The sequence below is a fragment of the Parambassis ranga genome, chromosome 2, assembly GCF_900634625.1.
Source record: "Parambassis ranga chromosome 2, fParRan2.1, whole genome shotgun sequence".
Lineage (NCBI taxonomy): Eukaryota > Metazoa > Chordata > Actinopteri > Ambassidae > Parambassis > Parambassis ranga.
The window spans coordinates 27764869-27833321 of record NC_041023.1 but is presented as its reverse complement, the minus strand read 5'-3'; the positions used below and the strand labels follow the sequence as shown (position 1 = coordinate 27833321).

Genomic DNA, 68453 nt, shown 5'->3' with positions numbered 1-68453 from the left:
ACTCACTTCCCTGCAGCACCCCACCTATTGTTTCTCACCAATGTGACAATTCCCCTGCCTTTTGCCATTCCATGTTGATGGCTAGACCCTTCCAACACACAACACACCCCAGGAGGTCAGCGGATACTGTATCCAAACCCCTGACCTGTATCCCACACTACAGGAGGTCAGCCTCAAGGTGCGATCAGAAGACAAATGGTTCCGTGACCCACGGGACTCCAGGAAAATATCATTAAGATGTAAATTAACATCCCACATCTCCAGGAAGCCAACTTAAAACTTCAAAGGATAACCAGGAGACAGCGGGTCTGTGACCAGCTAGAGGAGGGTGTGACTTGATTAGAAGGGGGGAGGTGGCTGCAGGTATAACTGTGAGATGGTCCCCATGTTCGGGGTCTTTCATTCATTCTGACCGCTAGAGTGTTTTTGATTGACCTTCTTTGCAAAGAATAAATCCTTGTCGGCCGGCAGAAGTCTCTATTTCATTTTTCACCAGAGCAGAAAAGTTTCCACAACAATTTGGGGGCTCGTCCGGGATTCCTCGTGCAGTCGTCTGGGACGGAACGCGGACAGCGAAAGGCCATCCTGGAAGAAAAGTTTCCAGCCTCCAACCTCAAAATCTTTTCTGAGAAGGGAGGACTGACCGCAGACGCCCCAGACCTCTGCCGCTGGGATTGAAAGGACGCAATTCAGCGGGACAGCGAAACTCATCTGGTGAGCACTGAAATATTGACATTTAAAGTGTGTTTAGCATAAAAATTCCTTTCTCATATTATCCACAATTGATAGCTTTTGTTTACTTGTGCTAAAACGAAGTAAATAGGTTTTGTCTCTTGTACCAAAACGAAGAGAATCTAACTTTTCCCACTTGTAGTTTTGAACGAAGTGATTTTGACCTTTCCACCACTTGTGGAGAATCGAAGTGGTCCTTACAGAGACGTCTGTATTGTAGTAACTGTGCACGGTCTCCATTTAGAATGGGGAGTAAGGTTTCCATTGAGGTTGGACCTCCGGAAGGACCGATTGTGGATATTATGAGCAGGAAATATGGGGATAAAAGCTTAAAATATTTGAATGTCTGGACAACTGAGTTTGGATTTCCAGTAGGGGGGTCTCTCAGTTCAAAAAATATATCAATGTTAGAGGGAAAACTGAAACAAAAGGAACGAGAAATGAAAAGGAAAAAGAAAATCTCTGTGAAAAAATTAGAAATTGTGGAAAGTCAAAAAGAATGTTTATTGATGTGGAAAGCAGAATCTGAAATTCGCAATAGGAAAGTAATGCAGAAACAACTACCCTTTTCAAGTGAAAAGACTGAAAACAATGAGAAATTGATTTCACAAACACAAAGAACACCAGACTCGCAGGTTTCCTCTTCTTTGTTTCCACAGTTGGCCGCTTTGAAGCTGGATCCAGACCTCGACGGCAACCCACCCCTCCACTTTTCAGCTCCTCCACCATACAACCCTGCAATACCTGAGAGACAAAGAGGCCCCACCGCTCCACAGCAAAATGCAAATTCAGGAGCTCACCCTGAAATGCCTATTTCACCACAGCCTTCTACAACTCCTCCAATTGCACACAGGCTACGCCATCCTAATCAACATGCAGCTTTCAACATGCCCATGGTGGAAGTATCTGGACCAGAAGGGGCAACTTTAGTTTTTCGTCCATGGACTTCTGCTGATATCACAGCAGCCTCACAACACCTACCCAACCCTACAATATCAGGTAAAATGTTTGCTGAACTTCTCACATTTTGCCAAGAGTTTAAACCCACCATGAATGAACTAAAAAGACTTCTGATCACCAAGATGAAACCCACAGACTGGCAAAAAATGGCTGGCAAATTTCCAGCTGCTGACCTCCGCTGCAAACACATCGATTGGGAGGATGAGTCTAATGCCCAGTATAGAGATGCTGTCCGCCATTTATGTAATGCTTTCACCCAAGTTTTTCCTGTAAAGGTTAACATGGAGAAAATCACTGCCTGTAAACAAAAGGATGATGAAAACCCTGATGAATATCTCACTCGTCTGACAGAGATATTCAATGCCCACAGTGGACTTCAATCACCTGAAGAGCTAGGAAACACCCCAGATGTGTGGGAAATTCACCTTTGTAATTGTTTCTTAAGTGGATTAAAACTGGACATTGCCTCAGCTGTTAAGAATTCCTGCATTGGCTGGAATGATGCACGCCTCTCTGAACTTCGCAGACATGCCACACACGCCCATAACCAGACAGTCTCAAAAAAGAAGAAAAAAGAAGAGACAACACAGAAAGAACTTCACATGGCAGCAATGACCATGTATAACACAATCAGAGAGCAGGAACAATCGGAACACGCATACAGAGGGAAAGGACGTGGAAAAAACAACACCTGGGTCAAAAAAACCCCCAAGTGATGTCTGTTTCTTTTGTGGCCTACGTGGACATTGGAGACGTGACTGTCACAAATATGCCCAAAAAAACCCAGAAAACAAGTCGGACTGACAAAGAATGGGGGTTGTCGGAGAGGGATGGACTCCTGCTGACAAGCCAAGCCAACTTGTGAGATCGAAGGAAGGTACCACACCACACACACACACTAACACACACACACACACACACTGCAGAAACTAACACACGCACACACACTGCAGAAACTAACACACACACACACACCGCAGACACTAACACACAATCAAATGTAACCTCAGAGAACACACATATGATTGCTCTAACATATGTCCATTACACATCTGATAATTTCAAGCAACTTCCACAACATACATTGACTATCACTGAACAAAATGTTGTATTTCTTGTAGACTCAGGAGCTACACACTCTGTGATAAAAGCTTTAGAGTTTACTAGGAAGCCCAAACTAAGTGGGGATTATGTATACTCATGTATGTTGGTGCATCAGGTCAAACAGTTAGAGAAAACATTACAGTCCCACTCAAATGCACAGATGAGTCACATGCAAACTTCAAACATGCTTTCTTACTCTCTGAAGTCTGCCCTATTAACTTGATGGGCAGAGATTTGATGTGCAAATTAGGCCTGTGCCTGATTTCTACTCCAGAAGGTGTGAAAGTTCTCAGGTCATCTGACCTGGAAGCAAATTTCTCGCACTCCTTTATCCATTACACCTCTGACCTGAGGTACACTTATCTATGGAAATTGCAATCAAAAACAACCCAATCTGAGCTCATCACAGCAGCTACAAAATTAATTTCAACAGCTGCAACAGATTTCATGACACCAGAGGAACTGCATTGTACCTTTCATGTGTCAATAGGACCTGATGCGCCATATGAGGAAAGCTGGCTGAAAGAGAGATCTGACAAGCTTACACTGACACACATATATTGGACACAACACATATGTGCCATATCAGTCTCTCTCACACCAGCTCAATGTAACATGTACACCATAGACCACTCGGTCCCACACATTGCACTCACCAAACACACATCACATCATTGGGAAGATTTGGGCCCATTTATGAAATTATGTTCGTGCACAGCCGATTGGCAAGAAACATCTGATCGATCAATTTTGTTTTCACCAACACTGCAGTGCTATTCTAGATGCTTAACATCTGTCGTGCACGTTTCAAAAGAAATCCAGCTGGTACCACAAAGCACTTCTAAATCTCTTTGTTTTTTGTCTGAAGAACAAGCTACAACCATTCCAGCCCTACAGGAGGTCCCTAAGACACTGTGGGCTGTCAGTAAATATGATGTTGGCCTCATCAAAGATTGTGAACCTGTTGTCATCACTCCAAAATCTGACTATAGACCTTGCAAGGCTCAATACCCACTCAAACAAGAAGCCATTGATGGCATAACACCGGTTTTCGAGTCTCTTAAAACAGCAGGAGTAATTGTTCCCTGCGATGACTCACCTGTGCGCACACCTTTGTTCCCTGTTAAGAAAATCAGAGACAAAGACCAACCAACTGAATGGCGTTTTGTCCAGGATTTACAAGCAGTAAATGCTGCCGTTCAGCCCAGAGCCCCAAACGTTCCAAACCCCTATACCATCTTGTCTCAGGTCCCACCTAACGCAAAATTCTTTTCAGTGGTGGACCTCTCAAATGCTTTCTTTAGTGTTCCAGTCCACCCAGAAAGTCAATTCTGGTTTGCCTTCAACTTCAATGGACGTGGCTACACATTCACTCGCCTATGCCAAGGATATTGTGAGAGTCCCACCATTTACAATGACGCTCTCAGACAAAATCTTGAATCACTTGTTCTCACCCCAGGCACCGCCTTGTTGCAGTATGTTGATGACATTATGATCTGCAGCCCAACAAAGGAGCAGTGCGAAGCCAACACAGTAAAACTCTTGCAACATCTGGCTCATGGCGGTCACAAAGCCAGCTTGTCCAAGCTTCAATTTGTCCAGGAAAAGGTTGTTTTCCTGGGTCATGTCATTACTCCTGAAGGAAAAACTCTTTCACCAAAAAGAGTACATGCAATCCAAAACATCCCAAAACCCCTGACAAAAAAACAGATGATGTCTTTTCTTGGCATGTGCTCTTATTGTAGACAATTCATCTCCAACTATGCCATTCTTGAGGCCCCACTCGCCTCCCTCATTCATGGCAAGAGTCTACAAGCTCAAGATAAGATCACATGGACCCTTGAAGCTGAACAATCTTTCACTGAACTCAAGCTTGCATTACAGACCACTCCCACTTTGGGCCTTCCTGACCCCACCAAACCTTTCACGCAAACAGTTGACGAGAAAAATGGATGTATGACCTCTGTCTTGTTGCAGACTCATGGCAATAGACTACGTCCTGTTGCTTATTTCTCCTCAAAACTGGATCCTGTTGCAGCAGGCCTCCCACGCTGTCTCAGAGCTGTGGCTGCTGCCGAAAAGGCAATCATGGCCTCCAGAGATATTGTGGGCTACTCAGACGTAACCCTCCTCGTTCCCCATGCTGTGTCCATGATTTTGCTTGAACAGAAAACTTCTCACCTCTCTGCAGCACGATGGCTACGATATAACACGATACTTTTGGACATGCCTAACATCACTGTCAAACGATGCAATGTTTTAAACCCTGCCACCCTTTTTCCCACACCAGATGACGGCGAAGAACATAACTGTGTTGCTGTCCTCCAACAGGTTTGCTCCCCGAGACCGGATCTACAAGATACCCCACTAACTAATCCTGATTTGGTTCTTTTTGTAGATGGTTCCGCCTCCCGTGACCCACATACTGGTCGCAACAGGGTTGGATTTGCTGTTGTCACTAACCATGAAACTCTTGTCTCTGATTCACTGCCCTCTCACTATTCTGCACAGGCGGCGGAATTGATAGCTCTAACAGAAGCCTGCAAACTGGCAAGCAAAAAGACTGTAACTATATACACTGACTCCAGATATGCATTTGGCGTTGTACATGATTTTGGTGCCCTGTGGAAACACAGAAAATTTTTGAAATCTGATGGAACACCCATTCTCCATCAGAACAAGGTTGCAGCTCTTTTAGATGCTATCTTACTCCCGAACTCAATTGCTGTTTGTAAATGTCAAGCTCATACTAACAACTCAGATTTTATCTCACTAGGAAACGCAAGAGCTGATGCTGCTGCAAAAGCTGCTACACTCCAACCCCCTGCTCTTAACACTCTGCTTGTCTCAACTCCAGCCTCTATTCCCAGCTCCCTCTCAGCGATACAGTCCTTCGCCACACCACAAGAAAAGACACTGTGGAAACGCTGTGGTGGCACACAGAAAGAAGCTGTGTGGTGGGGGCCGGACAGCAAACCCTGCCTGCCTAAACATTTCTTCCCACACTTTGCTAAATTGACGCACGGATTGGACCATGCGTCAAAAGGGGGGATGATGAATACCATAACACAACACTGGTTCACCAAAGGTTTTTCAGCTTATGCACAGAAGTTCTGTCAGTCTTGTATGGTTTGTGCAACACATAACGCAGGTAAAACCAACACAATCACACACGCTGCCCACCCACCGCCAGACAGACCGTTTGAACATTTGATGATGGATTTCATAGAATTGTCACCAGCGGAAGGGAAGAAATACTGCTTAGTGATGGTTGACATGTGGTCAAAATGGGTTGAAGCATTTCCAGCAAAACACCAAAGCAGTCAGGTGGTAGCAAAGGCTCTGCTAACTGAAGTCATTCCAAGGTGGGGGATACCAACCAAATTGAGCAGTGACAATGGCTCACACTTTGTCAATTCTGCAATAACTGAAATCAGTGAATTTCTTGCTATAGACCTTAGACAACATTGTGCATATCACCCCGCCAGTGGAGGTGCTGTTGAGCGGGAAAATGGCACATTAAAATCAAAATTGGCCAAATGTTGCGAGGAAACAGGATTACAATGGACAAAGGCTCTACCCATTGTTCTGATGCACATGAGAATGAGGAAGAGGTCCAGAGTTAACATGAGTCCCTTTGAAATTCTTTTTGGCAGACCCCCATCTCTAGGAGTGGAACCTGCAAACAGACCACTCCCCTCCACTGGCCTATGCGAAGATGATATGTTACAATATTGCAAAAACTTATCCTCCACTCTCTCTCAAATCTCTCAGCAGGTGAAGTCAGCCCTCCCAGCACCGGCTTCCACAGCACTCCATGACCTACAACCTGGCGACTGGGTGGTGGTGAAGGACCTAAGAAGGAAACACTGGCGCTCCAAACGGTGGCAAGGTCCGTTCCAGGTGCTCCTGACTACACATACCGCTGTGAAGATCGCAGAGAGAGCCACGTGGATCCATACCAGCCACTGCAGGAAGGTCCCTGAGCCAACAGAGGAACTCGGCGGACAACCCGAAGGCACACAGACACAAGGACAGCAGAACACCAGTGAGGACGAAGACGCATCCAACACACCTGGACTCGACAGACAGACCTGACAACAGAATCCCCCTCCCCGCCCAACCATATTATGCATCGCCTAATCCTAACCCTATCATGTTTGACAACACTAATAGAGACCTACACCTACAAACCTACTAAGATGGTCACTCTGAAGGAAGGACAAAGTGCAACATTCACCTGTACTGTTTTTCCTGAAATCTGGCGATCTGGCCAGATTCACGCATACTATGCACAGTATGACAAATACCTGTGCAGAGACCCCTGCGGCCCACATGACTGGCACTTGATTGTGGCTGCTACTGACAAAACTCTTGCTTCAAACAGAGACCCTCGCTTCACAATAACAAAAATCCCAAATTCCAACGGAGCCCAGATCATTATCTCCAAGGTCAGACCCACTGATGCAGGCATCTATTGGTGTGGGATTGAATATCCAAGCTCAGACATGTATAGACAGCTTATGATCACAGTCCAAGAATCACCAGACCTACCTGATGCCTCGCTTAACATGCTATCAGATATTAGATCCATCGCCCCGACCCCTGAACTGCAAAACAACCACCTCGATGAACTCAACCCTGTCGATCGCAAAAAGGACACAGTGCAGAGAGCTCTAAGACAATGCAATGACAACAGTGCATGTGCCCTAGCTCTCTTACACAAAAAGGAATTGCAAATTCCCGGTGACTGTTGGGTTTGTCATGCTTTAGCAGCTAGATGGCAAGCAAAACCTCTGACAGCTGTTGATGTTGTGTTACAAGGGTTCAGGAAAGGCTCTTGGGGTAGGGAAAACCATGGCTCATGTACCATTCCTCTAGGAATGATGATGTTGTTGATTGCTGGTCAACAAATCAGGAATAATGTTTTAGTCACCCCACACCCTAATGTTACCTGTACCGATTCCCACTCAGCCACTAGTAACACGGCATTTGAAGTTCCCCTACAACATGCTGAGACCTGTGTCTGCTCAACATCAACATCAGGTCCTTATCTAGGTCAGTCAAGCTGTGAAACTAGAATATTTGTAAATGCGGCAGCACCAACCAATTGCTCACATAGATGGCCTAATAACACCCTGACAAGATTTGCCTGTCCATTTGGACAACTTTCATCCCAGGCAGGGATAATGTGGTCTTGTGGCAAAAAGGCCTACCATGCCTTGCCACCTTCGTACCAGTGGTCAGGTTGCTGTCATCCATCAATTGTTGCACCTGATACAAAAGTCTTCCATAAGAAGCCTCCCACCACAAACATTGAACCCACCATGCATTTTCGACTCCATAGAGATATAACTGGCATTCCCCGCAAATATGATGGTTATGTTCTAGCTGACCCCTGGACTTCTGCAAATGCAAATATAGGCTGGTCCTTGTTTTTAGGAGGCGGCACTGCTGCAGCCCTGAACAAAATCAATGGACTGGCCTGGTCTGTTCTTTCTCTAGCAAACCAAACTGAAGCAGCCCTCACCTTAATGAATACTGAGATGCATGCAATCAGAACTGCAGTCATTCAACACAGACTTGCTCTTGACATTATTTTGGCTGAAAAAGGGGGTACTTGCAAAATGCTTAATGCCTCTTGTTGCTTTTACATCCCTGACGAATATGAGAACATCACCGACATCATTAAACATATGCAAGATGCTGTTCGAGCCCCGCTTACAGCAGATGATTCATGGTTCTCCTGGCTAAAATCCTGGGGCCAAGAATGGTCCTCATGGTTGCTAACAGTAATTATCCCAGTTGTGTTTATTTTCTTTTTACTCAGCATTCTGATCCCATGCATATTGAGATGGCTAACTAATGTGCTCACTAGTAAGTTGATCCATTCCTCCACATATGTCCATGTGAATATTGACAAGGCCAAACAAACGTTTGCTCCATTTCATGTTCCTAATCTCAACCAGTACCCCAGTTCAGATTCTGACTCTGACGATGATATCTGGTAGATGATCTTTGTTTTCTTTATTTTTTTATTATTTTCTTCCCCTAGACAACCGCCGTGATGATATATTCACTCTGTGAATTAATGTGTTTAGTTGAGATTCTTCCTTTTATTTTTATTTATTTTTTTTTTTTTATTGTTTCTTTATTCACATTTCTACTTGTGTTACTAATGTTTAGTGATTATTGAATAATCAAAAGGGAGGGATTGTGATGGAAAATTTGATCCTTGTATATGCAGCCTAGCCTAAATATTTGTTGTTACTTTAATCTTTAACCCTTGTTGTTAATTCCCTGAAACATCTGTGCCTGTCTCTGCATATCATAGCCTCCCTTAATCTTTGAACTCACTTCCCTGCAGCACCCCACCTATTGTTTCTCACCAATGTGACAATTCCCCTGCCTTTTGCCATTCCATGTTGATGGCTAGACCCTTCCAACACACAACACACCCCAGAAGGTCAGCGGATACTGTATCCAAACCCCTGACCTGTATCCCACACTACAGGAGGTCAGCCTCAAGGTGCGATCAGAAGTATGTCACCTGCCCCACTAGAGACAATAGAACACTGGACTTGTTTTATGCCTTGTTTTATGCCAACACCAAGGAGGCATATTCTGCATCCCCCCTCCCTCCCCTGGGAAGAGCTGACCATAACATAGTCCATCTGCAGACTGTGTACACTCCTGTTGTGCACAGGCAACCGGCGGTCTCACGCAGAGTGAAGAGATGGACCGAGGAGAGTGAGGCTGCTCTCATGGACTGCTTCAACACCACTGTGTGGACAGAGCTTTATGACCCACATGGGGAGGACATTAACACAATAACGGACTGCATAACGGACTATATTAACTTCTGTGTTGAGAACACTGTTCCTTCCAAGAAGGTACGGTGTTTCTCCAACAACAAGCCGTGGATTAACCCTGAAATCAAAGCTCTCCTGAAGGAGAAGAAGAGAGCTTTCAGGTCAGGGAGCATGCTGCACAGAGGGAGCTGAGGAGGAAGATCAGAGAGGGAAAAGCCAGCTACAGGAAGAAGATGGAGGAGCAGCTGCAGCAGCAGAACGTCAGCGGGGTGTGGAGAAGCCTGAAAACCATCTCTGGCTACAACACACCCCACTCACAGGCTGAGGGGGATCAGAAGTGGGTCAATGACCTAAACCTACACTTCAATAGGTTTGATGTAGCACCCACTCCTCCCCCCTTGCAGTCGCACCTCCACTCTCTGACTCCTGGCCTTTGTTCCTCTCCCACAGCCCCCCACACTCTTAGCTTATCACAACATCAAACCACTTCACACCCACACAGTGACACTCATCCCCCACCCCCACCCCTGTCCTTCACAGCAGCCCAGGTGAGAACAGAACTCAGGAAAACCAAGACAAGGAAGGCAGCTGGACCTGATGCCATTAGCTCCAGGCTCCTTAAGTCCTGCGCAGACCAGCTGTGTGGAGTTATGGAGCATGTCTTCAATCTGAGCCTCAAGCTGGGGGTGGTACCACAGCTCTGGAAGACCTCCTGTGTGGTACCAGTGCCTAAAACACCGCACCCCAAAGACCTCAGCAGCTACAGACCAGTGGCTCTGACATCCCACCTCATGAAGACACTGGAGAGACTGGTCCTGAGACACCTCCGCTCCACAGTGGGCTCCTCCATGGGCCTAATGTTGGAGTGGAGGATGCTGTCACCTTCCTGCTACACCGAGCTCTTTCTCACCTGGAGAAGCCCGGCAGCACTGTGAGAATCACCTTCTTTGATTTTTCCAGTGCTTTCAACACCATCCAGCCGGCGATCCTGAAGGACAAACTGGAGCAGACAGGGGTGGACCACCTGCTGTCAGAGTGGATCAGGGACTACCTCACAAACCGACCACAGTTTGTGAGAGCCCAGAACTGTGTGTCTGACCTGCTCACCTGTAACACAGGTGCCCCTCAGGGGACCGTCCTGGCCCCCTTTCTCTTCACCCTCTACACGTCGGACTTCAGACACAACACTGACGGCTGTGTGCTGCAGAAGTTCTCTGATGACACTGCGATTGTTGGTCTCATCAGAGATGACGATGACGCGGAGTACAGAGGACTGACGCAGAACTTTGTGGACTGGTGTCAGCGAAACCACCTCCTGATCAATGCAGGGAAAACCAAGGAGATGGTGGTGGACTTTCGCAGACGACACTCAGCCCCCCCCTTACCGGTGAACATCCAGGGAATGGACATTGAGCAGGTGGACTCTTACAAATACCTGGGTGTTCACCTCAACAACAAACTGGACTGGACTCACAACACAGACGCACTGTACAGGAAGGGCCAGAGCAGGCTCTACCTGCTGAGGAGACTGCGGTCTTTTGGAGTGAAAGGGGCACTCCTGAAGACCTTTTATGACTCTGTGGTGGCATCGGTCATCCTGTACGGTGTGGTCTGCTGGAACAGCAGCATCACTGAGAGGGAGAGGAAGAAGCTGGACAGAGTCATCAGGAAGTCCAGCTCTGTCCTGGGCTGCTCTCTGGACTCAGTGCAGGAGGTGGGTGACAGGAGGGTCCTGGCAAAACTAACATCCATGCTGGACAATGAGTCCCACCCCCTGCAGGACACCCTGTCAGCCCTGCAGAGCAGCTTCAGTGGCAGACTGCTCCACCCTCGGTGTGTGAAGGAGAGATACAGAAGGTCTTTCCTTCCTGCTGCTGTCAGACTCTATAATAAACACTTCTGATAGGAGCAATACTTACACACCACAGTGTGCTTTTATTTTACTGTTATTTATTTAGTTGCACTATGTACAGTTTATATACCATTTCTACCTCCACTCACCTGTGCAATAACTGTTAAATATGTAAACTGTTTATAATGTATATATCTTTTATTCGTAGCCTATTTTATAATGTATATATATTTTTCCTAACTTATCCCTTGCTGTCTGTATGCCGTTGCAAAAATGCAATTTCCCCATTGTGGGACTAATAAAGGTTTCTTAATCTTAAGACAAATGGCTCCGTGACCCACGGGACTCCAGGAAAATATCATTAAGATGTAAATTAACATCCCACATCTCCAGGAAGCCAACTTAAAACTTCAAAGGATAACCAGGAGACAGCGGGTCTATGACCAGCTAGAGGAGGGTGTGACTTGATTAGAAGGGGGGAGGCGGCTGCAGGTATAACTGTGAGATGGTCCCCATGTTCGGGGTCTTTCATTCATTCTGACCGCTAGAGTGTTTTTGATTGACCTTCTTTGCAAAGAATAAATCCTTGTCGGCCGGCAGAAGTCTCTATTTCATTTTTCACCAGAGCAGAAAAGTTTCCACAACAAAGGTCTTCAAGAAAACTCTGCAAGTCCAGACGCCTTGCTTCAATCTTCTCTACGTATGTCCATGAAAGCTGTTGCTGACCTGGATGACTAAGAATCTTCATCAAACCAAATCTGTATAGGAGGAACTGCAGCCTTGTAGAATACAACCTAAATAAAAACTGGTCGAGCTAGCCAGGAGTCGAACCTAGAATCTTCTGATCCGTAGTCAGACGCGTTATCCATTGCGCCAAGGCTAGCGCCCATGTGTCGACGTTGATGCCACAAATCGCGCCGAGAGCGCCGGTTCGAATCCCGCTAGGTGCGTTAATATTTTGCACTGAAATTACGCGAAACATATCGGTCGTTGTATGACATTTTACCGAGGTGACGTTATAATTAAAAACAAAGCGAAAGGAGAGTGATGCACACCGTTTGTATGTGACAAATTTCACGTGTCATTTGCTGTAATAGTCCAATTGCACATGCATGCATTGAATGGGATAAATGCAATCTGCTCGCTGTTTAGCTAATATGGAAAGAGCTTGAGAGGAACAGGATTGCATACAATAATTGTATCCTTAGTAACAAGCTGTAATGTGTTAATCTGCATTTTTCTTAACATCCTTTTTTGTATACCGACCTTGTCTGCAATATAAGGCTCATCAATGGCTCCAGACTCTTGATTAACCCCCACAAACCCAAATATATAAGAACAATGGAAAAAAAACCTTTTAGGTGTTATTACCATTTCAGTAACTTTTTGGGGGGAATATTGCTCACATTGAGCACATGTAAAGGACCAGTAGGAGTTTATTTGCAGTCTTTACTGCTCATAAAGCCTCTTAATATTAGTCTAAATTCATATTTGGATAAACATAATTTTTTATCAAAGTATTTTGTGAAATTAAATGGTATTTACAAACACTGAAATCAGACTGTATTTACAAATCCTGTAAAAACCGAACAAAAGCTTTTGTAATGTTTATAGCCTCATTTAATTGTGATAAAGGCAGATTCACAGTTTTAAGAATCCACACATTCCAGAGGTCAAACAATACTGTCTGGCAGACCTGTTGTTCAATCTACTATCATTCTATGAAGCTGTACATGCCCAACTACCTGAACATTATCATTAACTGAATTACACAGAGGGGGAAACTGATACCAAAAGAATGTGTTTGTTTACACTATATACACACTGATATACACTGCAGCAAAGATGCTGCGCTGGTGGCAGGATGCTGCAGTGAAGCAGATGCCGGGCTGGCCTCAAGATTCAGAGAAGAGATGGGGGTCTGTCTCCCCCAAACACCAGCTGCCTTTTAAACCTGGCCATTCTGCTGTATTGGCTGGCACGGTAAAGCTGTGCAGGTTGTCCCCTGCAGCCATGGTCAAGAGAGCTTCTCTCTGAGGTGTGGATGGCTTTGGAGACTCAATGGCTTGCTGAAGCACCTCGGTCTCCCGAGCCCGACTCTGCTTGTTGTACCTGAAAAAAACAACAACAACAAAACAGTAGTTTTACAGAAGCAATATATTCCACAAATACAGCTGACATGGTTCACATACTTCATGATTTACTCACCGTCATGCCAGCATTGCTGTGTTCACCTCAGGCAGCTGGATGGTGGTCTCAGCCATCACACAGGCTTTGTTGACAACACACTGGTGTATGCTGATGAAGAGTCTCAGTCATCCAGGTCATAATCATAGAGATGATTGAAGCAAGGCAAGGACTTGTAGAGTTTTCTTGAATGGAGTCGAACAGGTCTGGCTGCCCTTGGGACCCGATGAAACACCTGGAAAATTAAGGCAGTGTGAAATATAGCAGTAAAAGATAAGTGTACATGCTAGTTTGAAAAATAATGACCAGATATTACAGTAGCTGTCTTATAATTCACAATTATAAAGCCTGCAGTGAGTGGAGGTGCTGTGGCAGATGTACCAGTGAGTGGAGGAGCATCCAGCAAGGGGACAGTGCCGTCCTCAAACTCCTCTGGCTCCAGCAAAGCGTAGCCTGTCTGGTCATATAGATACTCCACCCCATAAGCTCTCCTGAAAATCATACACACAAACAATCATACACATCAAATCATATGTCATGTACTAATATATGCACTAAACCTAAATACAAATGAGTTTTTCCAGACATTAGGAAACTGTACCAGTGTATTTCCTTGGTGGTGTGTAGTCCACCAGCTTCAGGATCCATGTCTGTCAGTAACTAGTCCTAAAAGAACAACAATAGAAGAACAAGGAGGAGAAGCATAATGTTTATCAGAACACTAAGAGAGAGTTCCTCACTTTAACACAAAACAATAATTTAATTATAACAACTACATGATCATAGGATATTGAAAACCAATACAGTGATGCTATGACACAGTAATACTACACTACACTGCAGTAATAAAAGTCCATTGAAAGTTACGCTAACTGAAGACAAAGAGAGAGCTAACTAAAGCTAACAATAACAAGAGGCTTGTCTGTAGCTGATTAGCCGAAGCTAACGCTGTAAATGGAAATGTTTGCTAAAACACACTAAATGTAGCGTTCTCCCAGTCAAATGCTTTATAGGTGTAAACAACACAGAGGCCAGTCTATGATCAATTATTCCATCTGAGCCGTCGGTAACTGTGAATTTATCCTAGCCAGTAGAGCACCGGCTAGGTACGTTCATACATACATTGCTACACAAACGTAGCGCTTTACAATCACATACCAGCATGTGCACAACGACACTCACTCACCGACACGTCGGAATCTCCGGTAGAAATTAATCTTGCAGACGGTTACTGGGGTAAATTATCCTGATAGCCGTCCACGGCGACGTAGCTCGGTAAAAGGCAATGACGAAGCCATAGCAACAGCGTCGTGACCGGGCCACATCCGCCTCAAGCAGTGGTCCGAGCTGTGATTGGCCGGCTCGTTGCCAGGGGCGGGGGCTGGCGAATCGTGGTAGAGGGCAGCTCTGTCATTGGTCAATTCGTGGTCAATTCGTGGTAGCACTCGGCCTCGTGGTTGGCCGTCGGCGGAGGTAGGCGGGAGCTGGCGAATCGTGGTAGAGGGCGGCTCCGTCATTGGTCAATTCGTGGTAGATTCGTGGTAGCACTCGGCCTCGCGATTGGCTGTAGGAGGAGGCGGCTTGCTCGACACACGGGCGGCCGGAGGCGCCACTAGCCCCCATGAGACTGTATAATAACAGCTGTTGCACGGCAGCACCACACCATATAATTCCTCTTTTACAATATCTGCAAATAGTTTTGTGATGTGCAGTCACCAGTAATTACTTTCCATGGAACCTCTAGAACTCATAGCAGTACAGAGATGCAGGTGACATCTACAGCAGTGATCATGCAGTGGTTTTTATTCTGCATTGTGATCACAGCAACTCTGTTTTGATTTGAGGTCATGGCAGGCTCAGGTAAACTTGATGGCTTTGCTCAAGCTAGGCTTATTCAAACCCTCAAACCAAAGTTCACCTCAAAGAGAAAGGACACTCCTTTGAGGACAACAATGTTCGCATCCTAGACAGAGAGGAAAGATGGTTTGAAAGAGGAGTCATGGAACCCACCTATGTTAAGCTGAAAAAACCTTCCCTTAACAGAGGTGGTGGTCTCAGACGTCATCTTTCTACCACATACAATGCAGTGCTTCCATCCATTCCCAGGAAGTTTCACTCCAAGTCACATGCTCACAGCAAGAACAAAGGGCTGCCTACCAGTCCCCCTCCGGCAGTCTCATAGTCGTTAGCCAGTCGTTAGACACACCTGGCACAGTCAGCCAGATCATCACAGGTAATCATGGAACCAGGACAAGGACAAGACTCAGCTGTTCACCTCCACCTCAAAGAGAAAGGACACTCCTTTGAGGACAACAATGTTCACAGCCAGATCATCACAGGTAATTATGGAAACATTTAGTTTGTAAGTTTTACCCAGACCCACCCACTGAGGTCTGCAACCACATATAAACCATGTTTCCCTACCAAACAGTTAGAACTGATGGAGCTGTTTGGATGAGAAGCGAAAGGTCTTCAAGAAAACTCTGCAAGTCCAGACGCCTTGCTTCAATCTTCTCTACGTATGTCCATGAAAGCTGTTGCTGACCTGGATGACTAAGAATCTTCATCAAACCAAATCTGTATAGGAGGAACTGCAGCCTTGTAGAATACAACCTAAATAAAAACTGGTCGAGCTAGCCAGGAGTCGAACCTAGAATCTTCTGATCCGTAGTCAGACGCGTTATCCATTGCGCCACTAGCCCCCATGAGACTGTATAATAACAGCTGTTGCACGGCAGCATCACACCATATAATTCCTCTTTTACAATATCTGCAAATAGTTTTGTGATGTGCAGTCACCAGTAATTACTTTCCATGGAACCTCTAGAACTCATAGCAGTACAGAGATGCAGGTGACATCTACAGCAGTGATCATGCAGTGGTTTTTATTCTGCATTGTGATCACAGCAACTCTGTTTGATTTGAGGTCATGGCAGGCTCAGGTAAACTTGATGGCTTTGCTCAAGCTAGGCTTATTCAAACCCTCAAACCAAAGTTCACTCAAGAGGACACCAGGGACAACAATCTGGCCTTTTGGACTGGACAGTCCATATTGAGAAGGGTAGCAGCCTCAATGTGGAGGTGTAGAGGATCCTACTCACCGGTACTTACTGTTTGATTCCTACCACCCACTGGAACATAAGATGGGAGTCATCAGCACCCTGCAGGACACCAGGGACAACAATCTGGCCTTTTGGACTGGACAGTCCATATTGAGAAGGGTAGCAGCCTCAATGTGGAGGTGTAGAGGATCCTACTCACCGGTACTTACTGTTTGATTCCTACCACCCACTGGAACATAAGATGGGAGTCATCAGCACCCTGCAGCACAGAGCACAAACTGTACCTACCAGCTTCAGAGGGGAAGAAGAAGGAGCAACATCACATCAGGAAGACTCTAAAAACATGTGGCTATCCCAACTGGGCACTCATAAAAGCCAAAAAAGAAGACCCACCAACAGCAGGAAGAAGGACAACAACCGGCAGAGGAAGAACACTGCGTTCTATATGTGTCAGGAGTATCAGAGAAACTCTGTAGGATCTTCAACAACCATGACATCCCGGTCCATTTCAAACCGATGACAACACTGAGACACAAACTGGTTCACCCGAAGGATAAAACTCGCATGGAGAAACACAGCAATGTGATATATGCAGTCCAGTGCAGTGAGGAATGTCCTGATCTGTACATTGGAGAAACTAAACAACCACTCCACAGAAGAATGGCTCAGCACAGGAGAGCCATCTCCTCAGGACAAGACTCAGCTGATCACCTCCACCTCAAAGAGAAAGGACACTCCTTTGAGGACAACAATGTTCGCATCCTAGACAGAGAGGAAAGATGGTTTGAAAGAGGAGTCATGGAACCCACCTATGTTAAGCTGAAAAAACCTTCCCTTAACAGAGGTGGTGGTCTCAGACGTCATCTTTCTACCACATACAATGCAGTGCTTCCATCCATTCCCAGGAAGTTTCACTCCAAGTCACATGCTCACAGCAAGAACAAAGGGCTGCCTACCAGTCCCCCTCCGGCAGTCTCATAGTCGTTAGCCAGTCGTTAGACACACCTGGCACAGTCAGCCAGATCATCACAGGTAATCATGGAACCAGGACAAGGACAAGACTCAGCTGTTCACCTCCACCTCAAAGAGAAAGGACACTCCTTTGAGGACAACAATGTTCACAGCCAGATCATCACAGGTAATTATGGAAACATTTAGTTTGTAAGTTTTACCCAGACCCACCCACTGAGGTCTGCAACCACATATAAACCATGTTTCCCTACCAAACAGTTAGAACTGATGGAGCTGTTTGGATGAGAAGCGAAAGGTCTTCAAGAAAACTCTGCAAGTCCAGACGCCTTGCTTCAATCTTCTCTACGTATGTCCATGAAAGCTGTTGCTGACCTGGATGACTAAGAATCTTCATCAAACCAAATCTGTATAGGAGGAACTGCAGCCTTGTAGAATACAACCTAAATAAAAACTGGTCGAGCTAGCCAGGAGTCGAACCTAGAATCTTCTGATCCGTAGTCAGACGCGTTATCCATTGCGCCACTAGCCCCCATGAGACTGTATAATAACAGCTGTTGCACGGCAGCATCACACCATATAATTCCTCTTTTACAATATCTGCAAATAGTTTTGTGATGTGCAGTCACCAGTAATTACTTTCCATGGAACCTCTAGAACTCATAGCAGTACAGAGATGCAGGTGACATCTACAGCAGTGATCATGCAGTGGTTTTTATTCTGCATTGTGATCACAGCAACTCTGTTTTGATTTGAGGTCATGGCAGGCTCAGGTAAACTTGATGGCTTTGCTCAAGCTAGGCTTATTCAAACCCTCAAACCAAAGTTCACTCAAGAGGACACCAGGGACAACAATCTGGCCTTTTGGACTGGACAGTCCATATTGAGAAGGGTAGCAGCCTCAATGTGGAGGTGTAGAGGATCCTACTCACCGGTACTTACTGTTTGATTCCTACCACCCACTGGAACATAAGATGGGAGTCATCAGCACCCTGCAGCACAGAGCACAAACTGTACCTACCAGCTTCAGAGGGGAAGAAGAAGGAGCAACATCACATCAGGAAGACTCTAAAAGCATGTGGCTAACCCAACTGGGCACTCATAAAAGCCAAAAAAGAAGACCCACCAACAGCAGGAAGAAGGACAACAACCGGCAGAGGAAGAACACTGCGTTCTATATGTGTCAGGAGTATCAGAGAAACTCTGTAGGATCTTCAACAACCATGACATCCCGGTCCATTTCAAACCGATGACAACACTGAGACACAAACTGGTTCACCCGAAGGATAAAACTCGCATGGAGAAACACAGCAATGTGATATATGCAGTCCAGTGCAGTGAGGAATGTCCTGATCTGTACATTGGAGAAACTAAACAACCACTCCACAGAAGAATGGCTCAGCACAGGAGAGCCATCTCCTCAGGACAAGACTCAGCTGATCACCTCCACCTCAAAGAGAAAGGACACTCCTTTGAGGACAACAATGTTCGCATCCTAGACAGAGAGGAAAGATGGTTTGAAAGAGGAGTCATGGAACCCACCTATGTTAAGCTGAAAAAACCTTCCCTTAACAGAGGTGGTGGTCTCAGACGTCATCTTTCTACCACATACAATGCAGTGCTTCCATCCATTCCCAGGAAGTTTCACTCCAAGTCACATGCTCACAGCAAGAACAAAGGGCTGCCTACCAGTCCCCCTCCGGCAGTCTCATAGTCGTTAGCCAGTCGTTAGACACACCTGGCACAGTCAGCCAGATCATCACAGGTAATCATGGAACCAGGACAAGGACAAGACTCAGCTGTTCACCTCCACCTCAAAGAGAAAGGACACTCCTTTGAGGACAACAATGTTCACAGCCAGATCATCACAGGTAATTATGGAAACATTTAGTTTGTAAGTTTTACCCAGACCCACCCACTGATGTCTGCAACCACATATAAACCATGTTTCCCTACCAAACAGTTAGAACTGATGGAGCTGTTTGGATGAGAAGCGAAAGGTCTTCAAGAAAACTCTGCAAGTCCAGACGCCTTGCTTCAATCTTCTCTACGTATGTCCATGAAAGCTGTTGCTGACCTGGATGACTAAGAATCTTCATCAAACCAAATCTGTATAGGAGGAACTGCAGCCTTGTAGAATACAACCTAAATAAAAACTGGTCGAGCTAGCCAGGAGTCGAACCTAGAATCTTCTGATCCGTAGTCAGACGCGTTATCCATTGCGCCACTAGCCCCCATGAGACTGTATAATAACAGCTGTTGCACGGCAGCATCACACCATATAATTCCTCTTTTACAATATCTGCAAATAGTTTTGTGATGTGCAGTCACCAGTAATTACTTTCCATGGAACCTCTAGAACTCATAGCAGTACAGAGATGCAGGTGACATCTACAGCAGTGATCATGCAGTGGTTTTTATTCTGCATTGTGATCACAGCAACTCTGTTTTGATTTGAGGTCATGGCAGGCTCAGGTAAACTTGATGGCTTTGCTCAAGCTAGGCTTATTCAAACCCTCAAACCAAAGTTCACTCAAGAGGACACCAGGGACAACAATCTGGCCTTTTGGACTGGACAGTCCATATTGAGAAGGGTAGCAGCCTCAATGTGGAGGTGTAGAGGATCCTACTCACCGGTACTTACTGTTTGATTCCTACCACCCACTGGAACATAAGATGGGAGTCATCAGCACCCTGCAGGACACCAGGGACAACAATCTGGCCTTTTGGACTGGACAACTGGGCACTCATAAAAGCCAAAAAAGAAGACCCACCAACAGCAGGAAGAAGGACAACAACCGGCAGAGGAAGAACACTGCGTTCTATATGTGTCAGGAGTATCAGAGAAACTCTGTAGGATCTTCAACAACCATGACATCCCGGTCCATTTCAAACCGATGACAACACTGAGACACAAACTGGTTCACCCGAAGGATAAAACTCGCATGGAGAAACACAGCAATGTGATATATGCAGTCCAGTGCAGTGAGGAATGTCCTGATCTGTACATTGGAGAAACTAAACAACCACTCCACAGAAGAATGGCTCAGCACAGGAGAGCCATCTCCTCAGGACAAGACTCAGCTGATCACCTCCACCTCAAAGAGAAAGGACACTCCTTTGAGGACAACAATGTTCGCATCCTAGACAGAGAGGAAAGATGGTTTGAAAGAGGAGTCATGGAACCCACCTATGTTAAGCTGAAAAAACCTTCCCTTAACAGAGGTGGTGGTCTCAGACGTCATCTTTCTACCACATACAATGCAGTGCTTCCATCCATTCCCAGGAAGTTTCACTCCAAGTCACATGCTCACAGCAAGAACAAAGGGCTGCCTACCAGTCCCCCTCCGGCAGTCTCATAGTCGTTAGCCAGTCGTTAGACACACCTGGCACAGTCAGCCAGATCATCACAGGTAATCATGGAACCAGGACAAGGACAAGACTCAGCTGTTCACCTCCACCTCAAAGAGAAAGGACACTCCTTTGAGGACAACAATGTTCACAGCCAGATCATCACAGGTAATTATGGAAACATTTAGTTTGTAAGTTTTACCCAGACCCACCCACTGAGGTCTGCAACCACATATAAACCATGTTTCCCTACCAAACAGTTAGAACTGATGGAGCTGTTTGGATGAGAAGCGAAAGGTCTTCAAGAAAACTCTGCAAGTCCAGACGCCTTGCTTCAATCTTCTCTACGTATGTCCATGAAAGCTGTTGCTGACCTGGATGACTAAGAATCTTCATCAAACCAAATCTGTATAGGAGGAACTGCAGCCTTGTAGAATACAACCTAAATAAAAACTGGTCGAGCTAGCCAGGAGTCGAACCTAGAATCTTCTGATCCGTAGTCAGACGCGTTATCCATTGCGCCACTAGCCCCCATGAGACTGTATAATAACAGCTGTTGCACGGCAGCACCACACCATATAATTCCTCTTACAATATCTGCAAATAGTTTTGTGATGTGCAGTCACCAGTAATTACTTTCCATGGAACCTCTAGAACTCATAGCAGTACAGAGATGCAGGTGACATCTACAGCAGTGATCATGCAGTGGTTTTTATTCTGCATTGTGATCACAGCAACTCTGTTTTGATTTGAGGTCATGGCAGGCTCAGGTAAACTTGATGGCTTTGCTCAAGCTAGGCTTATTCAAACCCTCAAACCAAAGTTCACTCAAGAGGACACCAGGGACAACAATCTGGCCTTTTGGACTGGACAGTCCATATTGAGAAGGGTAGCAGCCTCAATGTGGAGGTGTAGAGGATCCTACTCACCGGTACTTACTGTTTGATTCCTACCACCCACTGGAACATAAGATGGGAGTCATCAGCACCCTGCAGCACAGAGCACAAACTGTACCTACCAGCTTCAGAGGGGAAGAAGAAGGAGCAACATCACATCAGGAAGACTCTAAAAACATGTGGCTAACCCAACTGGGCACTCATAAAAGCCAAAAAAGAAGACCCACCAACAGCAGGAAGAAGGACAACAACCGGCAGAGGAAGAACACTGCGTTCTATATGTGTCAGGAGTATCAGAGAAACTCTGTAGGATCTTCAACAACCATGACATCCCGGTCCATTTCAAACCGATGACAACACTGAGACACAAACTGGTTCACCCGAAGGATAAAACTCGCATGGAGAAACACAGCAATGTGATATATGCAGTCCAGTGCAGTGAGGAATGTCCTGATCTGTACATTGGAGAAACTAAACAACCACTCCACAGAAGAATGGCTCAGCACAGGAGAGCCATCTCCTCAGGACAAGACTCAGCTGATCACCTCCACCTCAAAGAGAAAGGACACTCCTTTGAGGACAACAATGTTCGCATCCTAGACAGAGAGGAAAGATGGTTTGAAAGAGGAGTCATGGAACCCACCTATGTTAAGCTGAAAAAACCTTCCCTTAACAGAGGTGGTGGTCTCAGACGTCATCTTTCTACCACATACAATGCAGTGCTTCCATCCATTCCCAGGAAGTTTCACTCCAAGTCACATGCTCACAGCAAGAACAAAGGGCTGCCTACCAGTCCCCCTCCGGCAGTCTCATAGTCGTTAGCCAGTCGTTAGACACACCTGGCACAGTCAGCCAGATCATCACAGGTAATCATGGAACCAGGACAAGGACAAGACTCAGCTGTTCACCTCCACCTCAAAGAGAAAGGACACTCCTTTGAGGACAACAATGTTCACAGCCAGATCATCACAGGTAATTATGGAAACATTTAGTTTGTAAGTTTTACCCAGACCCACCCACTGATGTCTGCAACCACATATAAACCATGTTTCCCTACCAAACAGTTAGAACTGATGGAGCTGTTTGGATGAGAAGCGAAAGGTCTTCAAGAAAACTCTGCAAGTCCAGACGCCTTGCTTCAATCTTCTCTACGTATGTCCATGAAAGCTGTTGCTGACCTGGATGACTAAGAATCTTCATCAAACCAAATCTGTATAGGAGGAACTGCAGCCTTGTAGAATACAACCTAAATAAAAACTGGTCGAGCTAGCCAGGAGTCGAACCTAGAATCTTCTGATCCGTAGTCAGACGCGTTATCCATTGCGCCACTAGCCCCCATGAGACTGTATAATAACAGCTGTTGCACGGCAGCATCACACCATATAATTCCTCTTTTACAATATCTGCAAATAGTTTTGTGATGTGCAGTCACCAGTAATTACTTTCCATGGAACCTCTAGAACTCATAGCAGTACAGAGATGCAGGTGACATCTACAGCAGTGATCATGCAGTGGTTTTTATTCTGCATTGTGATCACAGCAACTCTGTTTGATTTGAGGTCATGGCAGGCTCAGGTAAACTTGATGGCTTTGCTCAAGCTAGGCTTATTCAAACCCTCAAACCAAAGTTCACTCAAGAGGACACCAGGGACAACAATCTGGCCTTTTGGACTGGACAGTCCATATTGAGAAGGGTAGCAGCCTCAATGTGGAGGTGTAGAGGATCCTACTCACCGGTACTTACTGTTTGATTCCTACCACCCACTGGAACATAAGATGGGAGTCATCAGCACCCTGCAGGACACCAGGGACAACAATCTGGCCTTTTGGACTGGACAGTCCATATTGAGAAGGGTAGCAGCCTCAATGTGGAGGTGTAGAGGATCCTACTCACCGGTACTTACTGTTTGATTCCTACCACCCACTGGAACATAAGATGGGAGTCATCAGCACCCTGCAGCACAGAGCACAAACTGTACCTACCAGCTTCAGAGGGGAAGAAGAAGGAGCAACATCACATCAGGAAGACTCTAAAAACATGTGGCTATCCCAACTGGGCACTCATAAAAGCCAAAAAAGAAGACCCACCAACAGCAGGAAGAAGGACAACAACCGGCAGAGGAAGAACACTGCGTTCTATATGTGTCAGGAGTATCAGAGAAACTCTGTAGGATCTTCAACAACCATGACATCCCGGTCCATTTCAAACCGATGACAACACTGAGACACAAACTGGTTCACCCGAAGGATAAAACTCGCATGGAGAAACACAGCAATGTGATATATGCAGTCCAGTGCAGTGAGGAATGTCCTGATCTGTACATTGGAGAAACTAAACAACCACTCCACAGAAGAATGGCTCAGCACAGGAGAGCCATCTCCTCAGGACAAGACTCAGCTGATCACCTCCACCTCAAAGAGAAAGGACACTCCTTTGAGGACAACAATGTTCGCATCCTAGACAGAGAGGAAAGATGGTTTGAAAGAGGAGTCATGGAACCCACCTATGTTAAGCTGAAAAAACCTTCCCTTAACAGAGGTGGTGGTCTCAGACGTCATCTTTCTACCACATACAATGCAGTGCTTCCATCCATTCCCAGGAAGTTTCACTCCAAGTCACATGCTCACAGCAAGAACAAAGGGCTGCCTACCAGTCCCCCTCCGGCAGTCTCATAGTCGTTAGCCAGTCGTTAGACACACCTGGCACAGTCAGCCAGATCATCACAGGTAATCATGGAACCAGGACAAGGACAAGACTCAGCTGTTCACCTCCACCTCAAAGAGAAAGGACACTCCTTTGAGGACAACAATGTTCACAGCCAGATCATCACAGGTAATTATGGAAACATTTAGTTTGTAAGTTTTACCCAGACCCACCCACTGAGGTCTGCAACCACATATAAACCATGTTTCCCTACCAAACAGTTAGAACTGATGGAGCTGTTTGGATGAGAAGCGAAAGGTCTTCAAGAAAACTCTGCAAGTCCAGACGCCTTGCTTCAATCTTCTCTACGTATGTCCATGAAAGCTGTTGCTGACCTGGATGACTAAGAATCTTCATCAAACCAAATCTGTATAGGAGGAACTGCAGCCTTGTAGAATACAACCTAAATAAAAACTGGTCGAGCTAGCCAGGAGTCGAACCTAGAATCTTCTGATCCGTAGTCAGACGCGTTATCCATTGCGCCACTAGCCCCCATGAGACTGTATAATAACAGCTGTTGCACGGCAGCACCACACCATATAATTCCTCTTACAATATCTGCAAATAGTTTTGTGATGTGCAGTCACCAGTAATTACTTTCCATGGAACCTCTAGAACTCATAGCAGTACAGAGATGCAGGTGACATCTACAGCAGTGATCATGCAGTGGTTTTTATTCTGCATTGTGATCACAGCAACTCTGTTTTGATTTGAGGTCATGGCAGGCTCAGGTAAACTTGATGGCTTTGCTCAAGCTAGGCTTATTCAAACCCTCAAACCAAAGTTCACTCAAGAGGACACCAGGGACAACAATCTGGCCTTTTGGACTGGACAGTCCATATTGAGAAGGGTAGCAGCCTCAATGTGGAGGTGTAGAGGATCCTACTCACCGGTACTTACTGTTTGATTCCTACCACCCACTGGAACATAAGATGGGAGTCATCAGCACCCTGCAGCACAGAGCACAAACTGTACCTACCAGCTTCAGAGGGGAAGAAGAAGGAGCAACATCACATCAGGAAGACTCTAAAAACATGTGGCTAACCCAACTGGGCACTCATAAAAGCCAAAAAAGAAGACCCACCAACAGCAGGAAGAAGGACAACAACCGGCAGAGGAAGAACACTGCGTTCTATATGTGTCAGGAGTATCAGAGAAACTCTGTAGGATCTTCAACAACCATGACATCCCGGTCCATTTCAAACCGATGACAACACTGAGACACAAACTGGTTCACCCGAAGGATAAAACTCGCATGGAGAAACACAGCAATGTGATATATGCAGTCCAGTGCAGTGAGGAATGTCCTGATCTGTACATTGGAGAAACTAAACAACCACTCCACAGAAGAATGGCTCAGCACAGGAGAGCCATCTCCTCAGGACAAGACTCAGCTGATCACCTCCACCTCAAAGAGAAAGGACACTCCTTTGAGGACAACAATGTTCGCATCCTAGACAGAGAGGAAAGATGGTTTGAAAGAGGAGTCATGGAACCCACCTATGTTAAGCTGAAAAAACCTTCCCTTAACAGAGGTGGTGGTCTCAGACGTCATCTTTCTACCACATACAATGCAGTGCTTCCATCCATTCCCAGGAAGTTTCACTCCAAGTCACATGCTCACAGCAAGAACAAAGGGCTGCCTACCAGTCCCCCTCCGGCAGTCTCATAGTCGTTAGCCAGTCGTTAGACACACCTGGCACAGTCAGCCAGATCATCACAGGTAATCATGGAACCAGGACAAGGACAAGACTCAGCTGTTCACCTCCACCTCAAAGAGAAAGGACACTCCTTTGAGGACAACAATGTTCACAGCCAGATCATCACAGGTAATTATGGAAACATTTAGTTTGTAAGTTTTACCCAGACCCACCCACTGATGTCTGCAACCACATATAAACCATGTTTCCCTACCAAACAGTTAGAACTGATGGAGCTGTTTGGATGAGAAGCGAAAGGTCTTCAAGAAAACTCTGCAAGTCCAGACGCCTTGCTTCAATCTTCTCTACGTATGTCCATGAAAGCTGTTGCTGACCTGGATGACTAAGAATCTTCATCAAACCAAATCTGTATAGGAGGAACTGCAGCCTTGTAGAATACAACCTAAATAAAAACTGGTCGAGCTAGCCAGGAGTCGAACCTAGAATCTTCTGATCCGTAGTCAGACGCGTTATCCATTGCGCCACTAGCCCCCATGAGACTGTATAATAACAGCTGTTGCACGGCAGCATCACACCATATAATTCCTCTTTTACAATATCTGCAAATAGTTTTGTGATGTGCAGTCACCAGTAATTACTTTCCATGGAACCTCTAGAACTCATAGCAGTACAGAGATGCAGGTGACATCTACAGCAGTGATCATGCAGTGGTTTTTATTCTGCATTGTGATCACAGCAACTCTGTTTTGATTTGAGGTCATGGCAGGCTCAGGTAAACTTGATGGCTTTGCTCAAGCTAGGCTTATTCAAACCCTCAAACCAAAGTTCACTCAAGAGGACACCAGGGACAACAATCTGGCCTTTTGGACTGGACAGTCCATATTGAGAAGGGTAGCAGCCTCAATGTGGAGGTGTAGAGGATCCTACTCACCGGTACTTACTGTTTGATTCCTACCCCCCACTGGAACATAAGATGGGAGTCATCAGCACCCTGCAGCACAGAGCACAAACTGTACCTACCAGCTTCAGAGGGGAAGAAGAAGGAGCAACATCACATCAGGAAGACTCTAAAAACATGTGGCTAACCCAACTGGGCACTCATAAAAGCCAAAAAAGAAGACCCACCAACAGCAGGAAGAAGGACAACAACCGGCAGAGGAAGAACACTGCGTTCTATATGTGTCAGGAGTATCAGAGAAACTCTGTAGGATCTTCAACAACCATGACATCCCGGTCCATTTCAAACCGATGACAACACTGAGACACAAACTGGTTCACCCGAAGGATAAAACTCGCATGGAGAAACACAGCAATGTGATATATGCAGTCCAGTGCAGTGAGGAATGTCCTGATCTGTACATTGGAGAAACTAAACAACCACTCCACAGAAGAATGGCTCAGCACAGGAGAGCCATCTCCTCAGGACAAGACTCTATTTCATTTTTCACCAGAGCAGAAAAGTTTCCACAACAAAGGTCTTCAAGAAAACTCTGCAAGTCCAGACGCCTTGCTTCAATCTTCTCTACGTATGTCCATGAAAGCTGTTGCTGACCTGGATGACTAAGAATCTTCACCACACCATATAATTCCTCTTACAATATCTGCAAATAGTTTTGTGATGTGCAGTCACCAGTAATTACTTTCCATGGAACCTCTAGAACTCATAGCAGTACAGAGATGCAGGTGACATCTACAGCAGTGATCATGCAGTGGTTTTTATTCTGCATTGTGATCACAGCAACTCTGTTTTGATTTGAGGTCATGGCAGGCTCAGGTAAACTTGATGGCTTTGCTCAAGCTAGGCTTATTCAAACCCTCAAACCAAAGTTCACTCAAGAGGACACCAGGGACAACAATCTGGCCTTTTGGACTGGACAGTCCATATTGAGAAGGGTAGCAGCCTCAATGTGGAGGTGTAGAGGATCCTACTCACCGGTACTTACTGTTTGATTCCTACCACCCACTGGAACATAAGATGGGAGTCATCAGCACCCTGCAGGACACCAGGGACAACAATCTGGCCTTTTGGACTGGACAGTCCATATTGAGAAGGGTAGCAGCCTCAATGTGGAGGTGTAGAGGATCCTACTCACCGGTACTTACTGTTTGATTCCTACTACCCACTGGAACATAAGATGGGAGTCATCAGCACCCTGCAGCACAGAGCACAAACTGTACCTACCAGCTTCAGAGGGGAAGAAGAAGGAGCAACATCACATCAGGAAGACTCTAAAAACATGTGGCTAACCCAACTGGGCACTCATAAAAGCCAAAAAAGAAGACCCACCAACAGCAGGAAGAAGGACAACAACCGGCAGAGGAAGAACACTGCGTTCTATATGTGTCAGGAGTATCAGAGAAACTCTGTAGGATCTTCAACAACCATGACATCCCGGTCCATTTCAAACCGATGACAACACTGAGACACAAACTGGTTCACCCGAAGGATAAAACTCGCATGGAGAAACACAGCAATGTGATATATGCAGTCCAGTGCAGTGAGGAATGTCCTGATCTGTACATTGGAGAAACTAAACAACCACTCCACAGAAGAATGGCTCAGCACAGGAGAGCCATCTCCTCAGGACAAGACTCAGCTGATCACCTCCACCTCAAAGAGAAAGGACACTCCTTTGAGGACAACAATGTTCGCATCCTAGACAGAGAGGAAAGATGGTTTGAAAGAGGAGTCATGGAACCCACCTATGTTAAGCTGAAAAAACCTTCCCTTAACAGAGGTGGTGGTCTCAGACGTCATCTTTCTACCACATACAATGCAGTGCTTCCATCCATTCCCAGGAAGTTTCACTCCAAGTCACATGCTCACAGCAAGAACAAAGGGCTGCCTACCAGTCCCCCTCCGGCAGTCTCATAGTCGTTAGCCAGTCGTTAGACACACCTGGCACAGTCAGCCAGATCATCACAGGTAATCATGGAACCAGGACAAGGACAAGACTCAGCTGTTCACCTCCACCTCAAAGAGAAAGGACACTCCTTTGAGGACAACAATGTTCACAGCCAGATCATCACAGGTAATTATGGAAACATTTAGTTTGTAAGTTTTACCCAGACCCACCCACTGAGGTCTGCAACCACATATAAACCATGTTTCCCTACCAAACAGTTAGAACTGATGGAGCTGTTTGGATGAGAAGCGAAAGGTCTTCAAGAAAACTCTGCAAGTCCAGACGCCTTGCTTCAATCTTCTCTACGTATGTCCATGAAAGCTGTTGCTGACCTGGATGACTAAGAATCTTCATCAAACCAAATCTGTATAGGAGGAACTGCAGCCTTGTAGAATACAACCTAAATAAAAACTGGTCGAGCTAGCCAGGAGTCGAACCTAGAATCTTCTGATCCGTAGTCAGACGCGTTATCCATTGCGCCACTAGCCCCCATGAGACTGTATAATAACAGCTGTTGCACGGCAGCACCACACCATATAATTCCTCTTACAATATCTATTTACAATATCTGCAAATAGTTTTGTGATGTGCAGTCACCAGTAATTACTTTCCATGGAACCTCTAGAACTCATAGCAGTACAGAGATGCAGGTGACATCTACAGCAGTGATCATGCAGTGGTTTTTATTCTGCATTGTGATCACAGCAACTCTGTTTTGATTTGAGGTCATGGCAGGCTCAGGTAAACTTGATGGCTTTGCTCAAGCTAGGCTTATTCAAACCCTCAAACCAAAGTTCACTCAAGAGGACACCAGGGACAACAATCTGGCCTTTTGGACTGGACAGTCCATATTGAGAAGGGTAGCAGCCTCAATGTGGAGGTGTAGAGGATCCTACTCACCGGTACTTACTGTTTGATTCCTACCACCCACTGGAACATAAGATGGGAGTCATCAGCACCCTGCAGCACAGAGCACAAACTGTACCTACCAGCTTCAGAGGGGAAGAAGAAGGAGCAACATCACATCAGGAAGACTCTAAAAACATGTGGCCAGGAGTCGAACCTAGAATCTTCTGATCCGTAGTCAGACGCGTTATCCATTGCGCCACTAGCCCCCATGAGACTGTATAATAACAGCTGTTGCACGGCAGCACCACACCATATAATTCCTCTTACAATATCTGCAAATAGTTTTGTGATGTGCAGTCACCAGTAATTACTTTCCATGGAACCTCTAGAACTCATAGCAGTACAGAGATGCAGGTGACATCTACAGCAGTGATCATGCAGTGGTTTTTATTCTGCATTGTGATCACAGCAACTCTGTTTTGATTTGAGGTCATGGCAGGCTCAGGTAAACTTGATGGCTTTGCTCAAGCTAGGCTTATTCAAACCCTCAAACCAAAGTTCACTCAAGAGGACACCAGGGACAACAATCTGGCCTTTTGGACTGGACAGTCCATATTGAGAAGGGTAGCAGCCTCAATGTGGAGGTGTAGAGGATCCTACTCACCGGTACTTACTGTTTGATTCCTACCACCCACTGGAACATAAGATGGGAGTCATCAGCACCCTGCAGCACAGAGCACAAACTGTACCTACCAGCTTCAGAGGGGAAGAAGAAGGAGCAACATCACATCAGGAAGACTCTAAAAACATGTGGCTAACCCAACTGGGCACTCATAAAAGCCAAAAAAGAAGACCCACCAACAGCAGGAAGAAGGACAACAACCGGCAGAGGAAGAACACTGCGTTCTATATGTGTCAGGAGTATCAGAGAAACTCTGTAGGATCTTCAACAACCATGACATCCCGGTCCATTTCAAACCGATGACAACACTGAGACACAAACTGGTTCACCCGAAGGATAAAACTCGCATGGAGAAACACAGCAATGTGATATATGCAGTCCAGTGCAGTGAGGAATGTCCTGATCTGTACATTGGAGAAACTAAACAACCACTCCACAGAAGAATGGCTCAGCACAGGAGAGCCATCTCCTCAGGACAAGACTCAGCTGATCACCTCCACCTCAAAGAGAAAGGACACTCCTTTGAGGACAACAATGTTCGCATCCTAGACAGAGAGGAAAGATGGTTTGAAAGAGGAGTCATGGAACCCACCTATGTTAAGCTGAAAAAACCTTCCCTTAACAGAGGTGGTGGTCTCAGACGTCATCTTTCTACCACATACAATGCAGTGCTTCCATCCATTCCCAGGAAGTTTCACTCCAAGTCACATGCTCACAGCAAGAACAAAGGGCTGCCTACCAGTCCCCCTCCGGCAGTCTCATAGTCGTTAGCCAGTCGTTAGACACACCTGGCACAGTCAGCCAGATCATCACAGGTAATCATGGAACCAGGACAAGGACAAGACTCAGCTGTTCACCTCCACCTCAAAGAGAAAGGACACTCCTTTGAGGACAACAATGTTCACAGCCAGATCATCACAGGTAATTATGGAAACATTTAGTTTGTAAGTTTTACCCAGACCCACCCACTGAGGTCTGCAACCACATATAAACCATGTTTCCCTACCAAACAGTTAGAACTGATGGAGCTGTTTGGATGAGAAGCGAAAGGTCTTCAAGAAAACTCTGCAAGTCCAGACGCCTTGCTTCAATCTTCTCTACGTATGTCCATGAAAGCTGTTGCTGACCTGGATGACTAAGAATCTTCATCAAACCAAATCTGTATAGGAGGAACTGCAGCCTTGTAGAATACAACCTAAATAAAAACTGGTCGAGCTAGCCAGGAGTTGAACCTAGAATCTTCTGATCCGTAGTCAGACGCGTTATCCATTGCGCCACTAGCCCCCATGAGACTGTATAATAACAGCTGTTGCACGGCAGCACCACACCATATAATTCCTCTTACAATATCTGCAAATAGTTTTGTGATGTGCAGTCACCGGTAATTACTTTCCATGGAACCTCTAGAACTCATAGCAGTACAGAGATGCAGGTGACATCTACAGCAGTGATCATGCAGTGGTTTTTATTCTGCATTGTGATCACAGCAACTCTGTTTTGATTTGAGGTCATGGCAGGCTCAGGTAAACTTGATGGCTTTGCTCAAGCTAGGCTTATTCAAACCCTCAAACCAAAGTTCACTCAAGAGGACACCAGGGACAACAATCTGGCCTTTTGGACTGGACAGTCCATATTGAGAAGGGTAGCAGCCTCAATGTGGAGGTGTAGAGGATCCTACTCACCGGTACTTACTGTTTGATTCCTACCACCCACTGGAACATAAGATGGGAGTCATCAGCACCCTGCAGCACAGAGCACAAACTGTACCTACCAGCTTCAGAGGGGAAGAAGAAGGAGCAACATCACATCAGGAAGACTCTAAAAACATGTGGCTAACCCAACTGGGCACTCATAAAAGCCAAAAAAGAAGACCCACCAACAGCAGGAAGAAGGACAACAACCGGCAGAGGAAGAACACTGCGTTCTATATGTGTCAGGAGTATCAGAGAAACTCTGTAGGATCTTCAACAACCATGACATCCCGGTCCATTTCAAACCGATGACAACACTGAGACACAAACTGGTTCACCCGAAGGATAAAACTCGCATGGAGAAACACAGCAATGTGATATATGCAGTCCAGTGCAGTGAGGAATGTCCTGATCTGTACATTGGAGAAACTAAACAACCACTCCACAGAAGAATGGCTCAGCACAGGAGAGCCATCTCCTCAGGACAAGACTCAGCTGATCACCTCCACCTCAAAGAGAAAGGACACTCCTTTGAGGACAACAATGTTCGCATCCTAGACAGAGAGGAAAGATGGTTTGAAAGAGGAGTCATGGAACCCACCTATGTTAAGCTGAAAAAACCTTCCCTTAACAGAGGTGGTGGTCTCAGACGTCATCTTTCTACCACATACAATGCAGTGCTTCCATCCATTCCCAGGAAGTTTCACTCCAAGTCACATGCTCACAGCAAGAACAAAGGGCTGCCTACCAGTCCCCCTCCGGCAGTCTCATAGTCGTTAGCCAGTCGTTAGACACACCTGGCACAGTCAGCCAGATCATCACAGGTAATCATGGAACCAGGACAAGGACAAGACTCAGCTGTTCACCTCCACCTCAAAGAGAAAGGACACTCCTTTGAGGACAACAATGTTCACAGCCAGATCATCACAGGTAATTATGGAAACATTTAGTTTGTAAGTTTTACCCAGACCCACCCACTGATGTCTGCAACCACATATAAACCATGTTTCCCTACCAAACAGTTAGAACTGATGGAGCTGTTTGGATGAGAAGCGAAAGGTCTTCAAGAAAACTCTGCAAGTCCAGACGCCTTGCTTCAATCTTCTCTACGTATGTCCATGAAAGCTGTTGCTGACCTGGATGACTAAGAATCTTCATCAAACCAAATCTGTATAGGAGGAACTGCAGCCTTGTAGAATACAACCTAAATAAAAACTGGTCGAGCTAGCCAGGAGTCGAACCTAGAATCTTCTGATCCGTAGTCAGACGCGTTATCCATTGCGCCACTAGCCCCCATGAGACTGTATAATAACAGCTGTTGCACGGCAGCACCACACCATATAATTCCTCTTTTACAATATCTGCAAATAGTTTTGTGATGTGCAGTCACCGGTAATTACTTTCCATGGAACCTCTAGAACTCATAGCAGTACAGAGATGCAGGTGACATCTACAGCAGTGATCATGCAGTGGTTTTTATTCTGCATTGTGATCACAGCAACTCTGTTTTGATTTGAGGTCATGGCAGGCTCAGGTAAACTTGATGGCTTTGCTCAAGCTAGGCTTATTCAAACCCTCAAACCAAAGTTCACTCAAGAGGACACCAGGGACAACAATCTGGCCTTTTGGACTGGACAGTCCATATTGAGAAGGGTAGCAGCCTCAATGTGGAGGTGTAGAGGATCCTACTCACCGGTACTTACTGTTTGATTCCTACCACCCACTGGAACATAAGATGGGAGTCATCAGCACCCTGCAGCACAGAGCACAAACTGTACCTACCAGCTTCAGAGGGGAAGAAGAAGGAGCAACATCACATCAGGAAGACTCTAAAAACATGTGGCTAACCCAACTGGGCACTCATAAAAGCCAAAAAAGAAGACCCACCAACAGCAGGAAGAAGGACAACAACCGGCAGAGGAAGAACACTGCGTTCTATATGTGTCAGGAGTATCAGAGAAACTCTGTAGGATCTTCAACAACCATGACATCCCGGTCCATTTCAAACCGATGACAACACTGAGACACAAACTGGTTCACCCGAAGGATAAAACTCGCATGGAGAAACACAGCAATGTGATATATGCAGTCCAGTGCAGTGAGGAATGTCCTGATCTGTACATTGGAGAAACTAAACAACCACTCCACAGAAGAATGGCTCAGCACAGGAGAGCCATCTCCTCAGGACAAGACTCAGCTGATCACCTCCACCTCAAAGAGAAAGGACACTCCTTTGAGGACAACAATGTTCGCATCCTAGACAGAGAGGAAAGATGGTTTGAAAGAGGAGTCATGGAACCCACCTATGTTAAGCTGAAAAAACCTTCCCTTAACAGAGGTGGTGGTCTCAGACGTCATCTTTCTACCACATACAATGCAGTGCTTCCATCCATTCCCAGGAAGTTTCACTCCAAGTCACATGCTCACAGCAAGAACAAAGGGCTGCCTACCAGTCCCCCTCCGGCAGTCTCATAGTCGTTAGCCAGTCGTTAGACACACCTGGCACAGTCAGCCAGATCATCACAGGTAATCATGGAACCAGGACAAGGACAAGACTCAGCTGTTCACCTCCACCTCAAAGAGAAAGGACACTCCTTTGAGGACAACAATGTTCACAGCCAGATCATCACAGGTAATTATGGAAACATTTAGTTTGTAAGTTTTACCCAGACCCACCCACTGAGGTCTGCAACCACATATAAACCATGTTTCCCTACCAAACAGTTAGAACTGATGGAGCTGTTTGGATGAGAAGCGAAAGGTCTTCAAGAAAACTCTGCAAGTCCAGACGCCTTGCTTCAATCTTCTCTACGTATGTCCATGAAAGCTGTTGCTGACCTGGATGACTAAGAATCTTCATCAAACCAAATCTGTATAGGAGGAACTGCAGCCTTGTAGAATACAACCTAAATAAAAACTGGTCGAGCTAGCCAGGAGTCGAACCTAGAATCTTCTGATCCGTAGTCAGACGCGTTATCCATTGCGCCACTAGCCCCCATGAGACTGTATAATAACAGCTGTTGCACGGCAGCACCACACCATATAATTCCTCTTTTACAATATCTGCAAATAGTTTTGTGATGTGCAGTCACCGGTAATTACTTTCCATGGAACCTCTAGAACTCATAGCAGTACAGAGATGCAGGTGACATCTACAGCAGTGATCATGCAGTGGTTTTTATTCTGCATTGTGATCACAGCAACTCTGTTTTGATTTGAGGTCATGGCAGGCTCAGGTAAACTTGATGGCTTTGCTCAAGCTAGGCTTATTCAAACCCTCAAACCAAAGTTCACTCAAGAGGACACCAGGGACAACAATCTGGCCTTTTGGACTGGACAGTCCATATTGAGAAGGGTAGCAGCCTCAATGTGGAGGTGTAGAGGATCCTACTCACCGGTACTTACTGTTTGATTCCTACCACCCACTGGAACATAAGATGGGAGTCATCAGCACCCTGCAGCACAGAGCACAAACTGTACCTACCAGCTTCAGAGGGGAAGAAGAAGGAGCAACATCACATCAGGAAGACTCTAAAAACATGTGGCTAACCCAACTGGGCACTCATAAAAGCCAAAAAAGAAGACCCACCAACAGCAGGAAGAAGGACAACAACCGGCAGAGGAAGAACACTGCGTTCTATATGTGTCAGGAGTATCAGAGAAACTCTGTAGGATCTTCAACAACCATGACATCCCGGTCCATTTCAAACCGATGACAACACTGAGACACAAACTGGTTCACCCGAAGGATAAAACTCGCATGGAGAAACACAGCAATGTGATATATGCAGTCCAGTGCAGTGAGGAATGTCCTGATCTGTACATTGGAGAAACTAAACAACCACTCCACAGAAGAATGGCTCAGCACAGGAGAGCCATCTCCTCAGGACAAGACTCAGCTGATCACCTCCACCTCAAAGAGAAAGGACACTCCTTTGAGGACAACAATGTTCGCATCCTAGACAGAGAGGAAAGATGGTTTGAAAGAGGAGTCATGGAACCCATCTATGTTAAGCTGAAAAAACCTTCCCTTAACAGAGGTGGTGGTCTCAGACGTCATCTTTCTACCACATACAATGCAGTGCTTCCATCCATTCCCAGGAAGTTTCACTCCAAGTCACATGCTCACAGCAAGAACAAAGGGCTGCCTACCAGTCCCCCTCCGGCAGTCTCATAGTCGTTAGCCAGTCGTTAGACACACCTGGCACAGTCAGCCAGATCATCACAGGTAATCATGGAACCAGGACAAGGACAAGACTCAGCTGTTCACCTCCACCTCAAAGAGAAAGGACACTCCTTTGAGGACAACAATGTTCACAGCCAGATCATCACAGGTAATTATGGAAACATTTAGTTTGTAAGTTTTACCCAGACCCACCCACTGAGGTCTGCAACCACATATAAACCATGTTTCCCTACCAAACAGTTAGAACTGATGGAGCTGTTTGGATGAGAAGCGAAAGGTCTTCAAGAAAACTCTGCAAGTCCAGACGCCTTGCTTCAATCTTCTCTACGTATGTCCATGAAAGCTGTTGCTGACCTGGATGACTAAGAATCTTCATCAAACCAAATCTGTATAGGAGGAACTGCAGCCTTGTAGAATACAACCTAAATAAAAACTGGTCGAGCTAGCCAGGAGTCGAACCTAGAATCTTCTGATCCGTAGTCAGACGCGTTATCCATTGCGCCACTAGCCCCCATGAGACTGTATAATAACAGCTGTTGCACGGCAGCACCACACCATATAATTCCTCTTTTACAATATCTGCAAATAGTTTTGTGATGTGCAGTCACCGGTAATTACTTTCCATGGAACCTCTAGAACTCATAGCAGTACAGAGATGCAGGTGACATCTACAGCAGTGATCATGCAGTGGTTTTTATTCTGCATTGTGATCACAGCAACTCTGTTTTGATTTGAGGTCATGGCAGGCTCAGGTAAACTTGATGGCTTTGCTCAAGCTAGGCTTATTCAAACCCTCAAACCAAAGTTCACTCAAGAGGACACCAGGGACAACAATCTGGCCTTTTGGACTGGACAGTCCATATTGAGAAGGGTAGCAGCCTCAATGTGGAGGTGTAGAGGATCCTACTCACCGGTACTTACTGTTTGATTCCTACCACCCACTGGAACATAAGATGGGAGTCATCAGCACCCTGCAGCACAGAGCACAAACTGTACCTACCAGCTTCAGAGGGGAAGAAGAAGGAGCAACATCACATCAGGAAGACTCTAAAAACATGTGGCTAACCCAACTGGGCACTCATAAAAGCCAAAAAAGAAGACCCACCAACAGCAGGAAGAAGGACAACAACCGGCAGAGGAAGAACACTGCGTTCTATATGTGTCAGGAGTATCAGAGAAACTCTGTAGGATCTTCAACAACCATGACATCCCGGTCCATTTCAAACCGATGACAACACTGAGACACAAACTGGTTCACCCGAAGGATAAAACTCGCATGGAGAAACACAGCAATGTGATATATGCAGTCCAGTGCAGTGAGGAATGTCCTGATCTGTACATTGGAGAAACTAAACAACCACTCCACAGAAGAATGGCTCAGCACAGGAGAGCCATCTCCTCAGGACAAGACTCTATTTCATTTTTCACCAGAGCAGAAAAGTTTCCACAACAAAGGTCTTCAAGAAAACTCTGCAAGTCCAGACGCCTTGCTTCAATCTTCTCTACGTATGTCCATGAAAGCTGTTGCTGACCTGGATGACTAAGAATCTTCACCACACCATATAATTCCTCTTACAATATCTGCAAATAGTTTTGTGATGTGCAGTCACCAGTAATTACTTTCCATGGAACCTCTAGAACTCATAGCAGTACAGAGATGCAGGTGACATCTACAGCAGTGATCATGCAGTGGTTTTTATTCTGCATTGTGATCACAGCAACTCTGTTTTGATTTGAGGTCATGGCAGGCTCAGGTAAACTTGATGGCTTTGCTCAAGCTAGGCTTATTCAAACCCTCAAACCAAAGTTCACTCAAGAGGACACCAGGGACAACAATCTGGCCTTTTGGACTGGACAGTCCATATTGAGAAGGGTAGCAGCCTCAATGTGGAGGTGTAGAGGATCCTACTCACCGGTACTTACTGTTTGATTCCTACCACCCACTGGAACATAAGATGGGAGTCATCAGCACCCTGCAGGACACCAGGGACAACAATCTGGCCTTTTGGACTGGACAGTCCATATTGAGAAGGGTAGCAGCCTCAATGTGGAGGTGTAGAGGATCCTACTCACCGGTACTTACTGTTTGATTCCTACCACCCACTGGAACATAAGATGGGAGTCATCAGCACCCTGCAGCACAGAGCACAAACTGTACCTACCAGCTTCAGAGGGGAAGAAGAAGGAGCAACATCACATCAGGAAGACTCTAAAAACATGTGGCTAACCCAACTGGGCACTCATAAAAGCCAAAAAAGAAGACCCACCAACAGCAGGAAGAAGGACAACAACCGGCAGAGGAAGAACACTGCGTTCTATATGTGTCAGGAGTATCAGAGAAACTCTGTAGGATCTTCAACAACCATGACATCCCGGTCCATTTCAAACCGATGACAACACTGAGACACAAACTGGTTCACCCGAAGGATAAAACTCGCATGGAGAAACACAGCAATGTGATATATGCAGTCCAGTGCAGTGAGGAATGTCCTGATCTGTACATTGGAGAAACTAAACAACCACTCCACAGAAGAATGGCTCAGCACAGGAGAGCCATCTCCTCAGGACAAGACTCAGCTGATCACCTCCACCTCAAAGAGAAAGGACACTCCTTTGAGGACAACAATGTTCGCATCCTAGACAGAGAGGAAAGATGGTTTGAAAGAGGAGTCATGGAACCCACCTATGTTAAGCTGAAAAAACCTTCCCTTAACAGAGGTGGTGGTCTCAGACGTCATCTTTCTACCACATACAATGCAGTGCTTCCATCCATTCCCAGGAAGTTTCACTCCAAGTCACATGCTCACAGCAAGAACAAAGGGCTGCCTACCAGTCCCCCTCCGGCAGTCTCATAGTCGTTAGCCAGTCGTTAGACACACCTGGCACAGTCAGCCAGATCATCACAGGTAATCATGGAACCAGGACAAGGACAAGACTCAGCTGTTCACCTCCACCTCAAAGAGAAAGGACACTCCTTTGAGGACAACAATGTTCACAGCCAGATCATCACAGGTAATTATGGAAACATTTAGTTTGTAAGTTTTACCCAGACCCACCCACTGAGGTCTGCAACCACATATAAACCATGTTTCCCTACCAAACAGTTAGAACTGATGGAGCTGTTTGGATGAGAAGCGAAAGGTCTTCAAGAAAACTCTGCAAGTCCAGACGCCTTGCTTCAATCTTCTCTACGTATGTCCATGAAAGCTGTTGCTGACCTGGATGACTAAGAATCTTCATCAAACCAAATCTGTATAGGAGGAACTGCAGCCTTGTAGAATACAACCTAAATAAAAACTGGTCGAGCTAGCCAGGAGTCGAACCTAGAATCTTCTGATCCGTAGTCAGACGCGTTATCCATTGCGCCAAGGCTAGCGCCCATGTGTCGACGTTGATGCCACAAATCGCGCCACAAATCGCGCCGAGAGCGCCGGTTCGAATCCCGCTAGGTGCGTTAATATTTTGCACTGAAATTACGCGAAACATATCGGTCGTTGTATGACATTTTACCGAGGTGACGTTATAATTAAAAACAAAGCGAAAGGAGAGTGATGCACACCGTTTGTATGTGACAAATTTCACGTGTCATTTGCTGTAATAGTCCAATTGCACATGCATGCATTGAATGGGATAAATGCAATCTGCTCGCTGTTTAGCTAATATGGAAAGAGCTTGAGAGGAACAGGATTGCATACAATAATTGTATCCTTAGTAACAAGCTGTAATGTGTTAATCTGCATTTTTCTTAACATCCTTTTTTGTATACCGACCTTGTCTGCAATATAAGGCTCATCAATGGCTCCAGACTCTTGATTAACCCCCACAAACCCAAATATATAAGAACAATGGAAAAAAACCTTTTAGGTGTTATTACCATTTCAGTAACTTTTTGGGGGGAATATTGCTCACATTGAGCACATGTAAAGGACCAGTAGGAGTTTATTTGCAGTCTTTACTGCTCATAAAGCCTCTTAATATTAGTCTAAATTCATATTTGGATAAACATAATTTTTTATCAAAGTATTTTGTGAAATTAAATGGTATTTACAAACACTGAAATCAGACTGTATTTACAAATCCTGTAAAAACCGAACAAAAGCTTTTGTAATGTTTATAGCCTCATTTAATTGTGATAAAGGCAGATTCACAGTTTTAAGAATCCACACATTCCAGAGGTCAAACAATACTGTCTGGCAGACCTGTTGTTCAATCTACTATCATTCTATGAAGCTGTACATGCCCAACTACCTGAACATTATCATTAACTGAATTACACAGAGGGGGAAACTGATACCAAAAGAATGTGTTTGTTTACACTATATACACACTGATATACACTGCAGCAAAGATGCTGCGCTGGTGGCAGGATGCTGCAGTGAAGCAGATGCCGGGCTGGCCTCAAGATTCAGAGAAGAGATGGGGGTCTGTCTCCCCCAAACACCAGCTGCCTTTTAAACCTGGCCATTCTGCTGTATTGGCTGGCAGGGTAAAGCTGTGCAGGTTGTCCCCTGCAGCCATGGTCAAGAGAGCTTCTCTCTGAGGTGTGGATGGCTTTGGAGACTCAATGGCTTGCTGAAGCACCTCGGTCTCCCGAGCCCGACTCTGCTTGTTGTACCTGAAAAAAACAACAACAACAAAACAGTAGTTTTACAGAAGCAATATATTCCACAAATACAGCTGACATGGTTCACATACTTCATGATTTACTCACCGTCATGCCAGCATTGCTGTGTTCACCTCAGGCAGCTGGATGGTGGTCTCAGCCATCACACAGGCTTTGTTGACAACACACTGGTGTATGCTGATGAAGAGTCTCAGTCATCCAGGTCATAATCATAGAGACGATTGAAGCAAGGCAAGGACTTGTAGAGTTTTCTTGAATGGAGTCGAACAGGTCTGGCTGCCCTTGGGACCCGATGAAACACCTGGAAAATTAAGGCAGTGTGAAATATAGCAGTAAAAGATAAGTGTACATGCTAGTTTGAAAAATAATGACCAGATATTACAGTAGCTGTCTTATAATTCACAATTATAAAGCCTGCAGTGAGTGGAGGTGCTGTGGCAGATGTACCAGTGAGTGGAGGAGCATCCAGCAAGGGGACAGTGCCGTCCTCAAACTCCTCTGGCTCCAGCAAAGCGTAGCCTGTCTGGTCATATAGATACTCCACCCCATAAGCTCTCCTGAAAATCATACACACAAACACATCAAATCATATGTCATGTACTAATATATGCACTAAACCTAAATACAAATGAGTTTTTCCAGACATTAGGAAACTGTACCAGTGTATTTCCTTGGTGGTGTGTAGTCCACCAGCTTCAGGATCCATGTCTGTCAGTAACTAGTCCTAAAAGAACAACAATAGAAGAACAAGGAGGAGAAGCATAATGTTTATCAGAACACTAAGAGAGAGTTCCTCACTTTAACACAAAACAATAATTTAATTATAACAACTACATGATCATAGGATATTGAAAACCAATACAGTGATGCTATGACACAGTAATACTACACTACACTGCAGTAATTAAAGTCCATTGAAAGTTACGCTAACTGAAGACAAAGAGAGAGCTAACTAAAGCTAACAATAACAAGAGGCTTGTCTGTAGCTGATTAGCCGAAGCTAACGCTGTAAATGGAAATGTTTGCTAAAACACACTAAATGTAGCGTTCTCCCAGTCAAATGCTTTATAGGTGTAAACAACACAGAGGCCAGTCTATGATCAATTATTCCATCTGAGCCGTCGGTAACTGTGAATTTATCCTAGCCAGTAGAGCACCGGCTAGGTACGTTCATACATACATTGCTACACAAACGTAGCGCTTTACAATCACATACCAGCATGTACACAACGACACTCACTCACCGACACGTCGGAATCTCCGGTAGAAATTAATCTTGCAGACGGTTACTGGGGTAAATTATCCTGATAGCCGTCCACGGCGACGTAGCTCGGTAAAAGGCAATGACGAAGCCATAGCAACAGCGTCGTGACCGGGCCACATCCGCCTCAAGCAGTGGTCCGAGCTGTGATTGGCCGGCTCGTTGCCAGGGGCGGGGGCTGGCGAATCGTGGTAGAGGGCAGCTCTGTCATTGGTCAATTCGTGGTCAATTCGTGGTAGCACTCGGCCTCGTGGTTGGCCGTCGGCGGAGGTAGGCGGGAGCTGGCGAATCGTGGTAGAGGGCGGCTCCGTCATTGGTCAATTCGTGGTAGATTCGTGGTAGCACTCGGCCTCGCGATTGGCTGTAGGAGGAGGCGGCTTGCTCGACACACGTGAGACTGTATAATAACAGCTGTTGCACGGCAGCACCACACCATATAATTCCTCTTACAATATCTGCAAATAGTTTTGTGATGTGCAGTCACCGGTAATTACTTTCCATGGAACCTCTAGAACTCATAGCAGTACAGAGATGCAGGTGACATCTACAGCAGTGATCATGCAGTGGTTTTTATTCTGCATTGTGATCACAGCAACTCTGTTTTGATTTGAGGTCATGGCAGGCTCAGGTAAACTTGATGGCTTTGCTCAAGCTAGGCTTATTCAAACCCTCAAACCAAAGTTCACTCAAGAGGACACCAGGGACAACAATCTGGCCTTTTGGACTGGACAGTCCATATTGAGAAGGGTAGCAGCCTCAATGTGGAGGTGTAGAGGATCCTACTCACCGGTACTTACTGTTTGATTCCTACCACCCACTGGAACATAAGATGGGAGTCATCAGCACCCTGCAGCACAGAGCACAAACTGTACCTACCAGCTTCAGAGGGGAAGAAGAAGGAGCAACATCACATCAGGAAGACTCTAAAAACATGTGGCTAACCCAACTGGGCACTCATAAAAGCCAAAAAAGAAGACCCACCAACAGCAGGAAGAAGGACAACAACCGGCAGAGGAAGAACACTGCGTTCTATATGTGTCAGGAGTATCAGAGAAACTCTGTAGGATCTTCAACAACCATGACATCCCGGTCCATTTCAAACCGATGACAACACTGAGACACAAACTGGTTCACCCGAAGGATAAAACTCGCATGGAGAAACACAGCAATGTGATATATGCAGTCCAGTGCAGTGAGGAATGTCCTGATCTGTACATTGGAGAAACTAAACAACCACTCCACAGAAGAATGGCTCAGCACAGGAGAGCCATCTCCTCAGGACAAGACTCAGCTGATCACCTCCACCTCAAAGAGAAAGGACACTCCTTTGAGGACAACAATGTTCGCATCCTAGACAGAGAGGAAAGATGGTTTGAAAGAGGAGTCATGGAACCCACCTATGTTAAGCTGAAAAAACCTTCCCTTAACAGAGGTGGTGGTCTCAGACGTCATCTTTCTACCACATACAATGCAGTGCTTCCATCCATTCCCAGGAAGTTTCACTCCAAGTCACATGCTCACAGCAAGAACAAAGGGCTGCCTACCAGTCCCCCTCCGGCAGTCTCATAGTCGTTAGCCAGTCGTTAGACACACCTGGCACAGTCAGCCAGATCATCACAGGTAATCATGGAACCAGGACAAGGACAAGACTCAGCTGTTCACCTCCACCTCAAAGAGAAAGGACACTCCTTTGAGGACAACAATGTTCACAGCCAGATCATCACAGGTAATTATGGAAACATTTAGTTTGTAAGTTTTACCCAGACCCACCCACTGATGTCTGCAACCACATATAAACCATGTTTCCCTACCAAACAGTTAGAACTGATGGAGCTGTTTGGATGAGAAGCGAAAGGTCTTCAAGAAAACTCTGCAAGTCCAGACGCCTTGCTTCAATCTTCTCTACGTATGTCCATGAAAGCTGTTGCTGACCTGGATGACTAAGAATCTTCATCAAACCAAATCTGTATAGGAGGAACTGCAGCCTTGTAGAATACAACCTAAATAAAAACTGGTCGAGCTAGCCAGGAGTCGAACCTAGAATCTTCTGATCCGTAGTCAGACGCGTTATCCATTGCGCCACTAGCCCCCATGAGACTGTATAATAACAGCTGTTGCACGGCAGCACCACACCATATAATTCCTCTTTTACAATATCTGCAAATAGTTTTGTGATGTGCAGTCACCGGTAATTACTTTCCATGGAACCTCTAGAACTCATAGCAGTACAGAGATGCAGGTGACATCTACAGCAGTGATCATGCAGTGGTTTTTATTCTGCATTGTGATCACAGCAACTCTGTTTTGATTTGAGGTCATGGCAGGCTCAGGTAAACTTGATGGCTTTGCTCAAGCTAGGCTTATTCAAACCCTCAAACCAAAGTTCACTCAAGAGGACACCAGGGACAACAATCTGGCCTTTTGGACTGGACAGTCCATATTGAGAAGGGTAGCAGCCTCAATGTGGAGGTGTAGAGGATCCTACTCACCGGTACTTACTGTTTGATTCCTACCACCCACTGGAACATAAGATGGGAGTCATCAGCACCCTGCAGCACAGAGCACAAACTGTACCTACCAGCTTCAGAGGGGAAGAAGAAGGAGCAACATCACATCAGGAAGACTCTAAAAACATGTGGCTAACCCAACTGGGCACTCATAAAAGCCAAAAAAGAAGACCCACCAACAGCAGGAAGAAGGACAACAACCGGCAGAGGAAGAACACTGCGTTCTATATGTGTCAGGAGTATCAGAGAAACTCTGTAGGATCTTCAACAACCATGACATCCCGGTCCATTTCAAACCGATGACAACACTGAGACACAAACTGGTTCACCCGAAGGATAAAACTCGCATGGAGAAACACAGCAATGTGATATATGCAGTCCAGTGCAGTGAGGAATGTCCTGATCTGTACATTGGAGAAACTAAACAACCACTCCACAGAAGAATGGCTCAGCACAGGAGAGCCATCTCCTCAGGACAAGACTCAGCTGATCACCTCCACCTCAAAGAGAAAGGACACTCCTTTGAGGACAACAATGTTCGCATCCTAGACAGAGAGGAAAGATGGTTTGAAAGAGGAGTCATGGAACCCACCTATGTTAAGCTGAAAAAACCTTCCCTTAACAGAGGTGGTGGTCTCAGACGTCATCTTTCTACCACATACAATGCAGTGCTTCCATCCATTCCCAGGAAGTTTCACTCCAAGTCACATGCTCACAGCAAGAACAAAGGGCTGCCTACCAGTCCCCCTCCGGCAGTCTCATAGTCGTTAGCCAGTCGTTAGACACACCTGGCACAGTCAGCCAGATCATCACAGGTAATCATGGAACCAGGACAAGGACAAGACTCAGCTGTTCACCTCCACCTCAAAGAGAAAGGACACTCCTTTGAGGACAACAATGTTCACAGCCAGATCATCACAGGTAATTATGGAAACATTTAGTTTGTAAGTTTTACCCAGACCCACCCACTGAGGTCTGCAACCACATATAAACCATGTTTCCCTACCAAACAGTTAGAACTGATGGAGCTGTTTGGATGAGAAGCGAAAGGTCTTCAAGAAAACTCTGCAAGTCCAGACGCCTTGCTTCAATCTTCTCTACGTATGTCCATGAAAGCTGTTGCTGACCTGGATGACTAAGAATCTTCATCAAACCAAATCTGTATAGGAGGAACTGCAGCCTTGTAGAATACAACCTAAATAAAAACTGGTCGAGCTAGCCAGGAGTCGAACCTAGAATCTTCTGATCCGTAGTCAGACGCGTTATCCATTGCGCCACTAGCCCCCATGAGACTGTATAATAACAGCTGTTGCACGGCAGCACCACACCATATAATTCCTCTTTTACAATATCTGCAAATAGTTTTGTGATGTGCAGTCACCAGTAATTACTTTCCATGGAACCTCTAGAACTCATAGCAGTACAGAGATGCAGGTGACATCTACAGCAGTGATCATGCAGTGGTTTTTATTCTGCATTGTGATCACAGCAACTCTGTTTTGATTTGAGGTCATGGCAGGCTCAGGTAAACTTGATGGCTTTGCTCAAGCTAGGCTTATTCAAACCCTCAAACCAAAGTTCACTCAAGAGGACACCAGGGACAACAATCTGGCCTTTTGGACTGGACAGTCCATATTGAGAAGGGTAGCAGCCTCAATGTGGAGGTGTAGAGGATCCTACTCACCGGTACTTACTGTTTGATTCCTACCACCCACTGGAACATAAGATGGGAGGCATCAGCACCCTGCAGCACAGAGCACAAACTGTACCTACCAGCTTCAGAGGGGAAGAAGAAGGAGCAACATCACATCAGGAAGACTCTAAAAACATGTGGCTATCCCAACTGGGCACTCATAAAAGCCAAAAAAGAAGACCCACCAACAGCAGGAAGAAGGACAACAACCGGCAGAGGAGGAACACTGCGTTCTATATGTGTCAGGAGTATCAGAGAAACTCTGTAGGATCTTCAACAACCATGACATCCCGGCCCATTTCAAACCGATGACAACACTGAGACACAAACTGGTTCACCCGAAGGATAAAACTCGCATGGAGAAACACAGCAATGTGATATATGCAGTCCAGTGCAGTGAGGAATGTCCTGATCTGTACATTGGAGAAACTAAACAACCACTCCACAGAGGAATGGCTCAGCACAGGAGAGCCATCTCCTCAGGACAAGACTCAGCTGATCACCTCCACCTCAAAGAGAAAGGACACTCCTTTGAGGACAACAATGTTCGCATCCTAGACAGAGAGTAAAGATGGTTTGAAAGAGGAGTCATGGAACCCACCTATGTTAAGCTGAAAAAACCTTCCCTTAACAGAGGTGGTGGTCTCAGACGTCATCTTTCTACCACATACAATGCAGTGCTTCCATCCATTCCCAGGAAGTTTCACTCCAAGTCACATGCTCACAGCAAGAACAAAGGGCTGCCTACCAGTCCCCCTCCGGCAGTCTCATAGTCGTTAGCCAGTCGTTAGACACACCTGGCACAGTCAGCCAGATCATCACAGGTAATCATGGAACCAGGACAAGGACAAGACTCAGCTGTTCACCTCCACCTCAAAGAGAAAGGACACTCCTTTGAGGACAACAATGTTCACAGCCAGAGCATCACAGGTAATTATGGAAACATTTAGTTTGTAAGTTTTACCCAGACCCACCCACTGAGGTCTGCAACCACATATAAACCATGTTTCCCTACCAAACAGTTAGAACTGATGGAGCTGTTTGGATGAGAAGCGAAAGGTCTTCAAGAAAACTCTGCAAGTCCAGACGCCTTGCTTCAATCTTCTCTACGTATGTCCATGAAAGCTGTTGCTGACCTGGATGACTAAGAATCTTCATCAAACCAAATCTGTATAGGAGGAACTGCAGCCTTGTAGAATACAACCTAAATAAAAACTGGTCGAGCTAGCCAGGAGTCGAACCTAGAATCTTCTGATCCGTAGTCAGACGCGTTATCCATTGCGCCACTAGCCCCCATGAGACTGTATAATAACAGCTGTTGCACGGCAGCACCACACCATATAATTCCTCTTACAATATCTGCAAATAGTTTTGTGATGTGCAGTCACCAGTAATTACTTTCCATGGAACCTCTAGAACTCATAGCAGTACAGAGATGCAGGTGACATCTACAGCAGTGATCATGCAGTGGTTTTTATTCTGCATTGTGATCACAGCAACTCTGTTTTGATTTGAGGTCATGGCAGGCTCAGGTAAACTTGATGGCTTTGCTCAAGCTAGGCTTATTCAAACCCTCAAACCAAAGTTCACTCAAGAGGACACCAGGGACAACAATCTGGCCTTTTGGACTGGACAGTCCATATTGAGAAGGGTAGCAGCCTCAATGTGGAGGTGTAGAGGATCCTACTCACCGGTACTTACTGTTTGATTCCTACCACCCACTGGAACATAAGATGGGAGTCATCAGCACCCTGCAGCACAGAGCACAAACTGTACCTACCAGCTTCAGAGGGGAAGAAGAAGGAGCAACATCACATCAGGAAGACTCTAAAAACATGTGGCTAACCCAACTGGGCACTCATAAAAGCCAAAAAAGAAGACCCACCAACAGCAGGAAGAAGGACAACAACCGGCAGAGGAAGAACACTGCGTTCTATATGTGTCAGGAGTATCAGAAGGAATAAAACTCGTGGAATAAAACAGGTGGTATCAGAAGGAATAAAAAGGATAAAAAGGATAAAACTCGCATGGAGAAACACAGCAATGTGATATATGCAGTCCAGTGCAGTGAGGAATGTCCTGATCTGTACATTGGAGAAACTAAACAACCACTCCACAGAAGAATGGCTCAGCACAGGAGAGCCATCTCCTCAGGACAAGACTCAGCTGATCACCTCCACCTCAAAGAGAAAGGACACTCCTTTGAGGACAACAATGTTCGCATCCTAGACAGAGAGGAAAGATGGTTTGAAAGAGGAGTCATGGAACCCACCTATGTTAAGCTGAAAAAACCTTCCCTTAACAGAGGTGGTGGTCTCAGACGTCATCTTTCTACCACATACAATGCAGAACATAAGATGGGAGTCATCAGCACCCTGCAGCACAGAGCACAAACTGTACCTACCAGCTTCAGAGGGGAAGAAGAAGGAGCAACATCACATCAGGAAGACTCTAAAAACATGTGGCTATCCCAACTGGGCACTCATAAAAGCCAAAAAAGAAGACCCACCAACAGCAGGAAGAAGGACAACAACCGGCAGAGGAGGAACACTGCGTTCTATATGTGTCAGGAGTATCAGAGAAACTCTGTAGGATCTTCAACAACCATGACATCCCGGCCCATTTCAAACCGATGACAACACTGAGACACAAACTGGTTCACCCGAAGGATAAAACTCGCATGGAGAAACACAGCAATGTGATATATGCAGTCCAGTGCAGTGAGGAATGTCCTGATCTGTACATTGGAGAAACTAAACAACCACTCCACAGAAGAATGGCTCAGCACAGGAGAGCCATCTCCTCAGGACAAGACTCAGCTGATCACCTCCACCTCAAAGAGAAAGGACACTCCTTTGAGGACAACAATGTTCGCATCCTAGACAGAGAGGAAAGATGGTTTGAAAGAGGAGTCATGGAACCCACCTATGTTAAGCTGAAAAAACCTTCCCTTAACAGAGGTGGTGGTCTCAGACGTCATCTTTCTACCACATACAATGCAGTGCTTCCATCCATTCCCAGGAAGTTTCACTCCAAGTCACATGCTCACAGCAAGAACAAAGGGCTGCCTACCAGTCCCCCTCCGGCAGTCTCATAGTCGTTAGCCAGTCGTTAGACACACCTGGCACAGTCAGCCAGATCATCACAGGTAATCATGGAACCAGGACAAGGACAAGACTCAGCTGTTCACCTCCACCTCAAAGAGAAAGGACACTCCTTTGAGGACAACAATGTTCACAGCCAGATCATCACAGGTAATTATGGAAACATTTAGTTTGTAAGTTTTACCCAGACCCACCCACTGAGGTCTGCAACCACATATAAACCATGTTTCCCTACCAAACAGTTAGAACTGATGGAGCTGTTTGGATGAGAAGCGAAAGGTCTTCAAGAAAACTCTGCAAGTCCAGACGCCTTGCTTCAATCTTCTCTACGTATGTCCATGAAAGCTGTTGCTGACCTGGATGACTAAGAATCTTCATCAAACCAAATCTGTATAGGAGGAACTGCAGCCTTGTAGAATACAACCTAAATAAAAACTGGTCGAGCTAGCCAGGAGTCGAACCTAGAATCTTCTGATCCGTAGTCAGACGCGTTATCCATTGCGCCAAGGCTAGCGCCCATGTGTCGACGTTGATGCCACAAATCGCGCCACAAATCGCGCCGAGAGCGCCGGTTCGAATCCCGCTAGGTGCGTTAATATTTTGCAGTGAAATTACGCGAAACATATCGGTCGTTGTATGACATTTTACCGAGGTGACGTTATAATTAAAAACAAAGCGAAAGGAGAGTGATGCACACCGTTTGTATGTGACAAATTTCACGTGTCATTTGCTGTAATAGTCCAATTGCACATGCATGCATTGAATGGGATAAATGCAATCTGCTCGCTGTTTAGCTAATATGGAAAGAGCTTGAGAGGAACAGGATTGCATACAATAATTGTATCCTTAGTAACAAGCTGTAATGTGTTAATCTGCATTTTTCTTAACATCCTTTTTTGTATACCGACCTTGTCTGCAATATAAGGCTCATCAATGGCTCCAGACTCTTGATTAACACCCACAAACCCAAATATATAAGAACAATGGAAAAAAACCTTTTAGGTGTTATTACCATTTCAGTAACTTTTTGGGGGGAATATTGCTCACATTGAGCACATGTAAAGGACCAGTAGGAGTTTATTTGCAGTCTTTACTGCTCATAAAGCCTCTTAATATTAGTCTAAATTCATATTTGGATAAACATCATTTTTTATCAAAGTATTTTGTGAAATTAAATGGTATTTACAAACACTGAAATCAGACTGTATTTACAAATCCTGTAAAAACCGAACAAAAGCTTTTGTAATGTTTATAGCCTCATTTAATTGTGATAAAGGCAGATTCACAGTTTTAAGAATCCACACATTCCAGAGGTCAAACAATACTGTCTGGCAGACCTGTTGTTCAATCTACTATCATTCTATGAAGCTGTACATGCCCAACTACCTGAACATTATCATTAACTGAATTACACAGAGGGGGAAACTGATACCAAAAGAATGTGTTTGTTTACACTATATACACACTGATATACACTGCAGCAAAGATGCTGCGCTGGTGGCAGGATGCTGCAGTGAAGCAGATGCCGGGCTGGCCTCAAGATTCAGAGAAGAGATGGGGGTCTGTCTCCCCCAAACACCAGCTGCCTTTTAAACCTGGCCATTCTGCTGTATTGGCTGGCACGGTAAAGCTGTGCAGGTTGTCCCCTGCAGCCATGGTCAAGAGAGCTTCTCTCTGAGGTGTGGATGGCTTTGGAGACTCAATGGCTTGCTGAAGCACCTCGGTCTCCCGAGCCCGACTCTGCTTGTTGTACCTGAAAAAACAACAACAACAAAACAGTAGTTTTACAGAAGCAATATATTTCACAAATACAGCTGACATGGTTCACATACTTCATGATTTACTCACCGTCATGCCAGCATTGCTGTGTTCACCTCAGGCAGCTGGATGGTGGTCTCAGCCATCACACAGGCTTTGTTGACAACACACTGGTGTATGCTGATGAAGAGTCTCAGTCATCCAGGTCATAATCATAGAGATGATTGAAGCAAGGCAAGGACTTGTAGAGTTTTCTTGAATGGAGTCGAACAGGTCTGGCTGCCCTTGGGACCCGATGAAACACCTGGAAAATTAAGGCAGTGTGAAATATAGCAGTAAAAGATAAGTGTACATGCTAGTTTGAAAAATAATGACCAGATATTACAGTAGCTGTCTTATAATTCACAATTATAAAGCCTGCAGTGAGTGGAGGTGCTGTGGCAGATGTACCAGTGAGTGGAGGAGCATCCAGCAAGGGGACAGTGCCGTCCTCAAACTCCTCTGGCTCCAGCAAAGCGTAGCCTGTCTGGTCATATAGATACTCCACCCCATAAGCTCTCCTGAAAATCATACACACAAACACATCAAATCATATGTCATGTACTAATATATGCACTAAACCTAAATACAAATGAGTTTTTCCAGACATTAGGAAACTGTACCAGTGTATTTCCTTGGTGGTGTGTAGTCCACCAGCTTCAGGATCCATGTCTGTCAGTAACTAGTCCTAAAAGAACAACAATAGAAGAACAAGGAGGAGAAGCATAATGTTTATCAGAACACTAAGAGAGAGTTCCTCACTTTAACACAAAACAATAATTTAATTATAACAACTACATGATCATAGGATATTGAAAACCAATGCAGTGATGCTATGACACAGTAATACTACACTGCTCACTCAGCTGTTGCTGACCTGGATGACTAAGAATCTTCATCAAACCAAATCTGTATAGGAGGAACTGCAGCCTTGTAGAATACAACCTAAATAAAAACTGGTCGAGCTAGCCAGGAGTCGAACCTAGAATCTTCTGATCCGTAGTCAGACGCGTTATCCATTGCGCCACTAGCCCCCATGAGACTGTATAATAACAGCTGTTGCACGGCAGCACCACACCATATAATTCCTCTTTTACAATATCTGCAAATAGTTTTGTGATGTGCAGTCACCAGTAATTACTTTCCATGGAACCTCTAGAACTCATAGCAGTACAGAGATGCAGGTGACATCTACAGCAGTGATCATGCAGTGGTTTTTATTCTGCATTGTGATCACAGCAACTCTGTTTTGATTTGAGGTCATGGCAGGCTCAGGTAAACTTGATGGCTTTGCTCAAGCTAGGCTTATTCAAACCCTCAAACCAAAGTTCACTCAAGAGGACACCAGGGACAACAATCTGGCCTTTTGGACTGGACAGTCCATATTGAGAAGGGTAGCAGCCTCAATGTGGAGGTGTAGAGGATCCTACTCACCGGTACTTACTGTTTGATTCCTACCACCCACTGGAACATAAGATGGGAGGCATCAGCACCCTGCAGCACAGAGCACAAACTGTACCTACCAGCTTCAGAGGGGAAGAAGAAGGAGCAACATCACATCAGGAAGACTCTAAAAACATGTGGCTATCCCAACTGGGCACTCATAAAAGCCAAAAAAGAAGACCCACCAACAGCAGGAAGAAGGACAACAACCGGCAGAGGAGGAACACTGCGTTCTATATGTGTCAGGAGTATCAGAGAAACTCTGTAGGATCTTCAACAACCATGACATCCCGGCCCATTTCAAACCGATGACAACACTGAGACACAAACTGGTTCACCCGAAGGATAAAACTCGCATGGAGAAACACAGCAATGTGATATATGCAGTCCAGTGCAGTGAGGAATGTCCTGATCTGTACATTGGAGAAACTAAACAACCACTCCACAGAAGAATGGCTCAGCACAGGAGAGCCATCTCCTCAGGACAAGACTCAGCTGATCACCTCCACCTCAAAGAGAAAGGACACTCCTTTGAGGACAACAATGTTCGCATCCTAGACAGAGAGTAAAGATGGTTTGAAAGAGGAGTCATGGAACCCACCTATGTTAAGCTGAAAAAACCTTCCCTTAACAGAGGTGGTGGTCTCAGACGTCATCTTTCTACCACATACAATGCAGTGCTTCCATCCATTCCCAGGAAGTTTCACTCCAAGTCACATGCTCACAGCAAGAACAAAGGGCTGCCTACCAGTCCCCCTCCGGCAGTCTCATAGTCGTTAGCCAGTCGTTAGACACACCTGGCACAGTCAGCCAGATCATCACAGGTAATCATGGAACCAGGACAAGGACAAGACTCAGCTGTTCACCTCCACCTCAAAGAGAAAGGACACTCCTTTGAGGACAACAATGTTCACAGCCAGAGCATCACAGGTAATTATGGAAACATTTAGTTTGTAAGTTTTACCCAGACCCACCCACTGAGGTCTGCAACCACATATAAACCATGTTTCCCTACCAAACAGTTAGAACTGATGGAGCTGTTTGGATGAGAAGCGAAAGGTCTTCAAGAAAACTCTGCAAGTCCAGACGCCTTGCTTCAATCTTCTCTACGTATGTCCATGAAAGCTGTTGCTGACCTGGATGACTAAGAATCTTCATCAAACCAAATCTGTATAGGAGGAACTGCAGCCTTGTAGAATACAACCTAAATAAAAACTGGTCGAGCTAGCCAGGAGTCGAACCTAGAATCTTCTGATCCGTAGTCAGACGCGTTATCCATTGCGCCACTAGCCCCCATGAGACTGTATAATAACAGCTGTTGCACGGCAGCACCACACCATATAATTCCTCTTACAATATCTGCAAATAGTTTTGTGATGTGCAGTCACCAGTAATTACTTTCCATGGAACCTCTAGAACTCATAGCAGTACAGAGATGCAGGTGACATCTACAGCAGTGATCATGCAGTGGTTTTTATTCTGCATTGTGATCACAGCAACTCTGTTTTGATTTGAGGTCATGGCAGGCTCAGGTAAACTTGATGGCTTTGCTCAAGCTAGGCTTATTCAAACCCTCAAACCAAAGTTCACTCAAGAGGACACCAGGGACAACAATCTGGCCTTTTGGACTGGACAGTCCATATTGAGAAGGGTAGCAGCCTCAATGTGGAGGTGTAGAGGATCCTACTCACCGGTACTTACTGTTTGATTCCTACCACCCACTGGAACATAAGATGGGAGGCATCAGCACCCTGCAGCACAGAGCACAAACTGTACCTACCAGCTTCAGAGGGGAAGAAGAAGGAGCAACATCACATCAGGAAGACTCTAAAAACATGTGGCTATCCCAACTGGGCACTCATAAAAGCCAAAAAAGAAGACCCACCAACAGCAGGAAGAAGGACAACAACCGGCAGAGGAGGAACACTGCGTTCTATATGTGTCAGGAGTATCAGAGAAACTCTGTAGGATCTTCAACAACCATGACATCCCGGCCCATTTCAAACCGATGACAACACTGAGACACAAACTGGTTCACCCGAAGGATAAAACTCGCATGGAGAAACACAGCAATGTGATATATGCAGTCCAGTGCAGTGAGGAATGTCCTGATCTGTACATTGGAGAAACTAAACAACCACTCCACAGAGGAATGGCTCAGCACAGGAGAGCCATCTCCTCAGGACAAGACTCAGCTGATCACCTCCACCTCAAAGAGAAAGGACACTCCTTTGAGGACAACAATGTTCGCATCCTAGACAGAGAGTAAAGATGGTTTGAAAGAGGAGTCATGGAACCCACCTATGTTAAGCTGAAAAAACCTTCCCTTAACAGAGGTGGTGGTCTCAGACGTCATCTTTCTACCACATACAATGCAGTGCTTCCATCCATTCCCAGGAAGTTTCACTCCAAGTCACATGCTCACAGCAAGAACAAAGGGCTGCCTACCAGTCCCCCTCCGGCAGTCTCATAGTCGTTAGCCAGTCGTTAGACACACCTGGCACAGTCAGCCAGATCATCACAGGTAATCATGGAACCAGGACAAGGACAAGACTCAGCTGTTCACCTCCACCTCAAAGAGAAAGGACACTCCTTTGAGGACAACAATGTTCACAGCCAGAGCATCACAGGTAATTATGGAAACATTTAGTTTGTAAGTTTTACCCAGACCCACCCACTGAGGTCTGCAACCACATATAAACCATGTTTCCCTACCAAACAGTTAGAACTGATGGAGCTGTTTGGATGAGAAGCGAAAGGTCTTCAAGAAAACTCTGCAAGTCCAGACGCCTTGCTTCAATCTTCTCTACGTATGTCCATGAAAGCTGTTGCTGACCTGGATGACTAAGAATCTTCATCAAACCAAATCTGTATAGGAGGAACTGCAGCCTTGTAGAATACAACCTAAATAAAAACTGGTCGAGCTAGCCAGGAGTCGAACCTAGAATCTTCTGATCCGTAGTCAGACGCGTTATCCATTGCGCCACTAGCCCCCATGAGACTGTATAATAACAGCTGTTGCACGGCAGCACCACACCATATAATTCCTCTTACAATATCTGCAAATAGTTTTGTGATGTGCAGTCACCAGTAATTACTTTCCATGGAACCTCTAGAACTCATAGCAGTACAGAGATGCAGGTGACATCTACAGCAGTGATCATGCAGTGGTTTTTATTCTGCATTGTGATCACAGCAACTCTGTTTTGATTTGAGGTCATGGCAGGCTCAGGTAAACTTGATGGCTTTGCTCAAGCTAGGCTTATTCAAACCCTCAAACCAAAGTTCACTCAAGAGGACACCAGGGACAACAATCTGGCCTTTTGGACTGGACAGTCCATATTGAGAAGGGTAGCAGCCTCAATGTGGAGGTGTAGAGGATCCTACTCACCGGTACTTACTGTTTGATTCCTACCACCCACTGGAACATAAGATGGGAGTCATCAGCACCCTGCAGCACAGAGCACAAACTGTACCTACCAGCTTCAGAGGGGAAGAAGAAGGAGCAACATCACATCAGGAAGACTCTAAAAACATGTGGCTAACCCAACTGGGCACTCATAAAAGCCAAAAAAGAAGACCCACCAACAGCAGGAAGAAGGACAACAACCGGCAGAGGAAGAACACTGCGTTCTATATGTGTCAGGAGTATCAGAAGGAATAAAACTCGTGGAATAAAACAGGTGGTATCAGAAGGAATAAAAAGGATAAAAAGGATAAAACTCGCATGGAGAAACACAGCAATGTGATATATGCAGTCCAGTGCAGTGAGGAATGTCCTGATCTGTACATTGGAGAAACTAAACAACCACTCCACAGAAGAATGGCTCAGCACAGGAGAGCCATCTCCTCAGGACAAGACTCAGCTGATCACCTCCACCTCAAAGAGAAAGGACACTCCTTTGAGGACAACAATGTTCGCATCCTAGACAGAGAGGAAAGATGGTTTGAAAGAGGAGTCATGGAACCCACCTATGTTAAGCTGAAAAAACCTTCCCTTAACAGAGGTGGTGGTCTCAGACGTCATCTTTCTACCACATACAATGCAGAACATAAGATGGGAGTCATCAGCACCCTGCAGCACAGAGCACAAACTGTACCTACCAGCTTCAGAGGGGAAGAAGAAGGAGCAACATCACATCAGGAAGACTCTAAAAACATGTGGCTATCCCAACTGGGCACTCATAAAAGCCAAAAAAGAAGACCCACCAACAGCAGGAAGAAGGACAACAACCGGCAGAGGAGGAACACTGCGTTCTATATGTGTCAGGAGTATCAGAGAAACTCTGTAGGATCTTCAACAACCATGACATCCCGGCCCATTTCAAACCGATGACAACACTGAGACACAAACTGGTTCACCCGAAGGATAAAACTCGCATGGAGAAACACAGCAATGTGATATATGCAGTCCAGTGCAGTGAGGAATGTCCTGATCTGTACATTGGAGAAACTAAACAACCACTCCACAGAAGAATGGCTCAGCACAGGAGAGCCATCTCCTCAGGACAAGACTCAGCTGATCACCTCCACCTCAAAGAGAAAGGACACTCCTTTGAGGACAACAATGTTCGCATCCTAGACAGAGAGGAAAGATGGTTTGAAAGAGGAGTCATGGAACCCACCTATGTTAAGCTGAAAAAACCTTCCCTTAACAGAGGTGGTGGTCTCAGACGTCATCTTTCTACCACATACAATGCAGTGCTTCCATCCATTCCCAGGAAGTTTCACTCCAAGTCACATGCTCACAGCAAGAACAAAGGGCTGCCTACCAGTCCCCCTCCGGCAGTCTCATAGTCGTTAGCCAGTCGTTAGACACACCTGGCACAGTCAGCCAGATCATCACAGGTAATCATGGAACCAGGACAAGGACAAGACTCAGCTGTTCACCTCCACCTCAAAGAGAAAGGACACTCCTTTGAGGACAACAATGTTCACAGCCAGATCATCACAGGTAATTATGGAAACATTTAGTTTGTAAGTTTTACCCAGACCCACCCACTGAGGTCTGCAACCACATATAAACCATGTTTCCCTACCAAACAGTTAGAACTGATGGAGCTGTTTGGATGAGAAGCGAAAGGTCTTCAAGAAAACTCTGCAAGTCCAGACGCCTTGCTTCAATCTTCTCTACGTATGTCCATGAAAGCTGTTGCTGACCTGGATGACTAAGAATCTTCATCAAACCAAATCTGTATAGGAGGAACTGCAGCCTTGTAGAATACAACCTAAATAAAAACTGGTCGAGCTAGCCAGGAGTCGAACCTAGAATCTTCTGATCCGTAGTCAGACGCGTTATCCATTGCGCCAAGGCTAGCGCCCATGTGTCGACGTTGATGCCACAAATCGCGCCACAAATCGCGCCGAGAGCGCCGGTTCGAATCCCGCTAGGTGCGTTAATATTTTGCAGTGAAATTACGCGAAACATATCGGTCGTTGTATGACATTTTACCGAGGTGACGTTATAATTAAAAACAAAGCGAAAGGAGAGTGATGCACACCGTTTGTATGTGACAAATTTCACGTGTCATTTGCTGTAATAGTCCAATTGCACATGCATGCATTGAATGGGATAAATGCAATCTGCTCGCTGTTTAGCTAATATGGAAAGAGCTTGAGAGGAACAGGATTGCATACAATAATTGTATCCTTAGTAACAAGCTGTAATGTGTTAATCTGCATTTTTCTTAACATCCTTTTTTGTATACCGACCTTGTCTGCAATATAAGGCTCATCAATGGCTCCAGACTCTTGATTAACACCCACAAACCCAAATATATAAGAACAATGGAAAAAAACCTTTTAGGTGTTATTACCATTTCAGTAACTTTTTGGGGGGAATATTGCTCACATTGAGCACATGTAAAGGACCAGTAGGAGTTTATTTGCAGTCTTTACTGCTCATAAAGCCTCTTAATATTAGTCTAAATTCATATTTGGATAAACATCATTTTTTATCAAAGTATTTTGTGAAATTAAATGGTATTTACAAACACTGAAATCAGACTGTATTTACAAATCCTGTAAAAACCGAACAAAAGCTTTTGTAATGTTTATAGCCTCATTTAATTGTGATAAAGGCAGATTCACAGTTTTAAGAATCCACACATTCCAGAGGTCAAACAATACTGTCTGGCAGACCTGTTGTTCAATCTACTATCATTCTATGAAGCTGTACATGCCCAACTACCTGAACATTATCATTAACTGAATTACACAGAGGGGGAAACTGATACCAAAAGAATGTGTTTGTTTACACTATATACACACTGATATACACTGCAGCAAAGATGCTGCGCTGGTGGCAGGATGCTGCAGTGAAGCAGATGCCGGGCTGGCCTCAAGATTCAGAGAAGAGATGGGGGTCTGTCTCCCCCAAACACCAGCTGCCTTTTAAACCTGGCCATTCTGCTGTATTGGCTGGCACGGTAAAGCTGTGCAGGTTGTCCCCTGCAGCCATGGTCAAGAGAGCTTCTCTCTGAGGTGTGGATGGCTTTGGAGACTCAATGGCTTGCTGAAGCACCTCGGTCTCCCGAGCCCGACTCTGCTTGTTGTACCTGAAAAAAACAACAACAACAAAACAGTAGTTTTACAGAAGCAATATATTTCACAAATACAGCTGACATGGTTCACATACTTCATGATTTACTCACCGTCATGCCAGCATTGCTGTGTTCACCTCAGGCAGCTGGATGGTGGTCTCAGCCATCACACAGGCTTTGTTGACAACACACTGGTGTATGCTGATGAAGAGTCTCAGTCATCCAGGTCATAATCATAGAGATGATTGAAGCAAGGCAAGGACTTGTAGAGTTTTCTTGAATGGAGTCGAACAGGTCTGGCTGCCCTTGGGACCCGATGAAACACCTGGAAAATTAAGGCAGTGTGAAATATAGCAGTAAAAGATAAGTGTACATGCTAGTTTGAAAAATAATGACCAGATATTACAGTAGCTGTCTTATAATTCACAATTATAAAGCCTGCAGTGAGTGGAGGTGCTGTGGCAGATGTACCAGTGAGTGGAGGAGCATCCAGCAAGGGGACAGTGCCGTCCTCAAACTCCTCTGGCTCCAGCAAAGCGTAGCCTGTCTGGTCATATAGATACTCCACCCCATAAGCTCTCCTGAAAATCATACACACAAACACATCAAATCATATGTCATGTACTAATATATGCACTAAACCTAAATACAAATGAGTTTTTCCAGACATTAGGAAACTGTACCAGTGTATTTCCTTGGTGGTGTGTAGTCCACCAGCTTCAGGATCCATGTCTGTCAGTAACTAGTCCTAAAAGAACAACAATAGAAGAACAAGGAGGAGAAGCATAATGTTTATCAGAACACTAAGAGAGAGTTCCTCACTTTAACACAAAACAATAATTTAATTATAACAACTACATGATCATAGGATATTGAAAACCAATGCAGTGATGCTATGACACAGTAATACTACACTGCAGTAATAAAAGTCCATTGAAAGTTACGCTAACTGAAGACAAAGAGAGAGCTAACTAAAGCTAACAATAACAAGAGGCTTGTCTGTAGCTGATTAGCCGAAGCTAACGCTGTAAATGGAAATGTTTGCTAAAACACACTAAATGTAGCGTTCTCCCAGTCAAATGCTTTATAGGTGTAAACAACACAGAGGCCAGTCTATGATCAATTATTCCATCTGAGCCGTCGGTAACTGTGAATTTATCCTAGCCAGTAGAGCACCGGCTAGGTACGTTCATACATACATTGCTACACAAACGTAGCGCTTTACAATCACATACCAGCATGTACACAACGACACTCACTCACCGACACGTCGGAATCTCCGGTAGAAATTAATCTTGCAGACGGTTACTGGGGTAAATTATCCTGATAGCCGTCCACGGCGACGTAGCTCGGTAAAAGGCAATGACGAAGCCATAGCAACAGCGTCGTGACCGGGCCACATCCGCCTCAAGCAGTGGTCCGAGCTGTGATTGGCCGGCTCGTTGCCAGGGGCGGGGGCTGGCGAATCGTGGTAGAGGGCAGCTCTGTCATTGGTCAATTCGTGGTCAATTCGTGGTAGCACTCGGCCTCGTGGTTGGCCGTCGGCGGAGGTAGGCGGGAGCTGGCGAATCGTGGTAGAGGGCGGCTCCGTCATTGGTCAATTCGTGGTAGATTCGTGGTAGCACTCGGCCTCGCGATTGGCTGTAGGAGGAGGCGGCTTGCTCGACACACGGGCGGCCGGAGGCGCCACTAGCCCCCATGAGACTGTATAATAACAGCTGTTGCACGGCAGCACCACACCATATAATTCCTCTTTTACAATATCTGCAAATAGTTTTGTGATGTGCAGTCACCAGTAATTACTTTCCATGGAACCTCTAGAACTCATAGCAGTACAGAGATGCAGGTGACATCTACAGCAGTGATCATGCAGTGGTTTTTATTCTGCATTGTGATCACAGCAACTCTGTTTTGATTTGAGGTCATGGCAGGCTCAGGTAAACTTGATGGCTTTGCTCAAGCTAGGCTTATTCAAACCCTCAAACCAAAGTTCACTCAAGAGGACACCAGGGACAACAATCTGGCCTTTTGGACTGGACAGTCCATATTGAGAAGGGTAGCAGCCTCAATGTGGAGGTGTAGAGGATCCTACTCACCGGTACTTACTGTTTGATTCCTACCACCCACTGGAACATAAGATGGGAGGCATCAGCACCCTGCAGCACAGAGCACAAACTGTACCTACCAGCTTCAGAGGGGAAGAAGAAGGAGCAACATCACATCAGGAAGACTCTAAAAACATGTGGCTATCCCAACTGGGCACTCATAAAAGCCAAAAAAGAAGACCCACCAACAGCAGGAAGAAGGACAACAACCGGCAGAGGAGGAACACTGCGTTCTATATGTGTCAGGAGTATCAGAGAAACTCTGTAGGATCTTCAACAACCATGACATCCCGGCCCATTTCAAACCGATGACAACACTGAGACACAAACTGGTTCACCCGAAGGATAAAACTCGCATGGAGAAACACAGCAATGTGATATATGCAGTCCAGTGCAGTGAGGAATGTCCTGATCTGTACATTGGAGAAACTAAACAACCACTCCACAGAGGAATGGCTCAGCACAGGAGAGCCATCTCCTCAGGACAAGACTCAGCTGATCACCTCCACCTCAAAGAGAAAGGACACTCCTTTGAGGACAACAATGTTCGCATCCTAGACAGAGAGTAAAGATGGTTTGAAAGAGGAGTCATGGAACCCACCTATGTTAAGCTGAAAAAACCTTCCCTTAACAGAGGTGGTGGTCTCAGACGTCATCTTTCTACCACATACAATGCAGTGCTTCCATCCATTCCCAGGAAGTTTCACTCCAAGTCACATGCTCACAGCAAGAACAAAGGGCTGCCTACCAGTCCCCCTCCGGCAGTCTCATAGTCGTTAGCCAGTCGTTAGACACACCTGGCACAGTCAGCCAGATCATCACAGGTAATCATGGAACCAGGACAAGGACAAGACTCAGCTGTTCACCTCCACCTCAAAGAGAAAGGACACTCCTTTGAGGACAACAATGTTCACAGCCAGATCATCACAGGTAATTATGGAAACATTTAGTTTGTAAGTTTTACCCAGACCCACCCACTGAGGTCTGCAACCACATATAAACCATGTTTCCCTACCAAACAGTTAGAACTGATGGAGCTGTTTGGATGAGAAGCGAAAGGTCTTCAAGAAAACTCTGCAAGTCCAGACGCCTTGCTTCAATCTTCTCTACGTATGTCCATGAAAGCTGTTGCTGACCTGGATGACTAAGAATCTTCATCAAACCAAATCTGTATAGGAGGAACTGCAGCCTTGTAGAATACAACCTAAATAAAAACTGGTCGAGCTAGCCAGGAGTCGAACCTAGAATCTTCTGATCCGTAGTCAGACGCGTTATCCATCGCGCCAAGGCTAGCGTCCATGTGTCGACGTTGATGCCACAAATCGCGCCACAAATCGCGCCGAGAGCGCCGGTTCGAATCCCGCTAGGTGCGTTAATATTTTGCACTGAAATTACGCGAAACATATCGGTCGTTGTATGACATTTTACCGAGGTGACGTTATAATTAAAAACAAAGCGAAAGGAGAGTGATGCACACCGTTTGTATGTGACAAATTTCACGTGTCATTTGCTGTAATAGTCCAATTGCACATGCATGCATTGAATGGGATAAATGCAATCTGCTCGCTGTTTAGCTAATATGGAAAGAGCTTGAGAGGAACAGGATTGCATACAATAATTGTATCCTTAGTAACAAGCTGTAATGTGTTAATCTGCATTTTTCTTAACATCCTTTTTTGTATACCGACCTTGTCTGCAATATAAGGCTCATCAATGGCTCCAGACTCTTGATTAACCCCCACAAACCCAAATATATAAGAACAATGGAAAAAAACCTTTTAGGTGTTATTACCATTTCAGTAACTTTTTGGGGGGAATATTGCTCACATTGAGCACATGTAAAGGACCAGTAGGAGTTTATTTGCAGTCTTTACTGCTCATAAAGCCTCTTAATATTAGTCTAAATTCATATTTGGATAAACATAATTTTTTATCAAAGTATTTTGTGAAATTAAATGGTATTTACAAACACTGAAATCAGACTGTATTTACAAATCCTGTAAAAACCGAACAAAAGCTTTTGTAATGTTTATAGCCTCATTTAATTGTGATAAAGGCAGATTCACAGTTTTAAGAATCCACACATTCCAGAGGTCAAACAATACTGTCTGGCAGACCTGTTGTTCAATCTACTATCATTCTATGAAGCTGTACATGCCCAACTACCTGAACATTATTATTATTAACTGAATTACACAGAGGGGGAAACTGATACCAAAAGAATGTGTTTGTTTACACTATATACACACTGATATACACTGCAGCAAAGATGCTGCGCTGGTGGCAGGATGCTGCAGTGAAGCAGATGCCGGGCTGGCCTCAAGATTCAGAGAAGAGATGGGGGTCTGTCTCCCCCAAACACCAGCTGCCTTTTAAACCTGGCCATTCTGCTGTATTGGCTGGCACGGTAAAGCTGTGCAGGTTGTCCCCTGCAGCCATGGTCAAGAGAGCTTCTCTCTGAGGTGTGGATGGCTTTGGAGACTCAATGGCTTGCTGAAGCACCTCGGTCTCCCGAGCCCGACTCTGCTTGTTGTACCTGAAAAAAACAACAACAAAACAGTAGTTTTACAGAAGCAATATATTCCACAAATACAGCTGACATGGTTCACATACTTCATGATTTACTCACCGTCATGCCAGCATTGCTGTGTTCACCTCAGGCAGCTGGATGGTGGTCTCAGCCATCACACAGGCTTTGTTGACAACACACTGGTGTATGCTGATGAAGAGTCTCAGTCATCCAGGTCATAATCATAGAGATGATTGAAGCAAGGCAAGGACTTGTAGAGTTTTCTTGAATGGAGTCGAACAGGTCTGGCTGCCCTTGGGACCCGATGAAACACCTGGAAAATTAAGGCAGTGTGAAATATAGCAGTAAAAGATAAGTGTACATGCTAGTTTGAAAAATAATGACCAGATATTACAGTAGCTGTCTTATAATTCACAATTATAAAGCCTGCAGTGAGTGGAGGTGCTGTGGCAGATGTACCAGTGAGTGGAGGAGCATCCAGCAAGGGGACAGTGCCGTCCTCAAACTCCTCTGGCTCCAGCAAAGCGTAGCCTGTCTGGTCATATAGATACTCCACCCCATAAGCTCTCCTGAAAATCATACACACAAACACATCAAATCATATGTCATGTACTAATATATGCACTAAACCTAAATACAAATGAGTTTTTCCAGACATTAGGAAACTGTACCAGTGTATTTCCTTGGTGGTGTGTAGTCCACCAGCTTCAGGATCCATGTCTGTCAGTAACTAGTCCTAAAAGAACAACAATAGAAGAACAAGGAGGAGAAGCATAATGTTTATCAGAACACTAAGAGAGAGTTCCTCACTTTAACACAAAACAATAATTTAATTATAACAACTACATGATCATAGGATATTGAAAACCAATACAGTGATGCTATGACACAGTAATACTACACTACACTGCAGTAATAAAAGTCCATTGAAAGTTACGCTAACTGAAGACAAAGAGAGAGCTAACTAAAGCTAACAATAACAAGAGGCTTGTCTGTAGCTGATTAGCCGAAGCTAACGCTGTAAATGGAAATGTTTGCTAAAACACACTAAATGTAGCGTTCTCCCAGTCAAATGCTTTATAGGTGTAAACAACACAGAGGCCAGTCTATGATCAATTATTCCATCTGAGCCGTCGGTAACTGTGAATTTATCCTAGCCAGTAGAGCACCGGCTAGGTACGTTCATACATACATTGCTACACAAACGTAGCGCTTTACAATCACATACCAGCATGTACACAACGACACTCACTCACCGACACGTCGGAATCTCCGGTAGAAATTAATCTTGCAGACGGTTACTGGGGTAAATTATCCTGATAGCCGTCCACGGCGACGTAGCTCGGTAAAAGGCAATGACGAAGCCATAGCAACAGCGTCGTGACCGGGCCACATCCGCCTCAAGCAGTGGTCCGAGCTGTGATTGGCCGGCTCGTTGCCAGGGGCGGGGGCTGGCGAATCGTGGTAGAGGGCAGCTCTGTCATTGGTCAATTCGTGGTCAATTCGTGGTAGCACTCGGCCTCGTGGTTGGCCGTCGGCGGAGGTAGGCGGGAGCTGGCGAATCGTGGTAGAGGGCGGCTCCGTCATTGGTCAATTCGTGGTAGATTCGTGGTAGCACTCGGCCTCGCGATTGGCTGTAGGAGGAGGCGGCTTGCTCGACACACGGGCGGCCGGAGGCGCCACTAGCCCCCATGAGACTGTATAATAACAGCTGTTGCACGGCAGCACCACACCATATAATTCCTCTTACAATATCTGCAAATAGTTTTGTGATGTGCAGTCACCAGTAATTACTTTCCATGGAACCTCTAGAACTCATAGCAGTACAGAGATGCAGGTGACATCTACAGCAGTGATCATGCAGTGGTTTTTATTCTGCATTGTGATCACAGCAACTCTGTTTTGATTTGAGGTCATGGCAGGCTCAGGTAAACTTGATGGCTTTGCTCAAGCTAGGCTTATTCAAACCCTCAAACCAAAGTTCACTCAAGAGGACACCAGGGACAACAATCTGGCCTTTTGGACTGGACAGTCCATATTGAGAAGGGTAGCAGCCTCAATGTGGAGGTGTAGAGGATCCTACTCACCGGTACTTACTGTTTGATTCCTACCACCCACTGGAACATAAGATGGGAGGCATCAGCACCCTGCAGCACAGAGCACAAACTGTACCTACCAGCTTCAGAGGGGAAGAAGAAGGAGCAACATCACATCAGGAAGACTCTAAAAACATGTGGCTATCCCAACTGGGCACTCATAAAAGCCAAAAAAGAAGACCCACCAACAGCAGGAAGAAGGACAACAACCGGCAGAGGAGGAACACTGCGTTCTATATGTGTCAGGAGTATCAGAGAAACTCTGTAGGATCTTCAACAACCATGACATCCCGGCCCATTTCAAACCGATGACAACACTGAGACACAAACTGGTTCACCCGAAGGATAAAACTCGCATGGAGAAACACAGCAATGTGATATATGCAGTCCAGTGCAGTGAGGAATGTCCTGATCTGTACATTGGAGAAACTAAACAACCACTCCACAGAAGAATGGCTCAGCACAGGAGAGCCATCTCCTCAGGACAAGACTCAGCTGATCACCTCCACCTCAAAGAGAATGGACACTCCTTTGAGGACAACAATGTTCGCATCCTAGACAGAGAGGAAAGATGGTTTGAAAGAGGAGTCATGGAACCCACCTATGTTAAGCTGAAAAAACCTTCCCTTAACAGAGGTGGTGGTCTCAGACGTCATCTTTCTACCACATACAATGCAGTGCTTCCATCCATTCCCAGGAAGTTTCACTCCAAGTCACATGCTCACAGCAAGAACAAAGGGCTGCCTACCAGTCCCCCTCCGGCAGTCTCATAGTCGTTAGCCAGTCGTTAGACACACCTGGCACAGTCAGCCAGATCATCACAGGTAATCATGGAACCAGGACAAGGACAAGACTCAGCTGTTCACCTCCACCTCAAAGAGAAAGGACACTCCTTTGAGGACAACAATGTTCACAGCCAGATCATCACAGGTAATTATGGAAACATTTAGTTTGTAAGTTTTACCCAGACCCACCCACTGAGGTCTGCAACCACATATAAACCATGTTTCCCTACCAAACAGTTAGAACTGATGGAGCTGTTTGGATGAGAAGCGAAAGGTCTTCAAGAAAACTCTGCAAGTCCAGACGCCTTGCTTCAATCTTCTCTACGTATGTCCATGAAAGCTGTTGCTGACCTGGATGACTAAGAATCTTCATCAAACCAAATCTGTATAGGAGGAACTGCAGCCTTGTAGAATACAACCTAAATAAAAACTGGTCGAGCTAGCCAGGAGTCGAACCTAGAATCTTCTGATCCGTAGTAAGACGCGTTATCCATTGCGCCACTAGCCCCCATGAGACTGTATAATAACAGCTGTTGCACGGCAGCACCACACCATATAATTCCTCTTTTACAATATCTGCAAATAGTTTTGTGATGTGCAGTCACCAGTAATTACTTTCCATGGAACCTCTAGAACTCATAGCAGTACAGAGATGCAGGTGACATCTACAGCAGTGATCATGCAGTGGTTTTTATTCTGCATTGTGATCACAGCAACTCTGTTTTGATTTGAGGTCATGGCAGGCTCAGGTAAACTTGATGGCTTTGCTCAAGCTAGGCTTATTCAAACCCTCAAACCAAAGTTCACTCAAGAGGACACCAGGGACAACAATCTGGCCTTTTGGACTGGACAGTCCATATTGAGAAGGGTAGCAGCCTCAATGTGGAGGTGTAGAGGATCCTACTCACCGGTACTTACTGTTTGATTCCTACCACCCACTGGAACATAAGATGGGAGTCATCAGCACCCTGCAGCACAGAGCACAAACTGTACCTACCAGCTTCAGAGGGGAAGAAGAAGGAGCAACATCACATCAGGAAGACTCTAAAAACATGTGGCTATCCCAACTGGGCACTCATAAAAGCCAAAAAAGAAGACCCACCAACAGCAGGAAGAAGGACAACAACCGGCAGAGGAGGAACACTGCGTTCTATATGTGTCAGGAGTATCAGAGAAACTCTGTAGGATCTTCAACAACCATGACATCCCGGCCCATTTCAAACCGATGACAACACTGAGACACAAACTGGTTCACCCGAAGGATAAAACTCGCATGGAGAAACACAGCAATGTGATATATGCAGTCCAGTGCAGTGAGGAATGTCCTGATCTGTACATTGGAGAAACTAAACAACCACTCCA

The 68453-nt window shown here is 45.5% G+C and overlaps 19 non-coding genes across 19 annotated transcripts; all 19 read right to left on the bottom strand.

Moving 5' to 3' along the window:
• Positions 1-16276: 16276 nt before the first annotated feature.
• Positions 16277-16349, bottom strand: trnar-acg (transfer RNA arginine (anticodon ACG)). Its single transcript has one exon. It is a non-coding gene; the product is annotated as a tRNA-Arg (tRNA).
• A 1788-nt stretch (positions 16350-18137) lies between these two features.
• trnar-acg (transfer RNA arginine (anticodon ACG)) lies at positions 18138-18210 on the bottom strand. Its single transcript has one exon. It is a non-coding gene; the product is annotated as a tRNA-Arg (tRNA).
• A 1629-nt stretch (positions 18211-19839) lies between these two features.
• Positions 19840-19912, bottom strand: trnar-acg (transfer RNA arginine (anticodon ACG)). Its single transcript has one exon. It is a non-coding gene; the product is annotated as a tRNA-Arg (tRNA).
• Positions 19913-21487: 1575 nt separating this feature from the next.
• trnar-acg (transfer RNA arginine (anticodon ACG)) lies at positions 21488-21560 on the bottom strand. The gene has a single exon. It is a non-coding gene; the product is annotated as a tRNA-Arg (tRNA).
• Positions 21561-23187: 1627 nt separating this feature from the next.
• trnar-acg (transfer RNA arginine (anticodon ACG)) lies at positions 23188-23260 on the bottom strand. Its single transcript has one exon. It is a non-coding gene; the product is annotated as a tRNA-Arg (tRNA).
• A 1788-nt stretch (positions 23261-25048) lies between these two features.
• trnar-acg (transfer RNA arginine (anticodon ACG)) lies at positions 25049-25121 on the bottom strand. The gene has a single exon. It is a non-coding gene; the product is annotated as a tRNA-Arg (tRNA).
• A 1627-nt stretch (positions 25122-26748) lies between these two features.
• Positions 26749-26821, bottom strand: trnar-acg (transfer RNA arginine (anticodon ACG)). The gene has a single exon. It is a non-coding gene; the product is annotated as a tRNA-Arg (tRNA).
• Positions 26822-29612: 2791 nt separating this feature from the next.
• Positions 29613-29685, bottom strand: trnar-acg (transfer RNA arginine (anticodon ACG)). Its single transcript has one exon. It is a non-coding gene; the product is annotated as a tRNA-Arg (tRNA).
• Positions 29686-31938: 2253 nt separating this feature from the next.
• Positions 31939-32011, bottom strand: trnar-acg (transfer RNA arginine (anticodon ACG)). The gene has a single exon. It is a non-coding gene; the product is annotated as a tRNA-Arg (tRNA).
• Positions 32012-33638: 1627 nt separating this feature from the next.
• On the bottom strand, positions 33639-33711 carry trnar-acg (transfer RNA arginine (anticodon ACG)). Its single transcript has one exon. It is a non-coding gene; the product is annotated as a tRNA-Arg (tRNA).
• Positions 33712-35340: 1629 nt separating this feature from the next.
• trnar-acg (transfer RNA arginine (anticodon ACG)) lies at positions 35341-35413 on the bottom strand. Its single transcript has one exon. It is a non-coding gene; the product is annotated as a tRNA-Arg (tRNA).
• A 1629-nt stretch (positions 35414-37042) lies between these two features.
• Positions 37043-37115, bottom strand: trnar-acg (transfer RNA arginine (anticodon ACG)). Its single transcript has one exon. It is a non-coding gene; the product is annotated as a tRNA-Arg (tRNA).
• Positions 37116-44505: 7390 nt separating this feature from the next.
• trnar-acg (transfer RNA arginine (anticodon ACG)) lies at positions 44506-44578 on the bottom strand. Its single transcript has one exon. It is a non-coding gene; the product is annotated as a tRNA-Arg (tRNA).
• Positions 44579-46207: 1629 nt separating this feature from the next.
• On the bottom strand, positions 46208-46280 carry trnar-acg (transfer RNA arginine (anticodon ACG)). Its single transcript has one exon. It is a non-coding gene; the product is annotated as a tRNA-Arg (tRNA).
• Positions 46281-47909: 1629 nt separating this feature from the next.
• trnar-acg (transfer RNA arginine (anticodon ACG)) lies at positions 47910-47982 on the bottom strand. The gene has a single exon. It is a non-coding gene; the product is annotated as a tRNA-Arg (tRNA).
• Positions 47983-52551: 4569 nt separating this feature from the next.
• Positions 52552-52624, bottom strand: trnar-acg (transfer RNA arginine (anticodon ACG)). The gene has a single exon. It is a non-coding gene; the product is annotated as a tRNA-Arg (tRNA).
• A 1629-nt stretch (positions 52625-54253) lies between these two features.
• trnar-acg (transfer RNA arginine (anticodon ACG)) lies at positions 54254-54326 on the bottom strand. Its single transcript has one exon. It is a non-coding gene; the product is annotated as a tRNA-Arg (tRNA).
• Positions 54327-55953: 1627 nt separating this feature from the next.
• trnar-acg (transfer RNA arginine (anticodon ACG)) lies at positions 55954-56026 on the bottom strand. Its single transcript has one exon. It is a non-coding gene; the product is annotated as a tRNA-Arg (tRNA).
• An 11500-nt stretch (positions 56027-67526) lies between these two features.
• trnar-acg (transfer RNA arginine (anticodon ACG)) lies at positions 67527-67599 on the bottom strand. Its single transcript has one exon. It is a non-coding gene; the product is annotated as a tRNA-Arg (tRNA).
• Positions 67600-68453: the final 854 nt, after the last annotated feature.